The sequence below is a fragment of the Lucilia sericata genome, unplaced genomic scaffold (assembly GCF_015586225.1).
Source record: "Lucilia sericata isolate MDLA Ls3-8-SP2 unplaced genomic scaffold, ASM1558622v1 Contig001639F_arrow, whole genome shotgun sequence".
Taxonomy (NCBI): Eukaryota; Metazoa; Arthropoda; class Insecta; order Diptera; family Calliphoridae; genus Lucilia; species Lucilia sericata.
Window position 1 is genome coordinate 40,812 of NW_023995553.1, and position 65,379 is coordinate 106,190.

Genomic DNA, 65,379 nt, shown 5'->3' on the forward strand with positions numbered 1-65,379 from the left:
GCAATTATTAAAGGGAGGAGAAGTAGATATAAACTTTGTAAAACTTTCTTTGATGGTTTACTTTAAATGACTTTTTGACATTTTTGGTTAAAAAATATGCGTTTTTAGTAAAAATTATTCGCTCTTTTAAATAAACATTATTATGGACAAATAAAATAATAATACTAATAAACTTTATTTCTTTTATACTTTACTTATAACTATTTCCCTTACTGTTGCTGATTTCTTATTTAATATTAAGAAAAAATCACAATTTTATTTAAAAATCAATCAAGCAGACAAAGGTTTGCTAAAAATCTTTTATTACCAAAAAAAAAAAAAAAAATACAACCTACAATAATAAAAATGTTGAATAAATCTAAAAAGGATATTAGGATTATGTATAGTTGTTGTTGTATGTAATCATCTGGGGAATTAATAACAATTCTATAGAAAAGATTAATCAAGCACATATAATCGAAATAATGTCCAATGTAATACAATAAAATCACCAACATCATCTACTTATGGTTAAATTAACAAACATTTGTTGCTAAAAGTTTATGTAAGCGGTATGAAATTACAAATACATATGTATTTAAATTAAAAATTTGAAATGGGACATTGATCGATAAGGGAATAATACCCATGTGAACTAAAGCTATAATTGAGGCAATAATGAAAAAATGCTGTTCTGATTTCAGCAAGAGAATTTTGTATTCTAAAAATGTTCAGGATTTTAGATTCCATTAACAAATGCTTTAAGCATTTCAGTACTAGAACTGAACTAGAACTAGAACTGACTAGAACTGAATTAGAACTGATTAGAACTGAACTAGAACTGAACTAGAACTAGAAACTGAACTAGAACTGAACTAGAACTGAACTAGAACTGAACTAGAACTGAACTAGAACTGAACTAGAACTGAACTAGAACTGAACTAGAACTGAACTAGAACTAAACTAAACTAGAACTGAACTAGAACTGAACTAGAACTGAACTAGAACTGAACTAGAACTGAACTAGAACTGAACTAGAACTGAACTAGAACTGAACTAGAACTGAACTAGAACTGAACTAGAACTGAACTAGAACTGAACTAGAACTGAACTAGAACTGAACTAGAACTGAACTAGAACTGAACTAGAACTGAACTAGAACTGAACTAGAACTGAACTAGAACTGAACTAGAACTGAACTAGAACTGAACTAGAACTGAACTAGAACTGAACTAGAACTGAACTAGAACTGAACAGAACTGAACTAGAACTGAACTAGAACTGAACTAAACTGAACTAGAACTGAACTAGAACTGAACTAGAACTGAACTAGAACTGGAACTGAACTAGAACTGAACTAGAACTGGAACTGAACTAGAACTGAACTAGAACTGAACTAGAACTGAACTAGAACTGAACTAGAACTGAACTAGAACTGAACTAGAACTGAACTAGAACTGAACTAGAACTGAACTAGAACTGAACTAGAACTGAACTAGAACTGAACTAGAACTGAACTAGAACTGAACTAGAACTGAACTAGAACTGAACTAGAACTGAACTAGAACTGAACTAGAACTGAACTAGAAACTGAACTAGAACTGAACTAGAATGAACTAGAACTGAACTAGAACTGAACTAGAACTGAACTAGAAACTGAACTAGAACTGAACTAGAACTGAACTAGAACTGAACTAGAACTGAACTAGAACTGAACTAGAACTGAACTAGAACTAAACTAGAACTGAACTAGAACTGAATTAAAGCTGAACTAGAACTGAACTAGAACTGAACTAGAACTGAACTAGAACTAAACTAGAACTGAACAAGAACTGAACTAGAACTGAACTAGAACTGAACTAGAACTGAACTAGAACTGAACTAGAACTGAACTAGAAGAACTGAACTAGAACTGAACTAGAACTGAACTAGAACTGAACTAGAACTGAACTAGAACTGAACTAGAACTGAACTAGAACTGAACTAGAACTGAACTAGAACTGAACTAGAACTGAACTAGAACTGAACTAGAACTGAACTAGAACTGAACTAGAACTGAACTAGAACTGAACTAGAACTGAACTAGAAACTAGAACTGAACTAGAACTGAACTAGAACTGAACTAGAACTAGAACTGAACTAGAACTGAACTAGAACTGAACTAAACTAGAACTGAACAGAACTGAACTAGAACTCTGAACTAGAACTGAACTAGAACTGAACTGAACTAGAACTGAACTAGAACTGAACTAGAACTGAACTAGAACTGAACTAGAACTGAACTAGAACTGAACTAGAACTGAACTAGAACTGAACTAGAACTGAACTAGAACTGAACTAGAACTGAACTAGAACTGAACTAGAACTGAACTAGAACTGAACTAGAACTGAACTAAAGCTGAACTAGAACTTATCTGGACTTATATTATTAAAGGTTTTGTAGGTTTTCCTTAAAAACTTAAACATCAAAAAATTTGCACTTACCTCTATAACACTATCTCTTCCCAAACCGGCCAACACCTTACGATTCAACTGTTGTTCCTGGCCGCTGCCGTAGCACTTGTCAATCGTACACCACCACCGGCACCGGTAAGACCAGCTGCAGCTGCCGCTGCTGTGGCTATAACAATTTCGTCTTCTTCCTCGTCTTCGTCCTCGTCGTCTTCCTGATCGTCTAAAATATTATCGTCGTCCTCGTCTAAACCGGAACCAGCACTTAAATTATAATCATCAGCCACAGCAGTGTCCACCACCGAATCTAATTGTTCTTGAAAACTTAAATCTAAATCTTGGGGTAGTTTTGCATATTTCTTGTGATTTTTCATGGTTTTAGACCGCGGAAGAGTTGCGGGCAAAAAACACTAACGTCTTTTAATTAATTAATTATTAAACATGCACACAAATATTAAATAAATAAAAACTATTGAAAAAAACACTTGAAATTAATGACAACACACGCGTTTTAAAAAAAAATTAACGGGGGTGAGAGCAAGAAAAAACACGACAAATTAATATATAACGGTTGTTATTTATTTTGTTTTTTTTTCCTTGACAATTCAATTGCAACTGTTTAGTAGTTGTTGTTGTTGTTCGGTTTTATTTAATGAGTCATTGATAGACAAAAAGGGGGAGAGCAAAAGGGTTTTTTGTTGCGTATTTTCTTTTTAGCAATACAATTTAAATTATTTGAATTTTCTTTTTTGTTATTTTAGGATTTTCACTTTTTCCTTTTATTGTTATTATTACTTTTTATTGTTGTTGATTTTTACTTTTCACCAACAAAAAAAAATGGGCACACAATCGATTTTTTTCTTTTTTCATTCACAAAAGCATGATTGTTCTTTTTCATGTAATGCAGTGTTTTTTTGTTGAAGTAAACTTATTTTTGTTGTTGCTTAGAGTATTTTTCCTGCAGAATTTATTAACAACAGGTTTTTTATAGTTTTATTTTATTTACAAAGGTTTTTTTTGTTGAATCATACGTTAGCAAATACTCCATTTAATTTACAGCTTGACATCATGGCAAGTGGAGTCTAGAAAACAAAGCTAGCAGCACGTTGCTTGCCTCATTGAATAGTCAAGTTATTGGAAACACACTGATACACCCAAGTTCTTAATGGCTGCAACCACACATTATAAAGAAAATTTCTTTTGTGTCAAACTTGAAAAAAAAGGAAGAAAGAATTTTTCACTTTCTTCCCTTTTTAGAAAACAAATCAATCACTTTAATTATCTTTTACAACACTATTGTTTTATTTCCAAGTTTTTTATTAGTTTAATAAATAAATCCAATTGGATTTTTTTTTCTTTTCACCACTTTAGAAATGTTTCAATTTATTATTTTTTTTTCTTTTATTTTATCCGCGTTTATGTTCCTTATGGCTCCACTATTAAAATGCGTTTGTCCGCATCGTAAGCTCTCACTACTTGTCAAATAATTATACAAAATTTTTCTTTCAATTTTCTTTTTTATTTATTTTCTATTTTCACCCTGCCAAAGAGCGCAAAATCCCCAAAAAAAAGCCGTTTTTATTTGTTTTGCTCAAAAACTTTGTATGCAAAAGAATTGCATTTCAGCTTGTTTATGTTATGTGTTGTTATTGTTGTCATTTGGCTGTCAAAGAATTGTAATAGATTAATGCGAATATGGGGGTTTAGTGTTGGTAAGTGGTTGTTTATTGTTAACAATGCTATAGTGTTGTTAAGTACTTGGTTTTTAACGGTAAAATAAGATAAAAAATGTGAAGAGATGGGAAATGTTGTTATTATGAAAAAAACAAAACAAATTTTATAAATACACTTTGAATTGAAATGAAATATAACTTAATATCAATAATTTTAGAACTGAACAAGAAAAACTAGAACATAACTGGAATTAAACTAGAACAGAACCAGAATGGAAATGAACTAGAGCTATATTAAAACTGAATCACATCTGAACTAGAACTGAACCAGAACTGAACTAGAACTGAACTAAACTAAAACTGAACAAGAACTGAACTAGATGGGACAAGAACTAAAATTAAACTAGAAGAGAATTGTACTCAAACTGAACTATAACTGAATTTTTCGTGAACTAGAATTGATTAGGAATTTTGATTTGATTATCTAATTAAAGTTTTTTCTCTTTTTTTATAAATAAAACACATCTAATTTTTTTTAGATTTTAAACTTTTCGAAAGCAATTTTTATGGATTTTTTTTTATTTTTATTATTTTAATAATTATTTTGTTTGTTTTTTCTTTTATTTTACTTTTATTTTGTGTATTTTCTTTTCTTGTTTTTTTATATGTAATATATAAACTTGATTAATATAATTTTGAGTTTGTTTTCTCTGTTTTTGTTTTTGTTATTAATAAATTTCTTTTCATATTTTAAGAAGATAAATTAAATTTTATAAATAAAATTTTAATATTGAAGAAAAAAATAGCTTTTAAAATAAAGATAAAAATTAAAACAAAAAAATAAAATAAAATAAAAATATATAGCTACCACACAGTATTGTATATATTTAAATTTAAATAAAACAATAATTTTGTAGATATTTACTGTTGTTTTATAATTAAATATTTAACTTAAGTTGTAAACTATTTATATATTTTTATAAATATTTATAAAAAAATGTTTCATTATTTTGTGTTTTTAAATTTTTGTGAAAATTTTTGTATTTTATATAATTTTCAATCATATCTCAAGGAAATAAAAGAAATTTTACAAAATAATTTCTTTTAAAACATTAAAATTTTGTTTTTAGCCTTTTGGGGGGTTTTTGTGTTTTGTAAAATAAAATATTCATTAATATTTTTTTTATATATTTTTTATATATTTAAGTTTATATAATTGTTTTTGTTTGTTTTATGTATAAATAGAAAATAATGTTTATATTTTAATATGTCTTATATTTTATCGGTTTTAAGTGTATAATTTATATATAAATTTTTGCGTTTTAAATACTTTGTGTATTTAAATTTGTTTTATACAAGTTTATAAAAGAAGATTGTTTTTGTTTAAATTTATCTAAAAAAAACTTGTATTTTAGATTTATATTTTGTTTATTTTGAGAGTGTATTTTATTTATAGTTTAAATACAGTATTTTTCAGTTTAAATTATTAATTTATTATTTGTATATGTATAATAAATACTGACAACTTACAAAATATAAATGTGGGTTTTTTTTTGTAATATTTATTTATAATTTATATAATTTATATATGTATATTGTTGGTTTTTGTCGTAAGTAAAATGTACAAGTTTGTATAGAATTTGTTAGAAAGTTTCTTGCAATTCGAGAGATTCGGAAAACTATTATTTTTAGAAAAGAAATTATAAAGAGTTTTTCTTTAAGTGGACGCCAATATAGACTAGGTATTAATACGCACAAGATCTGTTCCAGAACTGTATTAGAACAGAATTAAAACGGAACTAGAACTGAACTAACACGGAACTAGAACTGAACTAGAACTGAACTAGAATTGAACTAGAACTGAACTAGAACTGAACTAGAACTGAACTAGAACTGAACTAGAACTGAACTAGAACTGAACTAGAACTGAACTAGAACTGAACTAGAACTGAACTAAAACTGAACTAGAACTGAACTAGAACTGAACTAGAACTGAACTAGAACTGAACTAGAACTGAACTAGAACTGAACTAGAACTGAACTGGAACTGAACTAGAACTGAACTAGAACTGAACTAGAACTGAACTAGAACTGAACTAGAACTGAACTAGAACTGAACTAGAACTGAACTAGAACTGAACTAGAACTGAACTAGAACTGAACTAGAACTGAACTAGAACTGAACTAGAACTGAACTAGAACTGAACTAGAACTGAACTAGAACTGAACTAGAACTGAACTAGAACTGAACTAGAACTGAACTAGAACTGAACTAGAACTGAACTAGAACTGAACTAGAACTAAACTAGAACTGAACTAGAACTGAACTAGAACTGAACTAGAACTGAACTAGAACTGAACTAGAACTGAACTAGAACTGAACTAGAACTGAACTAGAACTGAACTAGAACTGAACTAGAACTGAACTAGAACTGAACTAGAACTAGAACTGAACTAGAACTGAACTAGAACAGAACTAGAATAGAACTAGAATAGAACTAGAACAGAACTAGAGCTGAACTAGAACTGAACTAAAACTGAACTAGAACTGAACTAGAACTGAACTAGAACTGAAAGAACTGAACTAGAACTGAACTAGAACTGAACTAGAACTGAACTAGAACTGAACTAGAACTGAACTAGAACTGAACTAGAACTGAACTAGAACTGAACTAGAACTGAACTAGAACTGAACTAGAACTGAACTAGAACTGAACTAGAACTGAACTAGAACTGAACTAGAACTGAACTAGAACTGAACTAGAACTGAACTAGAACTGAACTAGAACTGAACTAGAACTGAACTAGAACTGAACTAGAACTGAACTAGAACTGAACTAGAACTGAACTAGAACTGAACTAGAACTGAACTAGAACTGAACTAGAACTGAACTAGAACTGAACTAGAACTGAACTAGAACTGAACTAGAACTGAACTAGAACTGAACTAGAACTGAACTAGAACTGAACTAGAACTGAACTAGAACTGAACTAGAACTGAACTAGAACTGAACTAGAACTGAACTAGAACTGAACTAGAACTGAACTAGAACTGAACTAGAACTGAACTAGAACTGAACTAGAACTGAACTAGAACTGAACTAGAACTGAACTAGAACTGAACTAGAACTGAACTAGAACTGAACTAGAACTGAACTAGAACTGAACTAGAACTGAACTAGAACTGAACTAGAACTGAACTAGAACTGAACTAGAACTGAACTAGAACTGAACTAGAACTGAACTTGAACTGAACTAGAACTGAACTAGAACTGAACTAGAACTGAAATAGAACTGAACTAGAACTGAAATAGAACTGAACTAGAACTGAACTAGAACTGAACTAGAACTGAACTAGAACTGAACTAGAACTGAACTAGAACTGAACTAGAACTGAACTAGAACTGAACTAGAACTGAACTAGAACTGAACTAGAACTGAACTAGAACTGAACTAGAACTGAACTAGAACTGAACTAGAACTGAACTAGAACTGAACTAGAACTGAACTAGAACTGAACTAGAACTGAACTAGAACTGAACTAGAACTGAACTAGATTTGAACTAGAACTGAACTAGAACTGAACTAGAACTGAACTAGAACTGAACTAGAACTGAACTAGAACTGAATTAGAACTGAACTAGAACCGAATTAATACAGAAATACAAATAAAAAACGTATTATCTGATCAAATACCTTTCAATTGTTACTATCCTATAGTAGAATTGTTTTCTTTCACAAAAATATTAATATTCCGCTAATGTTCTCCCAAAGAAATGACTTATAAAGTGACAAAGTGTTAAAAAGTGAAGACTAGATATAAAGTGGAGAGAACATATTTAACTAGTTAATGATGATTAGCATATAAATGACAGATAACAAAAGGTTTTCAATCAGAATGAATACACTAACAGATTGAAAAGTAAATTAATAGTTTGATTTCGATTTACATTAATACAAGAAAAACCTCTTAATAATTTCTTTAACTAATAACAGTAGCCTATTTGTTTTAAAACAATATCTTTAAGTAATAAATTTATATATCAAAAAGTATTTGAGTCATTATCAAGTCCTTAAAAAACAAAAATAAACAATTTTACTCTAATTATTACACAAAAATATTTGTTAATTGTATACAAAAAAAAAACTAAATTGCTTCAAGCATTTAAGCAGTTTGTTTGCAAAGTTTTCATATCAAAATTTCTTTTGTCAAAAAGAACAAAAAAATACTTATAAATGTTAATTATTAGTTAAATATAAAAAAATAATACAAAACAATAATTTTGTAAATGCTTTTAAGTACAAAAAAACTAAAAAAAAAATAATATTAGTTTGCTGGCAACATTTTTTTTTTCTTAATTAAAAACTATTTAAGAAAAGGATTTTTAAATATAAAACCTTTTCTTATATAAATTTTGTTGGCAAATTTGTGTTAATTAAATTTTTGTGTTTGTGTATTTTTCTTTCTTAATAATTAAGCATAAAAGACTATATTTAAAATATCTTACAATAACTTTTAAAGTTATTGTTTGTTGGCTTAGAAAAAAAATTGTTCTTAATATTTAAAAAATAGTTTTTTTTTGTTTTGTTATCTTCTCTTCTTGCAGGTTTTTTATAATATCTTAAAAAACATCTTTTTTGTTTTGTGTTCAATTAATTTTAAAAAAAATCATGGCAAGCTTGTTTGAGTGTAGTTTAATTTTTTGTTGTTTTCTTTTTTCTAAACAAATAAAGTTTTCAAAACTTTTCGTGTATAAGGTAAAATACATCGAGTGTTCTTTTTACCTTGTTTTATTAATGTTGTTGCAATTGTTGTTCTTGTAATTGTTGTAATAGCTGTTGTTTAGTTTCGGCCTTAACCGTTTTATAGCGATCTTTTTCTTCAGTGTTTTCCGGAGGTTCACATTCAAACGAAGCCATCGATAGAGTGTTTTCATTTAAAACGGGACTATTTTGCAAATACGAAATGACATTCGGTAGCTTCTCGAAGGGACATGTTACTTTTTTCCATTCGTTAAATTCCATAACTTGTTTGGCCAGTTGAGAGCATTTTTCGAAATTGATATGATTGTTGGGTAATCTAGAATAGACAATTTTGGTTAGTTAAATTTTTAAATAAAACTGTATTAGAACTGAACTATAACCGAACTAGAACTGAATTAAAACTGAACTAGAACTGAACTAGAACTTAACTAGAATTGAACTATAACTTAACTAGAATTGAACTGAACTAGAACTGAACTAGAACTGAACTAGAACTGAACTAGAACTGAACTGGAACTGAACTAGAACTGAACTAGAACTGAACTAGAACTGAACTAGAACTGAACTAGAACTGAACTAGAACTGAACTAGAACTGAACTAGAACTGAACTAGAACTGAACTAGAACTGAACTAGAACTGAACTAGAACTGAACTAGAACTGAACTAGAACTGAACTAGAACTGAACTAGAACTGAACTAGAACTGAACTAGAACTGAACTAGAACTGAACTAGAACTGAACTAGAACTGAACTAGAACTGAACTAGAACTGAACTAGAACTGAACTAGAACTGAACTAGAACTGAACTAGAACTGAACTAGAACTGAACTAGAACTGAACTAGAACTGAACTAGAACTGAACTAGAACTGAACTAGAACTGAACTAGAACTGAACTAGAACTGAACTAGAACTGAACTAGAACTGAACTAGAACTGAACTAGAACTGAACGTAGAACTGAACTAGAACTGAACTAGAACTGAACTAGAACTGAACTAGAACTGAACTAGAACTGAACTAGAACTGAACTAGAACTGAACTAGAACTGAACTAGAACTGAACTAGAACTGAACTAGAACTGAACTAGAACTGAAATAGAACTGAACTAGAACTGAACTAGAACTGAACTAGAACTGGAACTAGAACTGGAACTAGAACTGAACTAGAACTGAACTAGAACTGAACTAGAACTGAACTAGAACTGAACTAGAACTGAACTAGAACTGAACTAGAACTGAACTAGAACTGAACTAGAACTGAAATAGAACTGAACTAGAACTGAAGAACTGAATAGAACTGACTAGAACTGAACTAGAACTGAACTAGAACTGAACTAGAACTGAACTAGAACTGAACTAGAACTGAACTAGAACTGAACTAGAACTGAACTAGAACTGAACTAGAACTGAACTAGAACTGAACTAGAACTGAACTAGAACTGAACTAGAACTGAACTAGAACTGAACTAGAACTGAACTAGAACTGAACTAGAACTGAACTAGAACTGAACTAGAACTGAACTAGAACTGAACTAGAACTGAACTAGAACTGAACTAGAACTGAACTAGAACTGAACTAGAACTAAACTAGAACTGAACTAGAACTGAACTAGAACTGAAATAGAACTGAAATAGAACTGAACTAGAACTGAACTAGAACTGGACTAGAACTGGAATAGAACTGGACTAGAACTGAACTAGAACTGAACTAGAACTGAACTAGAACTGAACTAGAACTGAACTAGAACTGAACTAGAACTGAACTAGAACTGAACTAGAACTGAACTAGAACTGAACTAGAACTGAACTAGAACTGAACTTGAACTGAACTAGAACTGAACTAGAACTGAACTAGAACTGAACTAGAACTGAACTAGAACTGAACTAGAACTGAACTAGAACTGAACTAGAACTGAACTAGAACTGAACTAGAACTGAACTAGAACTGAACTAGAACTGAACTAGAACTGAACTAGAACTGAACTAGAACTGAACTAGAACTGAACTAGAACTGAACTAGAACTGAACTAGAACTGAACTAGAACTGAACTAGAACTGAACTAGAACTGAACTAGAACTGAACTAGAACTGAACTAGAACTGAACTAGAACTGAACTAGAACTGAACTAGAACTGAACTAGAACTGAACTAGAACTGAACTAGAACTGAACTAGAACTGAACTAGAACTGAACTAGAACTGAACTAGAACTGAACTAGAACTGAACTAGAACTGAACTAGAACTGAACTAGAACTGAACTAGAACTGAACTAGAACTGAACTAGAACTGAACTAGAACTGAACTAGAACTGAACTAGAACTGAACTAGAACTGAACTAGAACTAAACTAGAACTAAACTGAAAAATTCGTATTCAATTCATATTCAGTTCTAGCAAAGCAAATATACTTTGTATTCAGCTACCAAAATTGGTAATACATCTAACATTTTCGCAATTCAGCAGAATATTTTGAGGTAAATATTAAAAATTTATAATTTTTTTCTGTAAAAACTTAATTCAGCTAAACAGAAATCGTATTCAGCTGTGTTAATTTCTAGCAAATAGAAAATACATTTTATCCAGCTAACAAATTTTGTTATTCAGCACACATTTGTACAAAAGGCAAAATATTTTAAAGTTAATAATCAAAATTTATAAAATTTTTCTATAAATATACGCGAATATATGTCATTGTATTCAGCTATCAAAATTTTGCAATTCAGCTCACATTCTTACAATTCAATAAAATATTTTAAAATTAACATCAATAGTTTTTAATTTTTTTCTATAAAAACTCAATTCAGCTGAATAAAATTCATATTCAGCTGTCTTAATGTTGAGTATATCCAAAATGTTTTGTATTAAGCTACCAAAATTTGCTATTCAGCTGTGTTTTTCCTAATTCAGCTAAATATTTCTAAGCTAGTATTAAAAAATTGACAATAATTTCTATAAAAACACAATTCAGCTGAATAAAACTCGTAATCAGCCATGTAAATTTCTAGCTAATCAATGATAATTTTTATTCAGCTACGAAAATTTGTAATTCAGCTAACAAAATATCAAAAATTAATAATTTTGTGTATAAAAACTCAATTCAGCTGAACAAAATTTATATTCAGCTGTATAAATCAAAATTTATTTATATTCAGCTACCAAAATCTGCCAATCAGCTCACATTTTTAAAATTCAGCAATATATTTTGAGCTTAATATCAAAAATGTTTTAAGATTTTCTATAAAAACTTAATTCAGCTGAACAAAATTCGCTTTTAGGTGTCTAAATTTCTATCAAATTGAATTCAGCGAAGTAAATTTACTAAATAATGGAAAAAATTGTTTATTTATTTCCTATAAATAGAATTCAGCAGAATAATATTTGTATTCAGCTGCCTAAATTTTAAGTTAAACGAAAAAAATTCATATTCAGCTGTACAAAATTCAAAAAGCTCTTTTTAGTAAAAACATTTAAAAATAAAATATGGAAACATTTTTGGGAAAGAAAGCTTTTTTATTAAAAAAAAGCTTTTTTTTAATAAAAAAAATTTTAGTGCAAAAAGCTTTTTTAGTGAAAAGTTTTTTGTAAAACAAAACTAAAAAACTTACCTATTTGAACATCCCTCATTGAGAAAATACAAATCCTTAACAAATAAACTAAAAAATGGAATGATTATACGTTCACGCTCTTCGGTGGCGCCCTCCGAACGCCACATGGCCGCCTTCAAAGTCGAACGATAGCTATTGAAATTCGAAGTGGGATCCATTTGATGTTCTAGAACAGAAAATTTGGCGGATTGGATTTTGGACCACTGGGGAAAAAAATAAACAAATTAATAAAATTGCAAAGTTCCAAATCAAAAAAAAAAAAACGTACCGTCTTTTTTAGTCTTGAAATGGGGGCTAAATTTAGACCAGCTATTATTGCCATAAGACTATTAAAATTGCCAATATTAAAACATTCTCGGGCGGTCTCAATCCAGTATTCAATAATGCGAACACGCTGTTTCTTTTTGGGGTACTAAGGAGCAAAAGGGAAAGTTAAGAAAGTTTTTGTTAGAAGGTTGTTTCAACCTACCTTCACAATTTCCGAGGCGGTAAGATAACTCAAACGATTAAACCACTCGACATAGGATTCCAAATTCCTAGTCTTTTTCATATCATTGAGGGAAGTTTGCATTATTTGTTGCTGTGCTGAAGAACCACCACTTGTTGCCGCAGACGACGAGGAAGAGGAAACATTTTTACTCATAGAATTTTGATATTCTTTAGCAAAAGCTTGTACAAACTCCTCAGGACCTATGTGTGACAAACGTTCCAATTCTATGGCTGTTAACTGATGAGCCAATTGAGCACAACTGGGACATAGATCCATTATGCTAAAGATATCATGACTATTAGGAGAATCTGAAGAAGAATGTCCTCCCGTATTCGAGGAGGTCGTATAAGAAGCAGGTGTTGAAGTTGAGATATGAGAAAATTGAGCATTGAGCAGATAATGATTCTTTTGCGTGGAGGATCCATGATCATGATGACTATTTAATGCTTGAACAGAAGATTTTGTTAGCGAGTTATGAGCTGCATTCGAGGAAGAAGTCGATGACGAAGAGGAGGAATAAGAAGCCGATGCAGAGGTGCTATAGTGGGGTTGTATGATTGTATTGAGATCATTTTGTAAAAGAGATTGTAAGAATTCTTCATATTTCTCTAGAGCAGTCAAACGTTGTACTAAAAGCTGCAAAATGCGCGACACCTGTTTGCCCAAAGCATTGTCTATGTAGACACATTTACGCGTTAAAATACGCACCTGCTGCATAAGACGTTCATCTCGAAAATCATACGGAAACGTTTCTATCCATTCCGCCAAAAGGCGTATACAATTTTGAGCAGATTTTTGCGTTTGCGTAGCAAGTTGTCCCGGCTTGCGTTGTAGTAGAGGAGAATTGTTTATGCCCGCTTGTGTTGCACAGAGATTTGTAAAATGACCAGCATCATCTACTTGATCTTGAGCAGTACCAGACTGCTGCTGCAGCAGCTGCTGCTGTTGTTGTTCCCATGTTTGTGATATTTTGGCCAGCAATTCATGGGGTCGTATAAATAGCCTCACGCTCAAGAGAAACGAAAATGTGTAGGTTCTCTCGGGATAATACTCGGAAGTGGGTACCATATGTTCGATCAATGCATCTAAACTGCCCGCTATCAATTGATCATCATAGTAAACTAAACAATGATCATGATTAGGATCTATCTCTACCTTATCGACTTCATCCTGATTAGTCTGGTTATTATCATTACGATATAGCGTCTGCGGTTGTATGTATCTATATTTTGAGGCATCTTTTAGGCTTTGTGGCAAGTGTATACCACTAGTGTGTGAATTATGGTGTCCACTAACTGTTGAACTATCACGTCTATGAGTTTGAATTTTTGTTGTATTTATATTTACATTGGCTATGGGTTGTCTTAATGACGCTGATGATGATGTTGCAGTTCCTGTTGCTGTTCCGGTATTTACATGATGATGTTGATGATGTTCGTTGTTATTTGTTTTCGGCTGATGTGGTTGTTGTAGTTGCTGTTGTTTATCTGGCAGTGCTGTAGTTTTAAAACTAATTGACGTCTTAGCATTATTAAGTGTTGTGTTAATCGTTGCATTATTAGTTGTTGTGATGTTGCCGGTTTGAGAATTTTTTGCTGCTGCCGCTGCTGTGGAGGAGCTGGTGTTAGTGTTGCTTGTTGCCGTAGCATGGGTATTATTGGCACTAGTGCGCCCATTTGTAGCGCTATTTATGCCGTTATTCGACATTGGCAAAAAAATACTTGAGTACAACTTATCGTTGGTCCACGTAATATGAGAATAGAAAAAACATTAGGCTGGTTTAAGGGGCAATTCGGAATTCGAGAGATAAAATGCTGCAAGAAAGGAAAGAGAATGAAAAAATAGAAATTAGACAAAAAAGCTTTCGAAAGTCCATAAACTAGAGTATAGATTAAGCTATAGACTAAACTATATACTAGACTATAGATTAGACTATAGACTGTAGACTATAGGCTAGATTAGACTATACACTAAAGGAGACTATAGACTAGACTACAGACTAGACACGGATTTGACTATAGACCACATTATAGACTATAGACTAGGCTTTAGACTAGACTTGAGAATAGACTTTAGACTAGACTATAGACCAGACTGTAGATTAGACTATAGACGAAATTAGACTACAGACGACAATATAGATTAGACTATAGAATACATTATAGACCAAACAATAGGCTAGGCTATAGACTAGACTATAGACTAGACTATAGACTAGGCTATAGACTAGGCTATAGACTAGACTATAGACTAGACTATAGACTAGACTATAGACTAGACTATAGACTAGAATATAGACTAGACTATAGACTAGACTATAGAGTAGACTATAGACTAGACTATAGACTAGACTATAGACTAGACTATAGACTAGACTATAGAGTAGACTATAGGCTAGACTATAGACTAGACTATAGACTAGACTATAGACTATACTATAGACTAGACTATAGACTAGACTATAGACTAGACTATAGACTAGATTATAGATTATACTATAGACTAGACTGTAGACTAGACTATAGACTAGACTATAGACTAGACTATAGACTAGACTATAGACTAGACTACAGACTAGACTATAGACTAGACTATAGACTATACTATAGAATAGGCTTTAGACTAGACTTGAGAATAGACTGTAGACTAGACTACAGACTAGACTATAGACTAGACTATAGACTAGACTATAGACTAGACTATAGACTAGACTATAGACTAGACTATAGAGTAGACTATAGACTAGACTATAGACTAGACTATAGACTAGACTATAGACTAGACTATAGAGTAGACTATAGGCTAGACTATAGACTAGACTATAGACTAGACTATAGACTAGACTATAGACTAGACTATAGACTAGACTATAGACTAGACTATAGACTAGACTATAGACTAGACTATAGACTAGACTATAGACTAGACTATAGACTAGACTATAGACTAGATTATAGATTATACTATAGACTAGACTGTAGACTAGACTATAGACTAGACTATAGACTAGACTATAGACTAGACTATAGACTAGACTACAGACTAGACTATAGACTAGACTATAGACTAGACTATAGACTAGACTATAGACTAGACTATAGACTAGACTATAGACTAGACTATAGACTAGACTATAGACTAGACTATAGACTAGACTATAGACTAGACTATAGACTAGACTATAGACTAGACTATAGACTAGACTATAGACTAGACTATAGACTAGACTATAGACTAGACTATAGACTAGACTATAGACTAGACTATAGACTAGACTATAGACTAGACTATAGACTAGACTATAGACTAGACTATAGACTAGACTATAGACTAGACTATAGACTAGACTATAGACTAGACTATAGACTAGACTATAGACTAGACTATAGACTAGACTATAGACTAGACTATAGACTAGACTATAGACTAGACTATAGACTAGACTATAGACTAGACTATAGACTAGACTAGACTAGACTAGACTATACTAGACTAGACTATAGACTAGACTATAGACTAGACTATAGACCTAGACTAGACTAGACACTAGACTATAGACTAGACTATAGACTAGACTAGACTATAGACTAGACTATAGACTAGACTATAGACTAGACTATAGACTAGACTATAGACTAGACTATAGACTAGACTATAGACTAGACTATAGACTAGACTATAGACTAGACTAGACTATACACTAGACTATAGACTAGACTGTAGACTAGACCATAGACTAGACTAGACTATAGACTAGACTATAGACTAGACTATAGACTAGACTATAGACTAGACTATAGACTAGACTATAGACTAGACTATAGACTAGACTATAGACTAGACTATAGACTAGACTATAGACTAGACTATAGACTAGACTATAGACTAGACTATAGACTAGACTATAGACTAGACTATAGACTAGACTATAGACTAGACTATAGACTAGACTATAGACTAGACTATAGACTAGACTATAGACTAGACTAAAGTCTAGTTTGTCAGTTGATTTATAAAACGTTTAACAGAAAATTCTTTTAATTAACAAATATGTTTCTAGTAACCATAGGTGTCCCAATACTGATGTCTCTAAACAATCATAACCCCAAAAAAAAATAAGAATGGTTTGTTTACTTCTTTTTCAAAACAGCAAAAAAATATACATTTTTGAAAGTAAAACCAGCTTAATTAACAGCAAACAATTTTTACAAAAACAAAACTTTGAAACGTTGATGTTTTTGTTTGTATGCCAGTTAAAAATATGTGTAAAAATGTGTGTATGTTTTCAAAAATACTCATATATTTAATGAAGACACAGCATGTAATTAAACAGAAAACCAAAAAAAATTGTATATAAAATAATAAATATTAAATACAAATATTCTCGTTTAAATGTCGGTATATATTCAAATATAGAAATGTTAAAAGTAAAGTAAAAATATGTGTGTGCAGTGAAAGGAATGCACTCAAAATGATGAACATACGTACAAAACACATTCTTTACGTAGCAGTACATGAACGTTTATACAATCATTCTTACATACAGAGTCTCTATGATTGTACTGAAACAAAACAAAAAAAATATATGTATATCAGACGTAAATACGTACGTGCTACAACAATTATAGACAAGTAAATAACTAAAAGCCATTATTAACAGAAAACACCATGGGGTGGCAATGCCAAGAAGGCAGCGTGTCAGTCAGTCAAACATTTAGACTGACTGGCGGCCATTTATTCTTGTTGTGTTTTTATACTGCTGCCGCTGTTGCTGCTGTTGACCTAACAAACAAACAAACAAATAATTGTGGAATTAAAATAAAAGCTAGGAAGGCTTTAAATAGAATACAAAATGTAACGAAACATTATTACGATACATTCATACTGGAGGCTTTTAAATCAAAGTAATATTTTTACTGCCAATTATAGAAATGGAATTGAAAAAGTAGCAACTAACAGATGGTGGCCAATATAGAAGTTATTATAGTCTATTCTACTGTCTAGACTATAGTCTATTATATAGTCCAGACTATCGTCTATTCTATAGTCAGACTATAGTCTATTATATAGTCCAGACTATATTCTATAGTCCAGACTATAGTCTATTATATAGTCGAGACTATAGTCTATTATATAGTCCAGACAATAGTCTATTCTATAGTCCAGACTATATTCTATAGCCTATAGACTATATTCTATTCTATAGTCCAGACTATAGTCTATTCTATATTCCAGACTATAGTCTATTCTATAGTCCAGACTATAGTATATTCTATAGTCCAGACTATAGTATATTCTATAGTCCAGACTATAGTCTATTCTATAGTCCAGACTATAGTCTATTCTATAGTCCAGACTATAGTCTATTCTATAGTCCAGACTATAGTATATTCTATAGTTCAGACTATAGTCCATTCTATAGTCCAGACTATAGCCTATTCTATAGTCCAGATTATAGTCTATAGTGCAGACTATAGACTATTCTATATTCCAGGCTATAGTCTATTCTATAGTCCAGATTATAGTCTATTCTATAGTCCAGACTATATCTATTCTATAGTCCAGACTATATTCTATTCTATAGTCCAGACTATAGTCTATTCTATAGTCCAGACTATATCTATTCTATAGTCCAGACTATATTCTATTCTATAGTCCAGACTATAGTATATTCTATAGTCCAGACTATATTCTATAGTCCAAACTATAGTCTATTCTATAGTCCAGACTATAGTCTATTCTATAGTCCAGACTATAGTCTTTTCTATAGTCCAGACTATAGTCTATTCTATAGTCCAGACTATAGTCTATTCTATAGTATATTCTATAGTCCAGACTATAGTCTATTCTATAGTCCAGATTATAGTCTATTCTATAGTCCAGACTATAGCCTATTCTATAGTCCAGATTATAGTCTATTCTATAGTCCAGACTATAGTCTATTCTATAGTCCAGACTATAGTCTATTCTATAGTGCAGACTATAGACTATTCTATAGTCCAGGCTATAGCCTATTCTATAGTCCAGATTATAGTCTATTCTATAGTCCAGGCTATAGTCTATTCTATAGTCCAGATTATAGTCTATTCTATAGTCCAGACTATATCTATTCTATAGTCCAGACTATATTCTATTCTATAGTCCAGACTATATTCTATTCTATAGTCCAGACTATAGTATATTCTATAGTCCAGACTATATTCTATAGTCCAGACTATATTCTATAGTCCAGACTATAGTCTATTCTATAGTCCAGACTATAGTCTATTCTATAGTCCAGACTATAGTCTATTCTATAGTCCAGACTATAGTATATTCTATAGTCCAGACTATAGTCTATTCTATAGTCCAGACTATAGTCTATTCTATAGTCCAGACTATAGTCTATTCTATAGTCCAGACTATAGTCTATTCTATAGTCCAGACTATAGTCTATTCTATAGTCCAGACTATAGTCTATTCTATAGTCCAGACTATAGTCTATTCTATAGTCCAGACTATAGTCTATTCTATAGTCCAGACTATAGTCTATTCTATAGTCCAGACTATAGTCTATTCTATAGTCAAGACTATAGTCTATTCTATAGTCCAGACTATAGTCTATTCTATAGTCCAGACTATAGTATATTCTATAGTCCAGACTATAGACTATTCTATAGTCCAGGCTATAGTCTATTCTATAGTCCAGATTATAGTCTATTCTATAGTCCAGACTATTTCTATTCTATAGTCCAGACTATATTCTATTCTATAGTCCAGACTATAGTATATTCTATAGTCCAGACTATAGTCTATTCTATAGTCCAGACTATAGTCTATTCTATAGTCCAGACTATAGTCTATTCTATAGTCCAGACTACAGTCTATTCTATTGTCCAGACTATATTCTATTCTATAGTCCAGACTATTGTGTATTCTATAGTCAAAACTATATTCTATTCTATAGTCCAGACTATATTCTATTCTATAGTCCAGACTATATTCTATTCTATAGTCCAGACTATATTCTATTCTATAGTCCAGACTATAGTTTATTCTATAGTCTGGACTATAGTCTATTCTATAGTCTGGACTATAGTCTATTCTATAGTCTGGACTATAGTCTATTCTATAGTCTGGACTATAGTCTATTCTATAGTCTGGACTATAGTCTATTCTATAGTCCAGACTAGAGTCCATTCTATTCAACACCCACTTACAAAATCAAACATATTGTCATGATCCCCCTCCTTACTGATCTATGGTTTAACCCTCATTACCCATAAAAATCGATTTTATTCCCACAACTATTAAATTTAGCTGCCCACTGCCTGTATATGTACCACCTCACTACTCATCACATTCTATATTAAGTATCTATTGACATGTTAATATTCTTCATCGACAAGCTGTTCGCTCGTTGAACTTACTCGGCATATGTGTTCCAAGTAAATATTATTTTGTTGGATTTTCTGTTTGATAATAATGATGATAATAATGATTGTTGGAGCTTTTTTTTGTTTTTGATGTGGTCGGTCAATTCAGAGGATTTAAGTATTCAAAAGGTAAACAACTAAAAATGTATACAAAGTGTAGTTGAAGTTGAAAAGGCATAAATAAAATGAAAAATAAAACAGAAATTTTATAGAAAAAAATAATAAGTAATTTGTTGTAGGTAAATGTAAACACAATTACCAAAGAGAGCTTGAGCATATGGAGGAAAAAAGTTAATATCCATATAAACAATTGTACAATTATTGTAGAAAAGTAAATGAAAGAAATACTTGTTCCTCACACAGATCATTGGTAGAGAAACTAAAAATATACAAAATGAGGAAAAAATAAAATAAATCGAATAAGATATGAAATTGAAGTGTGTAAGTAGTTGTGTTTGTTTTGTTTTCTTTAATTAACAATTAATGGATGACACGCGCCACTGACATAGTTTTTGTTTTTGTTTATTGTGGAAAAAGGGGGAAAATTAATAGATTTTCAAGGAATATTTTAATGGAGATGCAAAATAGAAAACATTTATAAAGAAAAATTCTTAAGAAGAAACTATTCTAAAGAAACTCTCTTCAAAGAAGCTTATCTAATGAAAATTTCTTAAAGAACAGAATAGTCAAGTCTACAAGTCTCTAGAATATAGTTTAGATAAGTTTGAATTATATGAAAAATATATGTTATAGTCATAGTCTAAGTCTATAGTAGTCTATAGTCTAGAGTCTAATTCTATAGTCTAGTCTTAGTATCTAGATAGTCTAATAGTCTGTTATAGCTATAGTCTAGTCTATAGTATATAGTCTAGTCATATAGTCCTATTTAGTCTATAGTCTATTAGTCTAGTCTATAGTCTGTCTATAGTCTGTCGTCAGTCTATAGTCTAGTCATAGTTAGTTATAGTCTAGTCTATAGTCTAGTCTGTCTAGTCTATAGTCTAGTCTATAGTCTAGTCTATAGTCTAGTCTATAGTCTAGTTTATCAGAGTTTTCTAGTCTTCTATAGTCTAGTATAGTCTAGTCTATAGTCTAGTCTATAGTCTAGTCATGTCTAGTCTTGTCTAGTCTATGTCTAGTCTATAGTCTAGTCTATAGTCTAGTCTTATAGTCTAGTCTATAGTCTAGTCTATAGTCTAGTCTATAGTCTAGTCTATAGTCTAGTCTATAGTCTAGTCTATAGTCTAGTCTATAGTCTAGTCTATAGTCTAGTCTATAGTCTAGTCTATAGTCTAGTCTATAGTCTAGTCTAGTCTAGTCTATAGTCTAGTCTATAGTCTAGTCTATAGTCTAGTCTATAGTCTAGTCTATAGTCTAGTCTATAGTCTAGTCTATAGTCTAGTCTATAGTCTAGTCTATAGTCTAGTCTATAGTCTAGTCTATAGTCTAGTCTATAGTCTAGTCTATAGTCTAGTCTATAGTCTAGTCTATAGTCTAGTCTATAGTCTAGTCTATAGTCTAGTCTATAGTCTAGTCTATAGTCTAGTCTATAGTCTAGTCTATAGTCTAGTCTATAGTCTAGTCTATAGTCTAGTCTATAGTCTAGTCTATAGTCTAGTCTATAGTCTAGTCTATAGTCTAGTCTATAGTCTAGTCTATAGTCTAGTCTATAGTCTAGTCTATAGTCTAGTCTATAGTCTAGTCTATAGTCTAGTCTATAGTCTAGTCTATAGTCTAGTCTATAGTCTAGTCTATAGTCTAGTCTATAGTCTAGTCTATAGTCTAGTCTATAGTCTAGTCTATAGTCTAGTCTATAGTCTAGTCTATAGTCTAGTCTATAGTCTAGTCTATAGTCTAGTCTATAGTCTAGTCTATAGTCTAGTCTATAGTCTAGTCTATAGTCTAGTCTATAGTCTAGTCTATAGTCTAGTCTATAGTCTAGTCTATAGTCTAGTCTATAGTCTAGTCTATAGTCTAGTCTATAGTCTAGTCTATAGTCTAGTCTATAGTCTAGTCTATAGTCTAGTCTATAGTCTAGTCTATAGTCTAGTCTATAGTCTAGTCTATAGTCTAGTCTATAGTCTAGTCTATAGTCTAGTCTATAGTCTAGTCTATAGTCTAGTCTATAGTCTAGTCTATAGTCTAGTCTATAGTCTAGTCTATAGTCTAGTCTATAGTCTAGTCTATAGTCTAGTCTAGTCTATAGTCTAGTCTATAGTCTAGTCTATAGTCTAGTCTATAGTCTAGTCTATAGTCTAGTCTATAGTCTAGTCTATAGTCTAGTCTATAGTCTAGTCTATAGTCTAGTCTATAGTCTAGTCTATAGTCTAGTCTATAGTCTAGTCTATAGTCTAGTCTATAGTCTAGTCTATAGTCTAGTCTATAGTCTAGTCTATAGTCTAGTCTATAGTCTAGTCTATAGTCTAGTCTATAGTCTAGTCTATAGTCTAGTCTATAGTCTAGTCTATAGTCTAGTCTATAGTCTAGTCTATAGTCTAGTCTATAGTCTAGTCTATAGTCTAGTCTATAGTCTAGTCTATAGTCTAGTCTATAGTCTAGTCTATAGTCTAGTCTATAGTCTAGTCTATAGTCTAGTCTAGTCTATAGTCTATAGTCTAGTCTAGTCTATAGTCTAGTCTAAAGTCTAGTCTAGTCTATAGTCTAGTCTCTAGTCTATAGTCTAGTCAATAGTCTAGTCTATGGTCTAGTCTATAGTCTAATCTATAATCTAGTCCATAATCTAGTCTATAGTCTAGTCTGCAGTCAAGTCTATAGTATAATCGATAGCCTAGTCTATAGTCCAGACTTAAAAGGAAAAATTAGAAAAATGAGTAGAAAAATTTTTTAATAAACCATTTTAAAAACAATAAATAAGCAACAAAATTTATTTGAAGTGTTAAGTCAAGAGTCATGGTCATAGTTTAAAAACCTTCCAATCCCAAACAAATATTTCTTCATTAATTTTTACCTTTCATAAATTATTTACCATTTCTTATCGTCTTTATTTACCAAACTCTTTTTTATTTACTCATTAATTTTCTATGTTCTTTTTTAAATTATCTTTCAGAAAAAAGGATTTTTGTTTAACAAGTATTATATTGACTTTATAATTAGAAAATAAGTGAGATATCTATTTTGGTATGTTGTTTATTATTAAAAAAATCATAAATGTTTTTGAAGGGGTTCTTATTTGTTGACATAGGGTAAAAAATAATAACATAAAAGTGTTGTTGATTGAGTAAATATAAAAATAGTTAGAATCGGTTCAAAATAAATATTAACGTAAAGTAGTGTAATTGAAATAGTTGTAGTTGATTGTAAAATATAGGTGAGAGGGGAGATATCGATAAGGTATACATTAGCACTTAAACTGTTTTAATCTAAAGAGGAATGAGAAATGTGTTGAAACTAGACACTGCTATAAAAATGACACTCTTCTTGTGAAATGCGTTTAAAAAGGACACTTTCTAAAGAAGAAAAATAATTTTTTATTGAAATGAGGTAAAAGCCATTTTTCTAAAGAAAACTTCATTAACAAGAGCTTTTCTAAAAGAAAAAAACTTCTTTAACAAGAAGCTTTTGTAACAAAAAAGGCTATAGTCTAGACTATAGACTAGTGTATAGACTAGACTATAAACTAGTCTATAGTCTAGTCTATAGTCTAGTTTATAGTCTAGTTTATAGTCTAGTCTATAGTTTAGTCTGTAGTCTAGTCTGTAGTCTAGTCTATAGTCTAGTCTATAGTCTAGTCTATAGTCTATACTATAGTCTAGTCTATAGTCTAGTCTATAGTCTGGTCTATAGTCTAGTCTATAGTCTAGTCTATAGTCTAGTCTATAGTCTAGTCTATAGTCTAGTCTACAGTCTAGTCTATAGTCTAGTCTATAGTCTAGTCTATATTCTAGTCTATAGTCTAGTCTATTGTCTAGTCTATAGTCTAGTCTATAGTCCAGTCTATAGTCTGGTCTATAGTCTAGTCTATAGTCTAGTCTATAGTCTAGTCTATAGTCTGGTCTATAGTCTAGTCTATAGTCTAGTCTATAGTCTAGTCTATAGTCTAGTCTATAGTCTAGTCTATAGTCTAGTCTATAGTCTAGTCTACAGTCTAGTCTATAGTCTAGTCTATAGTCCAGTCTAGAGTCTAGTCTATAGTCTAGTCTATAGTCTAGTCTATATGTAGTCTAGTCTATAGTCTAGTCTATAGTGTAGTCTATAGTCTAGTCTATAGTCTAGTCTATAGTCTAGTCTATAGTCTAGTCTATAGTCTAGTCTATAGTCTAGTCTATAGTCTAGTCTATAGTCTAGTCTATAGTCTAGTCTATAGTCTAGTCTATAGTCTAGTCTATAGTCTAGTCCATAGTCTAGTCTATAGTCTAGTCTATAGTCTAGTCTATAGTCTAGTCTATAGTCTAGTCTATAGTCTAGTCTATACTCTAGTCTATAGTCTAGTCTATAGTCTAGTCTATAGTCTAGCCTATAGTCTAGTCAATAGTCTAGTCTATAGTCTAGTCTATAGTCTAGTCTAGTCTAGTCTTTAGTCTACTCTATAGTCTAGTTAATAGTCTAGTTTATAGTCTAGTCTATAGTTTAGTCTATAGTCTAGTCTATACTCTAGTCTATAGTCTAGTCTATAGTCTAGTCTATAGTCTAGTCTATAGTCTAGTCTATAGTCTAGTGTATAGTCTAGTCTATAGTCTAGTCTATAGTCTAGTCTATAGTCTAGTCTATAGTCTAGTCTAGTCTATAGTCTATAGTCTAGTCTATAGTCTAGTCTATAGTCTAGTCTATAGTCTAGTCTATAGTCTAGTCTATAGTCTAGTCCATATACCGGCGGATAGAGAGGCAGATAAAAAAATCACCACTACACACACACCATTGGCATTTTTTCAATCAAATTGCACTGAAAAAAATATTTGGTTATTTTTAATTTTGAATATTAAATTGCATTACTGTAAAATGCGAATATTTATAAACAAAATGTAATCAATGTACTTAAGAATGATAATTTCTTCACATAGAAACAACATTTCTAATTAAAATGTACAAAAAAAGTATGAAACAAGATGAACTTATTTACTTTCATTGTTATGCATTCTAGAAAATTATTTAGGGTGTACGTTGTTTTTGTAAATTATGCTCTTGCTTTTGCAAGTTGTTTTTGTTTTTTCAAGTTGTGTTTGCAATTTCTTTAACAAAGCGACATCAACCTACTTTGTTGAATGCTGTCAAGCAACTAAATAAAATATTTGTATTTTTGATGCTCTTGTTTAGCGGTTCGTATGCGATCGTGTTGTGTACATGTAATTTGCCGAAAATCTTCGTTGTCAGAACAATACTAGCGCCGACGTCTGGTCTAGTCTATAGTCTAGTCTATAGTCTAGTCTATAGTCTAGTCTAGTCTATAGTCTATAGTCTAGTCTAGTCTAGTCTATAGTCTAGTCTATAGTCTAGTCTAGTCTATAGTCTAGTCTATAGTCTAGTCTATTGTCTAGTCTATAGTCTAGTCTATAGTCCAGTCTATAGTCTAGTCTATAGTCTAGTCTATAGTCTAGTCTGTAGTTTATTCTATAGTCTAGTCTATATACTAGTCTATAGTCTAGTCTATAGTCTAGTCTATAGTCTAGGTTATAGTCTAGTCTATAGTCTAGTCTATACTCTAGTCTATTGTCTAGTCTATAGTCTAGTCCAGGGGTCGGCAAACCATGGCTCGCGAGCCAAATGCGGCTCTTTGGATGTGGAGCTGTGGCTCTTTAGTTTCATACACAAATTTTATTTATTTTATAAAAAAATATTTGTATGCATATTTTAAAATCTTTCCGAATCGATTAACGAGCAATGTATTAAAGCTAACAAAACACTTCGCAAACGTTTCTACAATATACAAAACTTTTTAACTTTGCTTAATCGTTCTGTACATGAACAAAACAAAAACAAATACTTTTTGAGTGAGAAAGAAAGAACATAATTAGCTTTTCACTCATTTCCTTGCTTTTATTTGCCCCTAAAATTGTACATTTGAGATTAAATCCTCATTGAGCCATTTGAAATTGGTATTGGATCTCTAGAAATGCAGTTGATCAATTTAAAAAGTAAAACTTTGTGTTGTGGAAAATTGTCAATGTTTAAAAGCAAGTTGGAAGATTTAGGTAAAAAGCCAACTAACAAATGAATGATCCAAGCTTTCTAAAGCCATACAAACCTATCACTCCCATTGAATTTGTTCCATGTACAAGTTAATATTGTAAGAAAATGTTTAATTCTTTAAAGTGTTAATTGAAAAGTTCCCTATAAACGAATGGGGTATCATATCAGTGATCCTACGAGGTGCCATTAGATAAGATGTAAATCATGATCATACATTCCGAAATTTTCGTGTTTTTCGAATTAAAACATATATTTTGGAAATTTAAAATATAGTAATTAATTAATAATGTGGAGAATTTTGATACAGTTAAATACTAAAAACTTAGTCTATCTCAAAACTTTAAACTTTAATCTTTTTTTTTATAAAAAGGTGCAAAAAATTATAAATTTTTATATATTGCACGTTTTAATGACAGTGATCTATGAAAGATTGATATATTTTTGACATAAAATTTTTGCCTATAAATAAGGGACCAGAAAGCGTATTAAGGACCCATCCTTACAAAATTTGGTAATGAAGTTTTGTATCCTATTAAACTTGTTTGTGTTGATTTTCATCACTATACTTGTATTTTAGCCTGTTGTATGTCGGAACTTTCGAAAGTGGACTCCATATGGGGGGAAGGGTCAATTTTGAATCCATCCTTATTTAATTTGGTACAGATATTTTTTGATCTTATAAAACCTGTTTGTGTCGAATTTCGTCGCTTACTGCTATTATTAAGTCACTTAAGAGTGATAGGGTCATTTTCTAATGTGGATCTAATATGGGGGGTAGGATCAATTATGAGCCGATCGTCACCAAATTTGGTAAAGTGATTATTGTTCCTGTTTGTGTTGAATTTCGTCATAAAATTGCCATTATTAAGCCAGTTATGAGTGTTAAAATCAAATTTGGAAGATAGATTTTTGTTCTTATACAACTTGTTTACGTCGAATTTCGTCTCTATACTGCTACTGTTAAGTCAATTATGATCGTTAGAGTAATTTTCTGAATGGAACATTATATTTGGGTTGGTCAATTATGGTTCAATGTCCGCAATACATCACAGTATAATTTCTGTTTGTATAAAAAACTTGTGCAAAATTTTATCTCGATTGCTGCCTAATTAATATACATAACTGTGACTCTTTATATTGAATTATGACAAATGCATTTTAAATTATATCACTGTCGCTCCACTTTAATAAACTGTTATATATTTATATAACAAGTGTTAAAAAACGCATTCGAATGACCCATAAAAATTCTAAAAGTGTTTGTAGTCAAAAATCTATAAGAAAGATTCCTTGCAGAATCGTCTTGTAGATAATTAAACAAAAAATATGTTTTTGAAGTGAATTCATAAAGTATTTGTAATATTTTAATAAACAAACATTTTGTGGCTCTTTTAAAACCCATGTTTTGTAAACTGTAAATTTTGGCTCTTCAGACTCAAAAGTTTGCCGACCCCTGGTCTAGTCTATAGTCCAGTCTATAGTCTAGTCTATAGTCTAGTCTATAGTCTAGTCTATAGTCTAGTCTATAGTCTAGTCTGTATTCTAGTCTATAGTCTAGTCTATAGTCTAGTCTATAGTCAACTCTATAGTCTAGTCTATAGTCTAGTCTATAGTCTAATCTATAGTCTAGTCTATAGTCTAGTCTATAGTGTAGTCTATAGTCTAGTCTATAGTCTAGTCTATAGTCTAGTCTATAGTCCAGTCTATAGTCTAGTCTATAGTCTAGTCTATACTCTAGTCTATTGTCTAGTCTATAGTCTAGTCTATAGTCCAGTCTATAGTCTAGTCTATAGTCTAGTCTATAGTCTAGTCTATAGTCTAGTCTATAGTCTAGTCTGTATTCTAGTCTATAGTCTAGTCTATAGTCTAGTCTATAGTCAACTCTATAGTCTAGTCTATAGTCTAGTCTATAGTCTAATCTATAGTCTAGTCTATAGTCTAGTCTATAGTCTAGTCTATAGTCTGGTCTATAGTCTAGTCTATAGTTTAGTTTATAGTCTAGTCTATAGTTTAGTCTATAATCTAGTCTTTAGTATAGTCTATTCTATTGTTTAGTCTAAATCTAGCTTATAGTTAATATATAATCTAGTCAATAGACTAGTTTGTAGTCTAATCTACAGTTTAGTCTAGTGTCTAGTCTAATATATAGTCTATAGCGTGTCTATTCAATAGTCTAGTCTGTAGTCAGTTCTACTGTTTAGCCTAGTCTAGTGTTAGTCTAATCTATAGTCTATAGCGTAGGGGTAACGCTTAATTTCCTTTATCAAACGAAAACAAAATTAAGAATTTCTAGAAAAAAAATCTTTAGAAAAACAGTTTTCTTTAGAAATGTGTTAACATAAGAAACACTTTCCTTCAGAAAACTAAAAATAAACTGTTGCTTTAAGATCCTTTTTCAAAAATTATTCTCAAACATGTCTGTAATACAAAACGTGCTGCTGCTAATGCCTCGTAAGCCCGACAATACATATTCTTTTAGTAGTTTTAAACTATGTATAAAATTAGTTTCATTGTTTTAAAAATTTATTATGCTCACGTGCCATTTATTGAGCAACCCCGTAGTAAGTAGTATTAAGGTTTTAATTAAAATCCCAACAGATGTTAAAATAAGTGTGTGTGTGTTGTTGCAAGAGCTATTCTTAGTTTTAGAGGCGGGGGTGGTGGCGGCTGTTTTAAAATTAATATATTGTTAAGATTACAAAACAAAACTTACCTTTTTATGTCTAGGCTGTTAGTTGTTGGTTTTTAATTATTATTAATTAAAATTTACATATTTTTTATAATTTTTTGTAAACGAAACGCTAGATTTAAGGTCATTGTTAAGAAAAAATTGTTTTTTTATTTTGAAGAAAACTAGAGTTAAATAAACAAGAAATACTTCCTTGCTATAGATTTTCAATTTATTAAAGATTTGGCACTTTTTATTGAAATTTTAAGTTTTATTTACGTTTTAGCTTAAGAGCATTTACCGAAAGAAATCCGCAAAAAAAATTGCGCATAAATTTAAAAACGAAGAAAAAAACTATAGTTTTAGTTTAGCTGCGACTTGTAGTTTAGCGCAGCTTACCTGGCCATCAGTCTGTAGGCAACAAGAGACACTCTACTGGCCTCACCCGTTTTCATAATAGTCGTAGTACACTTTTCTGTGTTTTTGTTTTATTTCTTTATTGTGTATTTTTTTTTTCTTTTTCAGCTATAATATACAAAAAAAAAATTGTAAAAATTTTCTTTTATTTAACATATGGTCAGCGTTTTTGTTGTAATTATTGCTAATTTGTATAATTTATTATTATTGCCGCTCATACAAAATGTAACACTTTCTTTTGTTTAATTTTTTTTTTAGCTTTTTGTTTAAATTATCACAAACAAAAAACTTATTTATTTAAAAAAAATCTTTAATTTTTTCACCGACCGGTTTGTGTTTGATTTTTTACATCTTTTTTCTTTCTACGCAGAATTTTCCTTCCACTTTCTTCTGGGTTGTCAATAAAAATATATTTTTGTTGCTTTTTTATTATTATTATTTATCCTTCTCCTGGTTTTCTCTTTAAATTGTATATTTTTTTCCAACACTTTTTTCATATTTTCTTGTAGTACATCCCTCCCCCTTGTGTATATGTTATATGGTATAGTAACACTTGTCAATTGATTTCATGGTTAAACTTGTTTTTTTCGTTTTGTTGTTTGTTTATATTTTTGCATATTTTAATTTATTATTATTTTATCAACGTTTTTGTTTATATTTATTTTATTAGCTTTCTTTCTAGGTGAAATTTGTGTGTCTATGCAATTGTTGTTTGTTTTATTAACACCGAAAATTTTTTCTTTCCACTGATTTTCATTGCGTCTTTGCTTTTGATTACTGCTTGTTTGTTTCTTCTTTTTCTTCATCGCAACGACGAAGAGACCTGCGCTGACAAATATTTACAACGTCGGCGGCTGACACTACAATTTTCGACGTCGTCAAAGTGTTACTGTTGTCGGCAATATTATAGAAAATTCAATATTATAGAAAATTCAATATTATAGAAAATTCAATATTATAGAAAATTCAATATTATAGAAAATTCAATATTATAGAAAATTCAATATTATAGAAAATTCAATATTATAGAAAATTCGAAAAGTATTAGTAAAAGAAAAAGAAAGTACCAGAAAGTATCCTTTATAAATGATCGTTAAATTAGGATATTCAATATTTTAGAAAACTCAAAAGGCTTAGGTCGGTTATAGTGACATTTTTCAAATCAAATCGAAAATTTCACCACTCATAGAGAGTTCGATTGTGAGTGAAATGACGTAAAAATTTGTTGTCGGCCACGCCTACTTTATAGGTAAGTATATAAATTAAATTGTTTAAAAGCCAAGCTATTGAGCTTTTTATTAAGGTATAATATGTCTTTGTAAGTATTATAGTTCCAGAGATACTAATAATTAAATTATGATTTTGCTATTAAAAAGACGTATGTATACTAATCTTTATTAAGCGAAGCCGGTGTTGGACATATCATAGAGTAGAAAATCCTTGCTATTTAGGAAATCTTTATTAAGCGAAGCCGGTGTTGGACATACCATATCATGTTATATATCATTGGATATATAAATGATATACAAATTTTTATTGTACACAAAACAGTTTTCGAGATATAGTCAAAAATGTATTAAACTTGGAGCCCCGCCCACTCGAAAGTACGCTCTATATTGTTTTTTTTTTTTTTTTTGAGAAATGTCACTAAAATCGACTTGTTCCACTCAAAAAGTACCAGTTGAAGTACGAAAAGGTACCAAAAGAGCTATTTTATTTAATTTCATGTTCCTAAGTTCCCCTAGGAACCTAATTGGGGTTCTCAAACCGAAAAATATTCAGCGTCGGTGTCTTTTAAATTCCTTCGGCGGCTAGGCTTTGTAGACTTTAAGCCGAATCGTCTCACTTCTCTGATGATGTGTTGTACATAAGGTATTGCCAGATGATATAAACAACAAACAAAACTTGGCAGCACTTTTCATGAATAAAAGAAAACAGCACTTGGCACCTATTTTGATTTAAAAATAACGTTAGAATTTAAATTTTCAAAATTATAATTTTTTTAATTAGGGAATAATTTAGCTTGTAAAACATAAGAAAAGATTTAAAAAAGTAGCTATTTAATTATAATATGATTGACTATATAAATTTAATGCATAATTATTATAGAAAGAAAATTTTCTGTAGAAAACAGTTGAACTTTTCTTCAGCGAACTATTAAAACAACTAACTTTTTGTATAAATCTTACTGTTCGTTTATAGATTTTGGTGCATATTATTTGTATATATTTTTAAATATTTTATAAGTTTAAAAATTTATTTGTAATAATAGATTTCTTTCTTTTCAATTACCTTTTACACTTTCTCATCAGATTCTTGGGATTTTTTCTCTACACCAACACCAGCGCTTTCACCTCTATCCAAACTTCCCTCAAAATCCCAATCGTACCATCATGTCTGCGTGTAAGTTGACTGAAAACCATCAATTAAATCTGATGCCTGGCCGCCAAAATCAAAACTTTCCAATAAAGGATCACATGTCTGTGTATGCTGGGTATGATAAAGACTGCCAAAGGATACTGGAGGAGTACTAGTGCCAGCATCGTTGCAAGAATTTAGCAGACATTGGGTAAAACTAGTTTGTGTTTCGGTGGAGACAAGCAATTCATCATGTATACAGGGATTGGTGGAGGTAGCTGTCGAGGTAAATTGTACATTGGATGTTTCATTGTGTGCGTCTGGAGAAGGCCAATTTGTTTGGGTTTGTATGTCAGCCAGGCCTAATTCTGTTAGAAAATCATCACAAGTTTGCGTATACATATGAGAGGATTGAGCTAACATTTGATCCAAATAATTGTGGTTTTCAGTCGATGATGATGAGGAAGACAATAAGGGTTCTGTTTGGGTTTCTATGTCTCTCAGTAAAGAATGTATTTCATCTAGAGCATTGGAAATATCTTGCTGGCTATTTGTTTCCGTTATAAGTGGATAATCGGTTTGTACACTAGTGGCACATAACAGTTTGGGACAGAAATCAACTGGAAGGAAAGAATTACAGTTTAATAAAGTTATACTTTTTACATGACCATCTCTTACCTTGTATTTCTTTAGCCACTTGCTGTTTGGTTAATAATGTCGGCAGATCCTCTTTGTTCGCCTTCTTCAATGGTTTTAAAGCCATTTTACCTTGATTTTTCTTTTGTGCCATTATTTCCTTAACATTATGGCCTTTACGCTTGCCATGGGTTAGCAAAGCTTCCATGGAGTCATAAGACCAATGACAATCATTACATATAAACTTTTTACCACATTGATCCTTTTGATGTTTCTTCAGTTGTGTTTCTGTGGCAAAAGACTTCTTGCATTCCTCGCAAATGTAATCCTTACTCAAATGTACTTTTTGATAATGTTGCCGTAAATATTTAAAATTCTTAAAATGTTTACTTTGTGTGGTGACATAATTATAAATACATTTCTCTTCTGGACAATAAAATAGTCGGGTGTAATCCGATTTCTCAGCTGGAGCTAAACGATGATGTTTTTCCAAATGCATTTCATAATTGGCTTGATTGGTAAAGATGCTGGAGCAGTTGGGTTGCGAACACTTTATTTGATGAAAGGGTTTTAGTTGCTCCTTCGTTGGGGTATAATGTTCTATATTATTTTGCACAAAATTCATAATTTTTATGTATTTGCGAAGAAATTGATGAAATCAATGTCCGACACAATTGTTTTTTTTTCCTGCAAACGGAATGTTTGACACATCAGCTGACTTTGTTTATATTAACGTGCTGCCAAGTCTGAAAATATTTTATATTATAGTTAAATAGTTGCCAGATGTTAAAAACTATAGTGTTATCATACATTTTTTTATAATTTGAAAATGTTTGTTTTCTTTAACATATTATTGTTATTTATCAATGAATTTATTATTTATATTTTAATTTTATTACGTTTTTTAAAACTTTATAGAAAATATTTGTTTATAATATAGTGTTAAAAATATGGCATCTTTATTGTTGTATAAACCAGGAAAACAACTCTCAGAGAAAATGTCAACAACAACAAAAAGTGTCAAAACATTTTCATTGTCACAGAAGAAAAACTTGAAAATATAAAGAAATTCTGCAGTTTTTATGATAAAAATAAGTTAATTTTTAATAAAATAATTATCAAATAATACAAAAACCTTTGGAATATTTAGCTACTCTCACTGTTTAGAGAAAATAAACAAAATTATTATAAAGTATTCCGAAAAACCTAGAAAAAGAGGAAGAACTTTAAGACCTCGTAACTGGGATAGAAAAAAGAAACAGACACAACAAGAAAAAGAAAATAAGTTTTTAGCAAACAAAAGCAAAATTTTGGCTTATAAAACCATAATACGTCTTTGCAATAAATTGTTAACAACAAATATGGCCCATGAAAATGATCAACAACAACAACAGAATACAAAAAACCAGGAGGAGGAGGCGGAAAAGCCACTGGACGATAGTTTCAAAACAAACAACAAAAATGAAAGTTGTGACGTCTCCAGGGCCGGTAAAGAAACATTAGATGATAGCTTGGTAATGCCGACAGCTAGTAAAGGAAAATTAAATGATTTAGTGGCGGATTTGTGTATAAATGGCCACAGGGCGTCACAGCCTACAGCCAGCCAAACAGCTTTTGGCGATTACACCAATATACGAGCTACTTTGGGTCCAGTGGCAGTAAATGATAACAATTTTACTACAGCAGCGTTAGACGCCAATAATTTAGGGGTTTGCAGTAATGCGGCTCCCACACATAACGTCCAGCCACAGCCACCTACACAAAATTCCTCGTTTTCGTTTAAACACTTTCTCAGCAGCAATAGTGTGCCTACAGCACCTTCTACTACCGTCACCTCTTTGGACCCACCTGCCAATAGTACGTCCACTACATCTTCTGCGTCAAATGCTACCACTTCAACGCGTTCTCTGCAAACTTCGACAGGAGCTAGGCCAAAAGTTCCACAATCGAATTCGGTAACCTCCACCTCCATATCATCGCTAACTGTGGGCGGTTTAAACGATTCTCAAACGTCGGCTACAAAAATGAAAAGATCTCCACGCTTTTCCTCGTTTGACTCGCAGGCGAGTTTGGCAGAGTATGCTGGCTCCTCAACAACAGCAGATTTGCCAGCGGCTGAAGCATCTGCCGGCAGCTCGACAGATTTTCAACTTTATCCCGATGAAAGAGAACGAGACCGTTTTCAAGGTGGTGATTATTGAAATTTATATTTTTTACTTATCTAACTTAACAATTTAATTCTAGAATGGCAACTTCCCTCAAATGCTCCCACAATGACTACAAATTCCACAGACTACGATCGCGGCAGCTCGTATGTGCCCCGTTCGTATTCCAACTACGATATGCCACGACCTCAAACCTCGCCTCGTCGACGTGTGGGTATAGGTGGTGCCACCACCAAAGACACCAGACCCACACGTTTAGCTTTACATACAAATCAAAATCCTACAACGGCTGCCAAATTGAAATTAGACTTGCCTTTAACTTCCAATTCCACAGGCGCAAATGGTGCAGGAGCGGCTGCGGGCTCTAGTAGGAAACCGACTCACTGTTCTAGGCCAACAGATTTCCACACTAGCAATCCTATGCCTGCGGGTTCGGCAGCTGCTGCTGCTCTGCCAGATTTTGTACAAGATCATTGGATGGATTCTTGGTATGCCAATGATATGCATGTTAATTCGCCTCCCTCTTCGCCCACTAATAATTTTATGGAAGATTTGTCGGGGGCTGCGGGTGGTAGTGCAGCCATTCATAACCACAACTCCCATAACCGTGCATTACATCTCGATAGTGCGCCCATACCAGGACCTGCCGATAGAGGTGACTTCAATATGGGACTACCCGAACCCTCCAACTCATCGGTGGGTTCTAAAATGTTGCCCGATTTTCTATCCGATGGCCCCATCATACATTCGTCACAGCGTTTAGCCGATGTGGCGGCTGGTCTACCCTCCAATTCCATAGGTTCTCCGGAAGAATCTTCCATTAATAATCAGCTATCGCGTTTGCGTTCAGACAATGAACGTTTGCAACGCGAACTAAATGAATCCATATTAGCCCTCAATGAACAGACCTTAAGAGCCAACAATTTGGAACGCCAATTAATGGAGCAGCAAAGACAACATCAAACCGAAACAGAGGAGACACTGGACAGCAATAAAAAGCGTTCCACAGCGGCTCAAACTCACATGGCTAAACTTAAACAACAAGTGCAACAGCTAACGGCCGAGGTGGAAATGCTAAGGCGGGAAAAGGAATTGATGCGTGAAGAAGGCGCCGTAGGTGGTTGTAGTATACAGAGCTGTGATCGTTCTTATGCAGCGGCTGCTGTCTCGAGTACAACACGTAACTCGTCAACAGCAGCTGTGGCAGGAACAGCAATTGGTAGTGGAAGTAGTGGTGGTGGTGTTGGCAATGTAACAGGCAGTTCAGTGGCTGCTGGCGCTGCTTTAGGCATTAGACCGTCCAGACAACATCAGTTATCAAGAGATTTGCGTAGGGCAGCATCGAATGCAGAACAGAATCTAAAGTGAGTAAATGAAATGTTTTAAATAAAAAAACCTACTTTGACAAATAGTAGTAGAAAAGTACTTTTTAAAATCCCTTGAATTTTAAATTTCAAGCCTTATTTTGATAATAGAGCTAAAAATTATTTTTGTAGAAAAGTACTTTTTTCAAATTTTATTAAAAAAGTACTTTTTTAATAGTAGTAAAATTTTAGAAAATTAATGTTTAATTTTCTAAAATTAAAAAAAATTTATTTTATGCTATATTTTTTTAATTGAATCAAAAATTTATATTTTTAACAAAAAATAACATTTTTAAAAATAGTAGTAGAAAAGTACTTCTTTAAAATTTTATGAAAATGTGTGAAATATTAAATTTTAGGCCGTATGTTAACATTTGAGTTAAACAATTTAATATTTTAAGGAAAAATTTAAACTTTTGAAATAGTAGTAGAAAAGTACTTTTTTAGTTCCATAAAATATATCATAAAATTTAACATTTTGAGCTCTATTTCGATAATGGAGCTAAAAAGTACATTTTTTTACGAAAAATAAAAATTTTTAAAAATAGTAGTAGAAAAGTATTTTTTTCAAATTTTATGAAAATGTGTGAAATATTAAATTTTAGGCCATATGTTAACATTTGAGTTAAAAAATTAAATATTTTAAGGAAAAAATTAAAGTTTTAAATTAGTAGTAGAAAAGTACTTTTATAATTCTATAAAATATCCCATAAAATTTAACATTTTAATACAATTTTTTACGAAAAATAATTTTTTTTTAAATAGTAGTAGAAAAGTACTTTTTTCAAATTTTATAAAAAATTTTAGTTAAAAAATTTAATATTTTAAGGAAAAATTTAAACTTTTGAAATAGTAGTAGAAAAGTACTTTTTTTATACCATAAAATATATCATAAAATTTAACATTTTAAGCTCTATTTCGATAATGGAGCTGAGCTAAAAAATACAATTTTTTACGAAAAATAAAAATTTTTAAAAATAGTAGTAGAAAAGTATTTTTTTCAAATTTTATGAAAATGTATGAAATATTAAATTTTAGGCCGTATGTTAACATTTGAGTTAAAAAATTTACTTTTATAATTCTTATAAAATATCCCATAAAATTTAACATTTTAAGCTCTATTTCGATAATGGAGGTAAAAAATACAATTTTTTACAAAAATTAAAAGTTTTTAAAAATAATAATAGAAAAGTACTTTTTTAAAATTTTATGAAAATGTGTGAAATATTAAATTTTAGGCCGTATGTTAACATTTGAGTTAAAAATTTAATATTTTAAGGAAAAATTTAAAGTTTTAAAATAGTAGTAGAAAAGTACTTTTTTAATTCCCTAAAATATATCATAAAATTTATCATTTTAAGCTCTAATTCGATAATGGAGCTAAAAAATAATTTTTTTTACGAAAAATAAAAATTTTTAAAAATAGTAGTAGAAAAGTACTTTTTTCAAATTTTATGAAAGTGTGTGAAATATTAAATTTTAGGCCATACATATGTTAACAATGAGTTAAAAAATTAAATATTTTAAGGAAAAATTTAAAGTTTTAAATTAGTAGTAGAAAAGTACTTTTATAATTCTATAAAACATCCCATAAAATTTAACATTATAAGCTCTATTTCGATAATGGAGCTAAAAAATACAATTTTTTACGAAAAATAAAAATTTTTAAAAATAGTAGTAGAAAAGTACTTTTTTCAAATTTTATGAAAATGTGTAGAATATTAAATTTTAGGCCATATGTTAACATTTGAGTTAAAAAATTAAATATTTTAAGGAAAAAATTAAAGTTTTAAATTAGTAGTAGAAAAGTACTTTTATAATTCTATAAAATATCCCATAAAATTTAACATTTTAAGCTCTATTTCGATAATGGAGCTAAAAAATACAATTTTTTAAGAAAAATAAAAATTTTTTAAAATAGTAGTAGAAAAGTACTTTTTTAAAATTTTATGAAAATTGTATGAAATATTAAATTTTAAGCCAGTTTTTGACATTTGAGTAAAAAAATAAAATATTTTAAGGAAACATTTAAAGTTTTAAAATAGTAGTAGAAAAGTATGTATATACTTTTATAATTCTATAAAATATCCCATAAAATTTAACATTTTAAGCTCTATGTCGATAATGGAGCTAAAAAATAACAGTTTTTAAAAAAATTTAAAAATTCAAAGTTATAAAATAGTAGTAGAAAAGTACTTTTTTAATTGTATAAAATATCACATGAAATTTAAAATTTTAAGTCCTATTTCGATAATGGAGCTAAAAAAATAAAATTTTTACTAAAAATAACAATTTTTAAAAATAGTAGTAGAAAAGTACTTTTTTAAATTTTATTAATATTGTATGAAATATTCAATTTTAAGCCAGTTTTTGACATTTGAGTTAAAAAATAAAATATTTCAAGGAAAAATTTAAAGTTTTAAATTAGTAGTAGAAAAGTACTTTTATAATTCTATAAAATATCCCATGAAATTTAACATTATAAGCTCTATTTCGATAATGGAGCTAAAAAATACAATTTTTTTACAAAAAATAACAGTTTTTAAAAATAGTAGTAGAAAAGTACTTTTTTCAAATTTTATAAAAATTGTATGAAATATTAAATTTCAAGCCACTTTTTGACATGTGAGTTACAAATAAAATATTTTAGGGAAAATTTTAAAATAGTAGTAGAAAAGTACTTTTTGAATTGTATAAAATATCACATAAAATTTAAAATTTTAAGCCCTATTTCGATAATAGAGCTAAAAAATAATATTTTTTACAAGAAATAACAGTTTTTAAAAATAGTAGTAGAAAAGTACTTTTTTTAATATTATAAAATTGTATGAAATATTCAATTTTAGGCTATTTGTTGACAATTGAGCAAACTAGAAGAGGTTTTGAAAAAAAATCTATTTTTAAAAATAGTAGTAGAAAAGTACTTTTTTAATTTTAGTAAAATTTCATGAAATTAACATTTGTATGGCTTATTAGGATAATTAAAACAAAAAATATATATTTTTAAGTAAAAAATTAAAAAAATTTTAAAATAGTAGTAGAAAAGTACTTTTTTAAGAAATGTTCATTCTTTTCTTTTAGGCAACTTTTGGCTGGTGTTGAAAATTTACGTCAAATGGCGGCAAATTTGGAAAAATCTGAAACTCATGTAGACTATGATGCCAGTCCGGATTTGTTTTCAGATTTTCTAGATGAATGTGATGATTATGATGAATATCCCGGCGGTGGACCGGCTTTGTAAATTTTGTTTCTTGTTATTTTACTTAAGTTAAATTTAAAAAACAAATAAACAGAGAAGTGAAAACAAATAGAACAGCAAAATACATTATAAAAAATGCTATAAAAAACTATTAAACTTTAAAGTAAAACAAAAAAACATAAACTATTACACTATTTCAAACAAATTAATTAAAAATTAAATTAAATATCTTAAAAAAAAACTATAAACATATATTTAAAAAATATCATGTTCCCTAAAGAGAGAAGCAAAAAAAGAAAAACAAATTATTTGTTAGTAAACATTATTTAAAAGTTCTATTGAGTTTGTCTTTAATTATTTATATAACTTAACAAAAAAAAAAAAAAAAAAAAAAAAAAAGAAAGTCCTTTTTAAAGGCAATCCAATAATTTGTTTATTTAATTATTTATTTTTGTTTTGGTTCCTCTGCTATGTTGTGTTAAATGTATGTAAGTGTATGTGGCATTAGAAAAGAAATTTATAATTTTATGGCAAAAATATATATAAAAAATAATAAAATAAATTAATAAATGAATAAATAAATATATAAAATATAAATAATTAAACTTTAATTTTTTAAGCAATAATATACAAAACAACCAACAACAACTCAGCACTTAAAAATAAACAAAATTAATTAATTAAAACAAAAGAAAGGAAAGCAAACAAAACAACCAGCCAACCAAATTTTATTTAAATATCAGCATTTTTTTATAAAAAAAGGAATTGTAAAGAAAAAAGTTTTAAATTTTTTTGAAGACTTTTTAAGTTGGGCTGTTATATTTTTAATACAAATTAAAAAACATAATAATCAAAGCTTTGCAACTAAGAAATAAACATAATTTGTTACAAAACAATAAAAATATAATTAAAAAAAAAAACAAAAACTCACCACTAAATATTATTACAAATAAACAAAAATTACAACACCAAGTTATTAATTATTAAAACAGCATAATGTTAAACATTAAAAACTTAAATTTTTATTAAATAAATTCTAAGAGGCGAGGCAAAAACAACAAACAAATCAAATACCTGCAGAACAAAATCACTGTCTTTCTAGACAGCAACTTTTTCTATAGAAAGTGATCACGGTTTTATAGACAGCAAAATTCTTCTATAGAAAAAGATTACTCTCAGTTCAGTTTTAGTTCAGTTCCAGTTCAGTTCTAGTTCAGTTCTAATTCAGTTCTAGTTCAGTTCTAGTTCAGTTCTAGTTCAGTTCTAGTTCAGTTCTAGTTCAGTTCTAGTTCGGTTCTAGTTCGGTTCTAGTTCAGTTCTAGTTCAGTTCTAGTTCAGTTCTAGTTCAGTTCTAGTTCAGTTCTAGTTCAGTTCTAGTTCAGTTCTAGTTCAGTTCTAGTTCAGTTCTAGTTCAGTTCTAGTTCAGTTCTAGTTCAGTTCTAGTTCAGTTCTAGTTCAGTTCTAGTTCAGTTCTAGTTCAGTTCTAGTTCAGTTCTAGTTCAGTTCTAGTTCAGTTCTAGTTCAGTTCTAGTTCAGTTCTAGTTCAGTTCTAGTTCAGTTCTAGTTCACTTCTAGTTCAGTTCTAGTTCAGTTCTAGTTCAGTTCTAGTTCAGTTCCAGTTCAGTTCCAGTTCAGTTCAGTTCTAGTTCAGTTCTAACTCAGTTCTAGTTCAGTTCTAGTTCTAGTTCAGTTCTAGTTCAGTTCTAGTTCAGTTCTAGTTCAGTTCTAGTTCAGTTTTAGTTCAGTTCTAGTTCAGTTGTAGTTCAGTTCTAGTTCAGTTCTAGTTCAGTTCTAGTTCAGTTCTAGTTCAGTTCTAGTTCAGTTCTAGTTCAGTTCTAGTTCAGTTATAGTTCGGTTCTAGTTCGGTTCTAGTTCAGTTCTAGTTCAGTTCTAGTTCAGTTCTAGTTCAGTTCTAGTTCAGTTCTAGTTCAGTTCTAGTTCAGTTCTAGTTGAGTTCTAGTTGAGTTCTAGTTCAGTTCTAGTTCAGTTCTAGTTCAGTTCTAGTTCAGTTCTAGTTCAGTTCTAGTTCAGTTCTAGTTCAGTTCTAGTTCAGTTCTAGTTCAGTTCTAGTTCAGTTCTAGTTCAGTTCTAGTTCAGTTCTAGTTCAGTTCTAGTTCAGTTCTAGTTCAGTTCTAGTTCAGTTCTAGTTCAGTTCTAGTTCAGTTCTAGTTCAGTTCTAGTTCAGTTCTAGTTCAGTTCTAGTTCAGTTCTAGTTCAGTTCTAGTTCAGTTCTAGTTCAGTTCTAGTTCAGTTCTAGTTCAGTTCTAGTTCTAGTTCAGTTCTAGTTCTAGTAGTTCAGTTCAGTTCTAGTTCAGTTCTTGTTCAGTTCTTGTCCTAGTTCAGTTCTTGTTCTAGTTCAGTTCTTGTCCTAGTTCAGTTTTTGTTCTAGTTCAGTTCTAGTTCACTTCTAGTTCAGTTCTAGTTCAGTTCTAGTTCAGTTCTAGTTCAGTTCTAGTTCAGTTCTAATTCAGTTCTAGTTCAGTTCTAGTTCAGTTCTAGTTCAGATCTAGTTCAGTTCTAGTTCAGTTCTAGTTCAGTTCTAGTTCAGATCTAGTTCAGTTCTAGTTCAGTTCTAGTTCAGTTCTAGTTCAGTTCTAGTTCAGTTCTAGTTCAGTTCTAGTTCAGTTCTAGTTCAGTTCTAGTTCAGTTCTAGTTCAGTTCTAGTTCAGTTCTAGTTCAGTTCTAGTTCAGTTCTAGTTCAGTTCTAGTTCAGTTCTAGTTCAGTTCTAGTTCAGCTCTAGTTCAGTTCTAGTTCAGTTCTAGTTCAGTTCTAGTTCAGTTCTAGTTCAGTTTAGTTCAGTTCTAGTTCAGTTCTAGTTCAGTTCTAGTTCAGTTCTAGTTCAGTTCTAGTTCAGTTCTAGTTCAGTTCTTGTTCAGTTCTTGTTCTAGTTCAGTTCTAGTTCAGTTTAGTTCGGTTCTAGTTCAGTTCTAGTTCAGTTCTAATTCTGTTCTAGTTTAGTTGTAGTTCAATTCAGGTTCTGATCTAGTTAAGTCCTAGTAAAGTTCTACTGCAGTTCTATTTCAGTTCTAGCTCAGCTCTTTTTCAGTTCTAATTCAATCTTATAGATAGCACAGTTTTCTATAGAAATTCAATAGGAAAACTTGCTGTCTAGACAGTGTTCGCTGCCTATTTGGTGCCAAGTCTAAAGCCTAGTTGTAATTTAAAACTTTCTCCAATTATTCTTAAAAAAAGGTTTACAACATTATATACTTTTTCAACTAAAACTTAAATCTAGATAAAGTTTTCAGTTTTATAACTCTTTTTATAACTAACCAATTATACATAAAATAACTATACACAATTTAATCATTTTTATTATTTTGCTAAAAGAATTTTATTTTATATAAAAAAACAAATGAAACCACAAAAGAATATCAAATAAAATTTAATATAAAATGGGCTTTATTTTGTAGTTTGTCAATAAAAATAATAAAAAAAATATAAATTAAAAAACTAAAATATTAAAAAAATAATGCATTAAAAAATAAAAAGAGTTTTCTTTTATAGGAACAAAGCTAGAATGCTGTAATTCTAGATTAACTGGATTAACTGGATTAACACTTTAACTAATATTTTATAATTTTAAATTTTAAGAATAAGGCGTGTGATGATTCATATAATATCATCCCTAAGAGATCGATACAACTTCATAGTGTTGCAGTTTCTCAACCATGATTATATTTATTTTTAAATAGGGCATTAATCATGATCATTTGCTACTACCTAGTAATCCCACTTAGCTTACTTCTTATTCAAATTGAAGTTTCAGGAATGTAAATAAATTTTACTAACGAGTTTTTTTTATTTACGCATAGTATTCATAGTAGTATTTCTTTGATCTAAAAATAGATATTTACAAGTTTGCTGTAGGCCAACCTACACTTATCTTCATGTTCTTTTAAGGCTAAGATTCTCAAACAACTAAATTACACAATGCATTGTTATGTACATAACCAAATGCAAAATCTTATCAAAAATATACTGAGAAATATGAACTTATATAGTAAGTGCAAAGAATAGGTAAGATCGCCCTAGAGATCACCTTTAAAACCCGTCTAGACTAGACTATAGACTCGACTATAGACTAGACTATAGACTAGACTATAGATTAGACTATAGACTAGACTATAGACTAGACTAGACTATAGGCTAGACTATAGACTAGACTATAGACTAGACTATAGACTAGACTACAGGCTAGACTATAGACTAGACTATAGACTAGACTACAGACTAGACTATAGACTAGACTATAGATTATACTATATACTAGACTATAGACTAGACTATAGACTAGTCTATAGACTAGACTAGACTATAGACTAGACTATAGACTAGACTATAGACTACACTATAGACTACACTATAGACTAGACTATAGACTAGACTATACCTATACTAGCTATTCCTAGACTAGACTATAGATTAGACTATTTACTAGACTGTAGACCATAGATTAGAATATAGACTAGACTATAGACTAGTCTATAGACTAGACTACAGACTAGACTATAGACTAGACTAGACTATAGACTAGACTATAGACTACACTATAGACTAGACTATAGACTATACCTATACTAGCTATTCCTAGACTAGACTATAGCCTATAGATTAGACTATTTACTAGACTGTAGACCATAGATTAGAATATAGACTAGACTATAGACTAGACTATAGGCTAGACTATAGACTAGACTATAGACTAGACTATAGACTAGACTATAGACTAGACTATAGACTAGACTATAGACTAGACTATAGACTAGACTATAGACTAGACTAGACTAGACTATAGACTACTACTAGACTAGACTATATACTAGACTATATACTAGACTATAGACTAGACTATAGACTAGACTATAGACTAGACTAGACTATAGACTAGACTATAGACTAGACTATAGACTAGACTATAGACTAGACTATAGACTAGACTATAGACTAGACTATAGACTAGACTATAGACTAGACTATAGGCTAGACTATAGACTAGACTATAGACTAGATTATAGACTAGATTATAGACTAGACTATAGACTAGACTATAGACTAGACTATAGACTAGACTATAGACTAGACTATAGACTAGACTATAGACTAGACTTGACTAGACTATAGACTAGACTATAGACTAGACTATAGACTAGACTATAGACTAGACTATAGACTAGACTATAGACTAGACTATAGACTAGACTATAGACTAGACTATAGACTACACTATAGACTAGACTATAGACTAGACTATAGACTATACCTATACTAGCTATTCCTAGACTAGACTATAGACTATAGATTAGACTATTTACTAAACTGTAGACCATAGATTAGAATATAGACTAGACTATAGACTAGACTATAGACTAGACTATAGGCTAGACTATAGACTAGACTATAGACTAGACTATAGACTAGACTATAGACTAGACTATAGACTAGACTATAGACTAGACTATAGACTAGACTATAGACTAGACTATAGACTAGACTATAGACTAGACTATAGACTAGACTATAGACTAGACTATAGACTAGACTATAGACTAGACTATAGACTAGACTATAGACTAGACTATAGACTAGACTATAGACTAGACTATAGACTAGACTATAGACAAGACTATAGACTAGACTATAGACTAGACTATAGACTAGACTATAGACTAGACTATATACTAGACTATAGACTAGACTATAGACTTGACTATAGACTAGACTATAGACTAGACTATAGACTAGACTATAGACTAGACTATAGACTAGACTATAGACTATAGACTAGACTATAGACTAGACTATAGACTAGACTATAGACTAGACTATAGACTAGACTATAGACTAGACTATAGACTAGACTATAGACTAGATTATAGACTAGACTATAGACTAGACTATAGACTAGACTATAGACTAGACTATAGACTAGACTATAGACTAGACTATAGACTAGACTATAGACTAGACTATAGACTAGACTATACTAGACTATAGACTAGACTATAGACTAGACTATAGACTAGACTATAGACTAGACTATAGACTAGACTATAGACTAGACTATAGACTAGACTATAGACTAGATAGACTAGACTATAGACTAGACTATAGACTAGACTATAGACTAGACTATAGACTAGACTATAGACTAGACTATAGACTAGACTATAGACTAGACTTGACTAGACTATAGACTAGACTATAGACTAGACTATAGACTAGACTATAGACTAGACTATAGACTAGACCATAGACTAGACTATAGACTAGACTATAGACTAGACTAGGCTAGGATAGACTATAGACTAGACTATAGACTACATTATAGACTAGACTATAGACTACACTATAAACTAAACTATAGACTAGGCTATAGATATTTTACTCAAATTCTTTCCTATTATGTAGAGTATATAAAATTCGCCCATATCTGCCTATAGCCAATAACAAAAACACTTACTCTACTAGTGTCTCTCTATCTCTCTATTCCTAAATATCACAACTACAAATTCAAGTTCACTTTACGTACAATTGAACCAGGAATGTGAGAGTTAGTACAAAAAAGAGTACTTGTTATTATAAAGAGATATTTAAATTATTTCAAACGAAACTAGTAGTAATCGTATCAGTTTTCCTAATTGCAGACTGTGTTTACTTCTAGTGCCAAATGTCTATTGGAATTTCTGTTTAGTTGCGTAGTTGAGTTGGTTTGGAACGGTTTGGTTTTTGTACGAAAGACTAGGAAATAGTCAATATACATATTATAATTTAATATAATTTAAAGAAAGAGAGTGTAGTTTTAAAAGTGTCAAAGTGAAGTTTAGTATATATTTTTTGTAAAAATCCTGTTGCTTAAGAAAATGATGTCCCGAAATATTTTAGGTAAAACATTTTCTTAAATTTATAAGAAATTTTGCAAGGGATCAGTTTAACAAATGACGTTTAAACTTTAAATTTAAATCTAACATAATCTACGTTTATTAATATAAAAATTATTTTTATTCATTTGGTTGTTTTTATTTAAATTCTACGATATTTTTCAATCTAATGTTTACTATTAAACCAACTATTAATTTCAAATTGTGTTTAAGTGTAAAATACTTAATTCAAATGCCGGCAACACAATTTGTTTCTTTTGTTAATTTAATACTTTTATTTAAAATAAAGCGCAAATACCTACATATTTAAATAAAATCATCATAAAGATCATATAAGAGGGGAACAACATTCAAAATGATACGGGCCAAAGTTTGTTGAGTTGTAGTTACTTAGTTTTAGTTCAATTTTAGTTCAGTTCCAGTTCCATTCTAGTGTAGTTTTAGTTTCGTTCTAGTTCTGTTCTAGTTCTGTTCTAGTTCTGTTCTAGTTCTGTTCTAGTTCTGTTCTAGTTCTGTTCTAGTTCTGTTCTAGTTCTGTTCTAGTTCTGTTCTAGTTCTGTTCTAGTTCTGTTCTAGTTCTGTTCTATTTCTGTTCTAGTTCTGTTCTAGTTCTGTTCTAGTTCTGTTCTAGTTCTGTCCTAGTTCTGTTCTAGTTATGTTCTAGTTCTGTTCTGTTCTAGTTCTGTTCAAGTTCTGTTCTAGTTCTGTTCTAGTTCTGTTCTAGTTCTGTTCTAGTTCTGTTCTAGTTCTGTTCTAGTTCTGTTCTAGTTCTGTTCTAGTTCTGTTCTAGTTCTGTTCTAGTTCTGTTCTAGTTCTGTTCTAGTTCTGTTCTAGTTCTGTTCTAGTTCTGTTCTAGTTCTGTTCTAGTTCTGTTCTAGTTCTGTTCTAGTTCTGTTCTAGTTCTGTTCTAGTTCCGTTCTAGTTCTGTTCTAGTTCTGTTCTAGTTCTGTTCTAGTTCTATTCTAGTTCTGTTCTAGTTCTGTTCTAGTTCTGTTCTAGTTCTGTTCTAGTTCTGTTCTAGTTCTGTTCTAGTTCTGTTCTAGTTCTGTTCTAGTTCTGTTCTAGTTCTGTTCTAGTTCTGTTCTAGTCTGTTCTAGTTCTGTTCTAGTTCTGTTCTAGTTCTGTTCTAGTTCTGTTCTAGTTCTGTTCTAGTTCTAGTTCTGTTCTAGTTCAGTTCTAGTTCAGTTCTAGTTCAGTTCTAGTTCAGTTCTAGTTCAGTTCTTGTTCAGTTCTTGTTCAGTTCTAGTTCAGTTCTAGTTCTGTTCTAGTTCTATTCTAGTTCTGTTCTAGTTCTAGTTCTGTTCTAGTTCTGTTCTAGTTCTGTTCGAGTTCTGTTCTAGTTCTGTTCTAGTTCTGTTCTAGTTCTGTTCTAGTTCTGTTCTAGTTCTGTTCTAGTTCTGTTCTAGTTCTGTTCTAGTTCTGTTCTAGTTCTGTTCTAGTTCTGTTCTAGTTCGTTCTAGTTCTGTTCTAGTTCTGTTCTAGTTCTGTTCTAGTTCTGTTCTAGTTCTGTTCTAGTTCTGTTTCTAGTTCTGTTCTAGTTCTGTTTCTAGTTCTGTTCTAGTTCTGTTTCTAGTTTCTGTTCTAGTTCCGTTCTAGTTTCAGTTCTAGTTCAGTTCTAGTTCAGTTCTAGTTCAGTTCTAGTTCTGTTCTAGTTCTGTTCTAGTTCTGTTCTAGTTCTGTTCTAGTTCTGTTCTAGTTCTGTTTCTAGTTTTGTTCTAGTTCTGTTCTAATTCTGTTCTAGTTCTGTTCTAGTTCTGTTCTAGTTCTGTTCTAGTTCTGTTCTAGTTCTGTTCTAGTTCTGTTCTAGTTCTGTTCTAGTTCTGTTCTAGTGCTGTTCTAGTTCTGTTCTAGTTCTGTTCTAGTTCTGTTCTAGTTCTGTTCTAGTTCTGTTCTAGTTCAGTTCTAGTTCAGTTCTAGTTCAGTTCTAGTTCACTGTTCTAGTTCTGTTCTAGTTCTGTTCTAGTTCTGTTCTAGTTCTGTTCTAGTTCTGTTCTAGTTCTGTTCTAGTTCTGTTCTAGTTCTGTTCTAGTTCTGTTCTAGTTCTGTTCTAGTTCTGTTCTAGTTCTGTTCTAGTTCTGTTCTAGTTCTGTTCTAGTTCTGTTCTAGTTCTGTTCTAGTTCAGTTCTAGTTCAGTTCTAGTTCAGTTCTTGTTCAGTTCTAGTTCAGTTCTTGTTCAGTTCTAGTTCTGTTCTAGTTCTGTTCTAGTTCAGCTCTAGTTCTGTTCTAGTTCTGTTCTAGTTCTGTTCTAGTTCTGTTCTAGTTCTGTTCTAGTTCTGTTCTAGTTCTGTTCTAGTTCTGTTCTAGTTCTGTTCTAGTTCTGTTCTAGTTCTGTTCTAGTTCTGTTCTAGTTCTGTTCTAGTCTGTTCTAGTTATGTTCTAGTTCTGTTCTAGTTCTGTTCTAGTTCTATTCTAGTTCTATTCTAGTTCTGTTCTAGTTCTGTTCTAGTCTGTTCTAGTTATGTTCTAGTTCTGTTCTAGTTCTGTTCTAGTTCTATTCTAGTTCTATTCTAGTTCTGTTCTAGTTCTGTTCTAGTTCTGTTCTAGTTCTGTTCTAGTTCTGTTCTAGTTCTGTTCTAGTCCCGTTCTTAGATTGTTTCAGTTAATTTTTTTTTTAATTTTCAGCCATGCCCTGTTCTAGTTCTGTTCTAGTTCTATTCTAGTTCTATTCTAGTTCTGTTCTAGTTCTGTTATAGTTCTGTTCTAGTTCTGTTCTAGTTCTGTTCTAGTTCTGTTCTAGTTCTGTTCTAGTTCTGTTCTAGTTCTGTTCTAGTCTGTTCTAGTTCTGTTCTAGTCTGTTCTAGTTCTGTTCTAGTTCTGTTCTAGTTCTGTTCTAGTCTGTTCTAGTTATGTTCTAGTTCTGTTCTAGTTCTGTTCTAGTTCTATTCTAGTTCTATTCTAGTTCTGTTCTAGTTCTGTTCTAGTTCTGTTCTAGTCTGTTCTAGTTATGTTCTAGTTCTGTTCTAGTTCTGTTCTAGTTCTATTCTAGTTCTATTCTAGTTCTGTTAGAGTTCTGTTCTAGTTCTGTTCTAGTTCTGTTCTAGTTCTGTTCTAGTTCTGTTCTAGTCCCGTTCTTAGATTGTTTCAGTTAATTTTTTTTTTTAATTTTCAGCCATGCCCCCTTGTTGCCCACTTCGGTAAGCTTGTTTAATTGATATTTATCAGTAGTTAACTATGGCGTCGCATTGTTTATTGTTTTGTTTAAAAAAAATGTAAACAAAATAAATTTGCATACATACTCTCTCACTCATTCCCTCTCCAATTTTGTCATTCTCAATAAAAAATTAAAATTACTAGCAAACGTCAACGTTTAAGAAAATTTTCAAATAAACAATAGAATAAATTATTTTTAATTAAAGCCTATAGGAAAATTTTAATTATTGTTTTAATTAGCATAAAATAGGAAAAGTATTAAAATACACATTTAATGCTCCAGACAGTGAAAGTGAATTTACTTAACCTATAAAAACACAGTTGTGCGCAGTATTTGTATTGAAAGTTGGAATATTGAATTAAAAGTGCAGAAAAGTAAAGGAAATCCAAAAGTTGAATGAACTGTAATAAAGTTAATAAAATAATAAAATTATAAAGTAAAGGTAATAGGTACTAACTATTTCTTTCTTCTCAACTGTATTATCAAAAATTTCTCTGCGTAATTTTTTTTCTTGGCCCCCAAAGAAATTTATTTTATCTAAACTTGAAATAGCAAAAACAAGTTCATGGTTAATTGCATAAGAGTGAGAGCAAGTCTACAACGATACCTATACCCAAAGATAAGGTTCAAACACCCGTTATTATCAGTGATGCCCCCCCCCTGTACCTCAGATGTTCAACACTTAAATCGTTTTGTTATTGTTGCAATTGATCTGTTCTAAATGGGTCACTTGTAGATTGAAACTAATTTAATTTAGTAAATAAAAATGATAAGAAATTTTTTTATAAAGACCATAAAGATAATAAATGAATTATTATAATGAAAATAATATTAAATGACGTTTGTTCAAACAAAAAAATATGGCGCGAGCGCAAATTATTTGTTGATTAAATTATTAATAAAATAATTTGTTTACAAAAAGATAAGATTGATTTAGAAAAAATGCGTAAAAAAACTGTAAAAATAAGTAAACAATAAAAAAGAAGGCTTGGTTAGAGGATAATGGGTAAACTATGCCCCTACTTTTCCTAATAACCAATTCATTCCTATATTATCGCTTATTAATTAATTTCTAATCAATTGCTAATAAAATGTCTATAATTAGTAAATGATAACTCAAAATCAAAGCAATAATTGCTTATTTGTCTAGATTTTCGTTTGATGGGGTGCAAACAATCTAGGGGTCTTAATATTGCTTTGAATTCCGATTGTTATTTATTTTATAAATCACGCGATTAATATGCGTTCTTTATTCAAATACTTAAAACAAGGCCAAATTAAGCAAGTCCATATAATAATAGACCAAATCATTAAACTTTTACTTTTAAAGTTCAGAACCCTTATCTTACGGTAACATTAATAAGATTTGTAACTTTTTTTGAAATTTCTGATTGGACTTTAAGTTAAATTGTGACTTTTATAAAACTCCAATCTCCTTTTCTTTTCCAGTCCACTCCACTCGCTTAGCACGATGCACCTCAACTTTACATTCCAAGGCCGCAACGGCTAGCATGCCTTTGATACAAAACGAAATGCCTGATTGTGATTATCAGCCACCCCAGTATATGGGACCCAGTTATGAAAATATTCAAGAACTGCGTAAAAATCATCTGACACCCAATATTCAGACTTACTACAAGAAACCTCTGCTAATACATAGTGGCCACATGCAATGGCTGTTCGATCATGATGGTACCCGTTATTTGGATATGTTTGGTGGTATTGTTACCGTTTCGGTGGGACATTGTCATCCGTAAGTAGAATATGAATGGACATTTCAGTTTGTTTTAAATAGCAAAGAAATTTTAAGCTGGATTGTAATATAAGTCTAGACTATAGTCTAGTCTATACTCTAGTCTATAGTCTAGTCTATAGTCTAGTCTATAGTCTAGTCTAGTCTAGTCTATAGTCTAGTCTATAGTCTAGTCTATAGTCCTATAGTCTAGTCTAGTCTAGTCTATAGTCTAGTCTATAGTCTAGTCTATAGTCTAGTCTATAGTCTAGTCTATAGTCTAGTCTATAGTCTAGTCTATAGTCTAGTCTATAGTCTAGTCTATAGTCTCTAGTCTATAGTCTAGTCTAGTCTATAGTCTAGTCTATAGTCTAGTCTATAGTCTAGTCTATAGTCTAGTCTAGTCTAGTCTATAGTCTAGTCTATAGTCTAGTCTATAGTCTAGTCTAGTCTATAGTCTAGTCTATAGTCTAGTCTATAGTCTAGTCTATAGTCTAGTCTATAGTCTAGTCTATAGTCTAGTCTATAGTCTAGTCTATAGTATAGTCTATAGTCTAGTCTATAGTCTAGTCTATAGTCTAGTCTATAGTCTAGTCTATAGTCTAGTCTATAGTCTAGTCTATAGTCTAGTCTATAGTCTAGTCTATAGTCTAGTCTATAGTCTAGTCTATAGTCTAGTCTATTCTATAGTCTAGTCTATAGTCTAGTCTAATAGTCTAGTCTATAGTCTAGTCTATAGTCTAGTCTATAGTCTAGTCTATAGTCTAGTCTATAGTCTAGTCTATAGTCCTAGTCTATAGTCTAGTCTATAGTCTAGTCTATAGTCTAGTCTATAGTCTAGTCTATAGTCTAGTCTATAGTCTAGTCTATAGTCTAGTCTATCTAGTCTATAGTCTAGTCTATAGTCTAGTCTATAGTCTAGTCTATAGTCTAGTCTATAGTCTAGTCTATAGTCTAGTCTATAGTATCTAGTCCTATAGTCTAGTCTATAGTCTAGTCTATTCTAGTCTATAGTCTAGTCTATAGTCTAGTCTATAGTCTAGTCTATAGTCTAGTCTATAGTCTAGTCTATAGTCTAGTCTATAGTCTAGTCTATAGTCTAGTCTATAGTCTAGTCTATAGTCTAGTCTATAGTCTAGTCTATAGTCTAGTCTAGTCTAGTCTATAGTCTAGTCTATAGTCTAGTCTATAGTCTAGTCTATATAGTCTAGTCTATGGTCTAGCCGATAGTTTATTCTAGTCTACAGACCAGTCTACAGTGTAGTATATAGTTTGGACTAAATTCTAAACTATTGTCTAGTTTGGATGGTATACTAATAGTCATCATTGTCAATATTTCTTTTCCAGTAAAGTGAACAAAGCTTTGGAGGCGCAAATTAAAAATCTCTGGCACACCACCAACATTTATCTGCACCCCAAAATCCATGAATATGCGGCCCGCTTAACAGCCAAATTCCCCGGTGATTTAAAGGCCGTCTGTTTTGTCAACTCTGGATCAGAGGCCAATGATATGGCCATGTTAATGGCTCGTCTTCATACTGGCAATCAGGACATACTTACCTTACGTAATTGCTATCACGGCATGTCTCCTTATACCATGGGTTTGACTGCCCATTCCACTTGGCGTTTCCCTTTGCCGGGTATTTCGAATGGTATACATCATGTTATGAATCCAGATCCCTATCAGGGTATATGGGGCGGTGCGAATTGTCGTGACTCTCCCATACAAACCGATAGAAATTGTGATTGCACTTTGGAGGGTGGTTGCAAGGCTAGCGATTTGTATTATAAAGAATTGGAACAAACATTTAAATATTCTTTGCCTAGAGGTAAAGTGGCGGCTATGTTTGCCGAGTCAATACAGGGTGTAGGGGGTACAGTACAATTCCCCAAGGGTTATATTAAGAAGGCAGCAGAATTGGTGAGAGCTAATGGTGGTTTGTTTATATCCGATGAAGTACAAACCGGATTTGGACGTACCGGCGAACATTTCTGGGGCTTTGAGGGTCATGGCATAATACCAGATATAGTAACAATGGCTAAAGGTATAGAAGAAATATGTTTTAAAATAGCACACAAATTTCTTATTATTATTTATTCCAAAAAGGTATTGGCAATGGTTTTCCTATGGCAGCTGTTGTTACCACCCCCGAAATAGCCAAATCCTTGGGCATGGCTTTACATTTCAATACATATGGTGGCAATCCCATGGCCAGTGCTGTAGGCATTTCTGTTTTGGATGTTATTGAAGAGGAGCAGCTACAAAAGAATTCCTTAGAAGTGGGCACTTATTTCCTTAAGTGCCTAGCTGATCTTAAAGAACGTTATGAAATCATAGGTGATGTCAGAGGCAAGGGTCTTATGATAGGCGTAGAAATGGTAACAGATCGTGAGACTAAGACTCCACTAAGTGTGCCTCATGTTTTAGAGATTTGGGAGTTATGCAAAGATATGGGGGTGTTGTTTGGAAGAGGTGGTCTAAATGGCAATGTAAGTATTTTTTACCATTTTTATTAGAATTGTTTTCCCTTAAATTATGACTTAAATTTGGGTGTCAGTTTTTTTTTCTTTGGCTTATTGTTAAGACCCTGCTGTTTGCAATTTTTCCTTTTTCTATATCCATTTTATGTTTATGTCCCCTTTGTGTCAATCCCTTTATTCCTACTTATTCCCTCATATGTATATATATTTCTTTCCAGACCTTACGCATTAAACCTCCCATGTGTATTACTAAAACGGATGTTAAATTTGCAGTGGATGTTCTATCTAGAGCTATTACGGAATTTATGAAGAAATATGAAAATTAAAAGCGCTTGATAGATTTTTAATAATTGGTTATGATGAAACATTGGCTTAAATAGTTTAGAGTTTAAATGGTGCTTAATTTAAGTAGAAGGTTTCCGTAATTTCTAACTAAAATTTAAGAAATCTGCGAATCTTTCATTTTAAGATTTTGTACTTATTGCATTTATATATTTTATTTTAGCTAAATATTTCTTTTACTATATTTTCTAGTTTTTAAGTTATGAAATTTGTTTAAATAAATAATTTTAACTTTAGTGTATACACATATATCGAAATGAAAACTTACCTGTTCAGACCGCTGTTTTTTGACACTTGAATGTTCTTTTGCGTAACATTTAATTTATTATGCTTCTAATAATCACTTTTATTATTTTCTAAAACAATTTTAATTAATTTGTATTATGGTTTTTATCACTGACCGTTTTGTTTGTCGATGGTTTTTTATTGTTTTGAAATTTTCGTATTTATTTGTTTTCTTGCATAGTTGTAAAATTAGTACTTTTTACACTAACTCAGGGATGTTCATTGTGATTTCAAGTTAATGTCAAAGATATTGAACAAATTGACTTGAAGGTTGCCAACCTTGCTTAAAATATTAATCAAGTTTTATATTATTCGTATAGTTTATAGTAGAAAACATAGTCTAGTTTATTTTTTAATATAAGATCTAATCTATAGTCTAGTTCTAAACCTAAACCAGAACTGAACTAACTAGGATTGAACTAGTAATGAACTAGAACTAAACTAGAACTGAACTAAAACTGAACTAGAACTGAACTAAAACTGAACTAGAACTGAACTAGAACTGAACTAGAACTGAACTAGAACTGAACTAGAACTGAACTAGAACTGAACTAGAACTGAACTAGAACTGAACTAGAACTGAACTAGAACTGAACTAGAACTAAACTAGAACTGAACTAGAACTAAACTAGAACTGAACTAGAACTGAACTAGAACTGAACTAGAACTGAACTAGAACTGAACTAGAACTGAACTAGAACTGAACTAGAACTGAACTAGAACTGAACTAGAACTGAACTAAAACTGAACTTGAACTTAACTAGTACTTAACTAAAACTATTCTAGAATTGAACTAGGGCTATAATCTAGTCTACGTTATAATCTATTATTTAGTCTATACTCTAGCCTAAAGTCTAGTCTATAGTCCAGTGTAGTCTATGGTCTTGTATACATTATAGTCCATAGATTAGTTTATAGACTAGAATGTAGTCAACTCAATAGTCTAGTTTTTAATAGGTTATAGAATCTAGTTGATCGATTAACAGACGTTCAGTTAAGATAAATATCTGCTACAATTCCATTTCTTGTTAATGTTTTTAATGTAAACATATTCTTAATGGAACATTTTCTCCTCTAGGTTATGTGTTTAAAACCTCCCCTGTGTGTCACCAAAACCGATGTGGACTTTACCATCAATATCTTGGATACCTTATTCAGTAAACATTATTTGAAAGCACCACGAAATTGGCGACAATATGATTTGAAATAAAAACAAAGATTTTCATCAAATCATTACATTAAATATATAGTATATACTCTGTTTATTATACAATTTTTTTATATTAAAAAGTTAAGCTTAGATCAGAAAATAAAAAGCTATATAGATTTCTTAGTTTTATATATAATTTTTTAGATTTAAGGATATTCTTGTTTAGTTATTCATTTTTTTTTTTGAGTGTAAGAATGTATGTGTGTGTGTGTGTGTTAAAGAGGCACAGCAGTTTTTTGTTTTAAATTGTTTTTCTTGTATATTTTTTTGTTTTCTAATTGGGATTTTAGACATTATGAGCTTTTTTACACTGTTTTTAGTAACAAAATAAATTGGAATAGAAATTAACAGATTTAGAATTTAAAAAAATTTTCTAACATTATGTTATAAACAAAAATAAATGCCAAAATAACTTAACAAAAAACCAACACAAATATTTTTCTTTTAAAATCTAGAAAAATATTGTTAACAATTATTTTATTTTTTCTTTTTCACAATAAAACTAATCACTCAATTAACATTAAAAATAAATGTTAAAAGTATTAAATAATAATTAAATTTGTTATTTAAATAAATTATATACATTATGTTTATTTGCATAATTCATTAAATAACTTAATTTATTTATAAAGTGTTATCATTTTCTTTTTATTTGGTTTATTTTGAAAGCCTTTTTAAAATAAACAAATTTTATTTTCTTTAAATAAATGCTCTTAAAAAAAACTTTCATATTAAAAAAAAAAGTTATTAATAAAAAATATATGTTTTCGTTTCATATCTTTTTGTTTTTAGTTTAGTATCATTTTATAAATATTTATAATTTAATAATAAAATTAAATTACTACAGTCTTGCTACACTTGTATATCGATTAATTTGCCATCGCTGCTTATGTCAGTAAGCAAAGTTTCCGATAATTCTTTGCGAGCTTTTTGTACCACCCAAAACATCAAGGCAACGCCACAAATGACCTGCAATTACAAGGGAGAAAATGAAAACAAAATAAAAAATAATTGAATAAATTATTATTTTATTTGACATTTGTTGATACAGAGGATAAATCCAAGTTACAATGCAAAGAATAATAAGAAGTTGGACTATGACATTGTTTTACAACAATAACATTTCCTTCTCTTCACAGACGAGTTCTGTGTAAATTCAACACACTTGTGAGAACTTAATTCTCTCACAATACTTCAAAACTTTTTCGCGAAAATACCGGGATAATAGGACTTGAACGACGTCTTTTCACAAACACGTAACTATTTTTTAATTTTTTACACAATTTTATCGCATTTAACAATCCGAAATATTTTTATTTTTCACAAACTAAAAAAATATTTTTTTAATTTTTTTGACAATTAATTTTTGTGTTGAAATTAAAATTGACAAAACAAAGTTGTATATTTTGGTATTAAAAATGAAAAAATTATTTAAAATAAACTTATTTTTTTGCAAAAAAAGAGATTTTAAGTCCGAAAAATATATTTATTAAATGTTTACTGATTAGATGTGGGCAAAAGAAATAAAAAAATCTGCGAATGTAGAAATTTAAATATTATTTATTTTTCCTAAAATTTTTATGTACGATTTTATGCAAGTATGTATGTTTGGAAAGTGTGGTGAAAGTGGTTGGAGCTCCAATACTAATACAAAAATTCTACCAATACATACTTAGAGTTAGGTACCGAATGACAACTCCTTTACGTACCAACTGACAAGCCCCAATTTCTTATTATTCTTTGTTACAATGGAAAAATTACAAATTAAAATTAAATATTAAAGCATATATTAGGGAGGAATGGAAAATAACGCAGAAACGAAAAAACGAGCAAAGGCGACTTGAAAACTACTCTACAGTGACGTTTATGCTGAAGTATAGTCTAGATTTTTAATCTGAACATAGACTATAGACTAGAATGTAGAATAGGCAATAGACTAGACTATAGACTAGACTATAGACTAGACTATAGACTAGACTATAGACTAACTATAGACTAGACTATAGACTAGACTATAGACTAGACTATAGACTAGACTATAGACTAGACTTAGACTAGACTATAGACTAGACTATAGACTAGACTATAGACTAGACTATAGGCTAGACTATAGACTAGACTATAGACTAGACTATAGACTAGACTATAGACTAGACTATAGACTAGGACTATAGACTAGACTAGGCTAGACTATAGACTAGACTATAGACTAGACTATAGACTAGACTATAGACTAGACTATAGACTAGACTATAGACTAGACTATAGACTAGACTATAGACTAGATATAGACTAGACTATAGACTAGACTATAGACTAGACTACACTATAGACTAGACTATAGGCTAGACTATAGACTAGACTATAGACTAGACTATAGACTAGACTATAGACTAGACTATAGACTAGACTATAGACTAGACTATAGACTAGACTATAGACTAGACTATAGACTAGACTATAGACTAGACTATAGGCTAGACTATAGACTAGACTATAGACTAGACTATAGACTAGACTATAGACTAGACTATAGACTAGACTAGACTATAGACTAGACTATAGGCTAGACTATAGACTAGACTATAGACTAGACTATAGACTAGACTATAGACTAGACTATAGACTAGACTATAGGCTAGACTATAGACTAGACTATAGACTAGACTATAGACTAGACTATAGACTAGACTATAGACTAGACTAGACTATAGACTAGACTATAGGCTAGACTATAGACTAGACTATAGACTAGACTATAGACTAGACTATAGACTAGACTATAGACTAGACTATGACTAGACTATAGACTAGACTATAGACTAGACTATAGACTAGACTATAGACTAGACTATAGACTAGACTTAGAACTAGACTATAGACTAGGACTATAGGCCTAGACTATAGACTAGACTATAGACTAGAACTATAGACTAGACTATAGACTAGACTATACTGACTATAGACTAGACTATAGACTAGACTATAGACTAGACTATAGACTAGACTATAGACTAACTAGACTATAGACCTAGACTATAGACTAGACTAAGACTAGACTATAGACTAGACTATAGACTAGACTATAGACTAGACTATAGACTAGACTATAGACTAGACTATAGACTAGACTATAGACTAGACTATAGACTAGACTATAGACTAGACTATAGACTAGACTATAGACTACAGACTATAGACTAGACTATAGACTAGACTATAGACTAGACTATAGACTAGACTATGAAGACTATAGACTAGACTATAGACTAGACTATAGACTAGACTATAGACTAGACTATAGACTAGACTATAGACTAGACTATAGACTAGACTATAGACTAGACTATAGACTAGACTATAGACTAGACTATAGACTAGACTATAGACTAGACTATAGACTAGACTAAAGACTAGACTATAGACTAGACTATAGACTAGACTATAGACTAGACTATAGACTAGACTATAGACTAGACTATAGACTAGACTATAGACTAGACTATAGACTAGACTAGACTATAGACTAGACTATAGACTAGACTATAGACTAGACTATAGACTAGACTATAGACTAGACTATAGACTAGACTATAGACTAGACTATAGACTAGACTATAGACTAGACTATAGACTAGACTATAGACTAGACTATAGACTAGACTATAGACTAGACTATAGACTAGACTATAGACTAGACTATAGACTAGACTATAGACTAGACTATAGACTAGACTATAGACTAGACTATAGACTACTAGACTATAGACTAGACTATAGACTAGACTATAACTGAACTAGAACTGAACTAGAACTGAACTAGAACTGAACTAGAACTGAACTAGAACTGAACTAGAACTGAACTAGAACTGAACTAGAACTGAACTAGAACTGAACTAGAACTGAACTAGAACAGAACTAGAACTGAACTAGATCAGAACTAGAACTAGAACTGAACTAGAACTGAACTAGAACTGAACTAGAACTGAACTAGAACTGAACTAGAACTGAACTAGAACTGAACTAGAACTGAACTAGAACTGAACTAGAACTGAACTAGAACTGAACTAGAACTGAACTAGAACTGAACTAGAACTGAACTATAACTGAACTAGAACAGATCTAGAACTAAAATTAGTTGTTCTTCATAAAATATCAACCGGCATCACTGATCTGCAACTACAAATTGTAAACATACTTTTAGGCTGGGTAAAAAATTATATGAAAAAAGTACTTATTTGGAATTTAAGTACCCAAAAAAATCCCTCATTATAGAAAAAAATAAATTTGTTAATAAAAAATCAAACAAATATCATTTACTTATCACAACATTATGTGTTTAATGTACGTATGAGTGTATAATTGAAACATTTGTGTTTATTCATAGATAGACTAACAATGTTTTTTATTGTTTGCTAAATAAAAAGAAGAAAAAATATTACTATGTTTTTTCCCCATTGTTAAATATATGACACATGTGCGCGCTAAATTGAGTACTTAATTTTTGTACTTGTTATTTTTCCATTTCAATACATTTGAAATAATTAATGTACAAAAAAAAAAACTAACTACAGACAACTTAATTAATTATTTAACAATATTATTATGTTGTGTAATTAGTAATATTAGTCACTAAAAAAAAAAAATACAACACTTACCTCAACACCAAAGCTAATATAACCCGTCACCGCAGTCCCATGATTATTAAGGACTTCATGCATTGACCTTAAAGTCGAGCCCAAATAAACATTAATCATTTGCGCTGGCAAAAGACCCAAAAATGTAGCAGTATGATAGACTTTTGAATTAATTGTACTGACCTGTAATTGAAGAAAAGAAAACAATAGAAAAGGAGACATGAATTCGATAACGAAATAAATGTTTAATGAAAGGGTTGATTGGGTAAAATTAACAATTGATTAAATATATTTAATTAATATTATTTTGAATTTTTAGGAAAAAAACAACAACTTAAACAATTAGACGTTTAAGGAAAGTTTGTGTGTGCTGCGGAGGAGTATTCCAAATAAACAAAAACAATTACAAAAATAGCAAACGACAGGAAAACACCTTTTGTTATTCCCATTGTCTGCATAAGGTAAATAAACGTTTCCTTGACTTATTAGTATTCGTAACGCAATATTATAATAAAAAAAATATTCGACAAAATAATTATAGTTGGTGTAAAGACCAATACGAATTGCAGATACACTACTTAACTAGAAAACGAATAAGAACAGAACTAAAACTGAAGTAGAACAGTACTAGAACAGAGGTAGAACAGAACAGAACTAGAACAGAACAGAACAAGAAGAGAACTGGAACAGAACTGGAACAGAGGTAGAACAGAACGGAACTAGAACAGAACTAGAACAGTAGTAGAAAAGAGGTTGAACAGAACAGAACTAGAACAGTACTAGTACAGAGGTAGAACAGAACAGAACTAGAACAGAACCAGAACAGTACTAAAACAGAGGTAGAACAGAACAGAACTAGAACAGAACAAGAACAGAACTAGAACAGAGGTAGAACAGAACAGAACTAGAACAGAACAAGACAGAACTAAAACAGAAATAGAACAGAACTAGAACAGAACTAGAACAGAACTAAAACAGACTAAACAGAACTAAAACAGAACTAGAACAGAACTATAAAAGAACTAGAACAGAACTAGAACAGAACCAGAATAGAACCAGAACAGAACTAGAACTAGAACAGAACTAGGAACAGAACTAGAACAGAACTAGAACAGAACTAGACAGAACTAGAACAGAAACTAGTACAGAACTAGAACAGAACTAGTACAGAACTAGAACAGAACTAGAACAGAACTAGAACAGAACTATAACAGAACTAGAACAGAACTAGAACAGAACTATAACAGAACTATAACAGAACTAGAACAGAACTAGAACAGAACTAGAACAGAAATAGAACAGAACAAGAACAGAAATAGAACTAGAACAGAAATAGAACTAGAACAGAAGAAGAACAGAACTAGAACAGTACCAGAACAGTACTAGAACAGAGGTAGAACAGAACTAGAACAGAACTAGAACAGAAATAGAACAGAACAAGAACAGAATAGAACTAGAACAGAACAGAACAAGAACAGAACTAGAACAGTACCAGAACAGTACTAGAACAGAACTAGAACAGAACTAGAACAGAACAGAACAAGAACAGAACTAGAACAGTACCAGAACAGTACTAGAACAGAGGTAGAAACAGAACTAGAACAGAACTAGAACAGTACCAGAACAGTACTAGAACAGAGGTAGAACAGAACTAGAACAGAACTGGAACAGAACTAAAACAGAAATAGAACAGAACTAGAACAGAACTAAAACAGAACTAAAACAGAACTAAAACAGAACTAAAACAGAACTAGAACAGAACTATAAAGAACTAGAACAGAACTAGAACAGAACCAGAATAGAACTAGAACAGAACTAGAACAGAACTAGAACAGAACTAGAACAGAACTAGTACAGAACTAGAACAGAACTAGTTACAGAACTAGAACAGAACTAGAACAGAACTAGAACAGAACTAGAACAGAACTAGAACAGAACTAGAACAGAACTAGAACAGAACTAGAACAGAACTAGAACAGAACTAGAACAGAACTAGAACAGAACTAGAACAGAACTAGAAACAGAACTAGAACAGAACTAGAACAGAACTAGAACAGAACTAGAACAGAACTAGAACAGAAATAGAACTAGAACAGAACTAGAACAGAACAGAACAGAACAAAACAAGAACAGAACAAAACAAGAACAGAACTAGAACTGTACTAGAACAGAGGTAGAACAGAACTAGAACAGTACCAGAACAGTACTAGAACAGAGGTAGAACAGAACAGAACTAGAACAGAACAAGAACAGAACTGGAACAGAACTAAAACAGAAATAAAACAGAACTAGAACAGAACTAGAACAGAACTAAAACAGAACTAAACAGAACTAGAACAGAACTATAAAAGAACTAGAACAGAACTAGAACAGAACCAGAATAGAACTAGAACTAGAACAGAACTAGAACAGAACTAGAACAGAACTAGAACAGAACTAGAACAGAACTAGAACAGAACTAGAACAGAACTAGAACAGAACTAGTACAGAACTAGAACAGAACTAGTACAGAACTAGAACAGAACTAGAACAGATAGACAGAACTAGAACAGAACTAGAACAGAAACTAGAACAGAACTAGAACAGAACTTAGAACAGAATTAGAACAGAACTAGAACAGAACTAGAACAGAACTAAACAGAACTACAACAGAACTAGCAACAGAGACAGAACTAGAACAGAACTAGAACAGAACTAGAACAAACTAGAACAGAACTAGACAGAACTAGAACAGAACAGAACAGAACTAGAACAGAACAGAACTAGAACAGAACTGAACAGAACTAGGACAGAAATAGAACGGAACTAGAACAAGAACTAAACTAAATCGAAACTAGAACCGAACTACAACTAAACAAGATATCATCCAAAATTTCAACACATTTCTGTGTAGGGTGCAACAACTATAAAATTTTGAGAAATCATGTATTCATGTTGCGTTTAAATAGATTTTGATTGGAAACATATGAGAAAATATAATGTAGTTATCATAAATCGGTAAAAATTAGATGTATGAAAACTTAAATTAGAAAAAAATTCAATATGTTGAGTCATATCTTTGCAAAAAAGGAGGCATTACTTCGTGTGTTTATAAATTTTATCTTTTCTTTTAAATATTGAACTCAAATATAAAATAAAGATAAAAAAATGTTTGTTAAATTTTAACAAAACAAAATCGTTTAACACTAAAATTACACTTTAATAAATGTAAATTTTTAATTTGAATTCAAAAAGCTTTAATTTTTATTATTTTTGGGGTTAAAAAACTCACCAAATTGGGCATTGTTTTGTGTTAACATAAAATGTAAACAAATAACAGCTGTGTTGCCAATTAAATAGTAAACAAACATTTTTAAAATAAACATGAGACCACTTGACAAGTCAAAGTTTTTTAATTGCAATTTTTTATTAAATATAATTTATACTGTAATAAAACTTTATAAATATATTTAATTTTTGTTAAATTAACATAAATTTAATTAAATATTTTCAATAATTTTCTATTAATGTGTGACACAATTGTTTTATATTGACTTTCGACTTCAGATATTTATGCTTTCAATTTATTTTTTTTTTTTTATTTTCATGACCACAATAACCTCATATTTATGTGTTATTTTATAACATTTAAAAGCATCTAAATACGCGTATGACATATACAATTATTTATAAATTAAATTTGCTAAAAAAATATACATTTATAATGAAAACATTTGGGCTGATCACAGGTAAACTTCAACAAAACTAGATTCTCTTTCTTATTAAAAATGTTGCAAAGATTTTCTTAAGTTTATATTAAATAATTTGTTTTCTTTATATATTTAGTTTTTGACAAGTAAATATCGTCTATATCATCTGTCATCTCTGTACGACTGTGACATTCCTTACTTGAAGTTTTCTTTTTAACCTTAACCTTCACTTTTTTGTGGAAAAGCATAAATTTTATTGAAATAGAGATTGAGAAAAACGAACAAAACCCCCAAACAAAAACTATTTGCAAATAAATAGTCAAAGTGAAAAATCTAAATCAATATGTTTGACAGTTAGAGCAGCAAATAAAATTGAAAAATAATGGAAAAATTGCAAGGTAATTTTTGTAAAATAAACAAAAATGCATTGCAAACGAGTGAAATTTGTATTATTCAATATAAATAAATTAAAATAATATATACTTTTATAAACATACCGCACGTTTAAGGTAATAATTAACAAGTTTGAAATAAAATGGATACCAAGTGGAACAAGTTTTAGAGTTTGTTTCGTTATATGTATATGATTTCATAATAACAACTAATTACTTTTTAAAAGCGTTAAATTATACAACTAAAGTATTAAATGAATTGAACATTTTTTGTGTGTATAGCAGGAAAGCAAAGTAACACGACATTTAAAGGGGAATTTTGGCAAAATGTTGTTAATTTTTTTTGGAGAATTAGAGTAATTAACATTAAAGTAAAATAATAGGGTAGATTTTTTGAATTTTATGAATACAATGCTGAACTAAAAACTAGAACTGAACTAGAGCTGAACTAGAACTGAACTAGAACTGAACTAGAACTGAACTAGAACTGAACTAGAATTGAACTAGAACTGAACTAGAACTGAACTAGAACTGAACTAGAACTGAACTAGAACTGAACTAGAACTGAACTAGAACTGAACTAGAACTGAACTAGAACTGAACTAGAACTGAACTAGAACTGAACTAGAACTGAACTAGAACTGAACTAGAACTGAACTAGAACTGAACTAGAACTGAACTAGAACTGAACTAGAACTGAACTAGAACTTAACCAGAACTTAACTAGAACTGAACTAGAGCTGAACTAGAACTGAACTAGAACTAGAACTGAACTTGAACTGAACTAGAACTGAACTAGAGCTGAACTAGAACTGAACTAGAACTGAACTAGAACTGAACTAGAACTGAACTAGAACTGAACTAGAACTGAACTAGAACTGAACTAGAACTGAACTAGAACTGAACTAGAACTGAACTAGAACTGAACTAGAACTGAACTAGAACTGAACTAGAACTGAACTAGAACTGAACTAGAACTGAACTAGAACTGAACTAGAACTGAACTAGAACTTAACCAGAACTTAACTAGAGCTGAACTAGAACTGAACTAGAACTAGAACTGAACTTGAACTGAACTAGAACTGAACTAGAGCTGAACTAGAACTGAACTAGAAGTGAAATAGAACTTAAATAGAACTGAACTAGAACTGAACTAGAACTGAACTAGAACTGAACTAGAACTGAACTAGAACTGAACTAGAACTGAACTAGAACTGAACTAGAACTGAACTAGAACTGAACTAGAAGTGAA

The 65,379-nt window shown here is 30.8% G+C and overlaps 6 protein-coding genes across 10 annotated transcripts; 2 read left to right on the forward strand and 4 right to left on the reverse strand.

Annotated features, from left to right (window-relative positions):
• Positions 1 to 2,412: 2,412 nt before the first annotated feature.
• On the reverse strand, positions 2,413 to 4,063 carry LOC119612256 (probable DNA-directed RNA polymerase subunit delta). Of its 2 annotated transcripts, none has more exons than XM_037968019.1 (2): positions 3,794 to 4,063; positions 2,413 to 2,899 (listed from the first exon to the last, which is right to left on the reverse strand). In XM_037968019.1, the coding sequence occupies exon 2, from the start codon at positions 2,802 to 2,804 to the stop codon at positions 2,508 to 2,510; it is 297 nt and encodes a 98-aa protein (XP_037823947.1). In that variant the 5' UTR covers positions 2,805 to 2,899; positions 3,794 to 4,063; the 3' UTR covers positions 2,413 to 2,507. The 2 variants fall into 2 exon arrangements, with proteins under 2 accessions (XP_037823947.1, XP_037823945.1); XM_037968017.1 differs by having other exon boundaries at positions 2,415 to 3,599; positions 3,794 to 4,062.
• Positions 4,064 to 8,888: 4,825 nt separating this feature from the next.
• On the reverse strand, positions 8,889 to 30,418 carry LOC119612251 (ras-GEF domain-containing family member 1B). 2 transcript variants are annotated; one of them, XM_037968012.1, is made up of 6 exons: positions 29,932 to 30,418; positions 29,233 to 29,712; positions 12,940 to 14,774; positions 12,739 to 12,882; positions 12,471 to 12,673; positions 8,889 to 9,183 (listed from the first exon to the last, which is right to left on the reverse strand). In XM_037968012.1, the coding sequence occupies exons 3-6, from the start codon at positions 14,665 to 14,667 to the stop codon at positions 8,898 to 8,900; spliced, it is 2,361 nt and encodes a 786-aa protein (XP_037823940.1). In that variant the 5' UTR covers positions 14,668 to 14,774; positions 29,233 to 29,712; positions 29,932 to 30,418; the 3' UTR covers positions 8,889 to 8,897. The 2 variants fall into 2 exon arrangements, with proteins under 2 accessions (XP_037823940.1, XP_037823939.1); XM_037968011.1 differs by having other exon boundaries at positions 29,233 to 30,418.
• A 956-nt stretch (positions 30,419 to 31,374) lies between these two features.
• On the reverse strand, positions 31,375 to 33,323 carry LOC119612257 (gastrula zinc finger protein xFG20-1-like). Of its 2 annotated transcripts, XR_005232118.1 has the most exons (3): positions 32,641 to 33,323; positions 31,897 to 32,582; positions 31,375 to 31,552 (listed from the first exon to the last, which is right to left on the reverse strand). XR_005232118.1 is itself a non-coding variant. In XM_037968020.1 (2 exons), the coding sequence occupies exons 1-2, from the start codon at positions 33,221 to 33,223 to the stop codon at positions 31,996 to 31,998; spliced, it is 1,170 nt and encodes a 389-aa protein (XP_037823948.1). In that variant the 5' UTR covers positions 33,224 to 33,323; the 3' UTR covers positions 31,677 to 31,995. The 2 variants fall into 2 exon arrangements, 1 of the variants encoding a protein (XP_037823948.1); XM_037968020.1 differs by lacking the exon at positions 31,375 to 31,552 and having other exon boundaries at positions 31,677 to 32,582.
• A 277-nt stretch (positions 33,324 to 33,600) lies between these two features.
• LOC119612254 (putative GPI-anchored protein pfl2) lies at positions 33,601 to 39,694 on the forward strand. Its single transcript, XM_037968015.1, has 3 exons — positions 33,601 to 34,785; positions 34,843 to 36,127; positions 39,209 to 39,694. The coding sequence occupies exons 1-3, from the start codon at positions 33,960 to 33,962 to the stop codon at positions 39,366 to 39,368; spliced, it is 2,271 nt and encodes a 756-aa protein (XP_037823943.1). The 5' UTR covers positions 33,601 to 33,959; the 3' UTR covers positions 39,369 to 39,694.
• A 6,289-nt stretch (positions 39,695 to 45,983) lies between these two features.
• On the forward strand, positions 45,984 to 55,525 carry LOC119612252 (alanine--glyoxylate aminotransferase 2, mitochondrial). Of its 2 annotated transcripts, none has more exons than XM_037968014.1 (5): positions 45,984 to 46,212; positions 50,809 to 51,112; positions 52,439 to 53,136; positions 53,199 to 53,581; positions 53,791 to 54,175. In XM_037968014.1, the coding sequence occupies exons 1-5, from the start codon at positions 46,191 to 46,193 to the stop codon at positions 53,896 to 53,898; spliced, it is 1,515 nt and encodes a 504-aa protein (XP_037823942.1). In that variant the 5' UTR covers positions 45,984 to 46,190; the 3' UTR covers positions 53,899 to 54,175. The 2 variants fall into 2 exon arrangements, with proteins under 2 accessions (XP_037823942.1, XP_037823941.1); XM_037968013.1 differs by lacking the exon at positions 53,791 to 54,175 and adding an exon at positions 55,278 to 55,525 and having other exon boundaries at positions 46,191 to 46,212.
• Positions 55,526 to 56,102: 577 nt separating this feature from the next.
• On the reverse strand, positions 56,103 to 60,230 carry LOC119612255 (protein maelstrom-like). Its single transcript, XM_037968016.1, has 2 exons — positions 60,068 to 60,230; positions 56,103 to 56,378 (listed from the first exon to the last, which is right to left on the reverse strand). The coding sequence occupies exons 1-2, from the start codon at positions 60,164 to 60,166 to the stop codon at positions 56,262 to 56,264; spliced, it is 216 nt and encodes a 71-aa protein (XP_037823944.1). The 5' UTR covers positions 60,167 to 60,230; the 3' UTR covers positions 56,103 to 56,261.
• Positions 60,231 to 65,379: the final 5,149 nt, after the last annotated feature.

Bases quoted from the DNA above. Each gene is read 5' to 3' on its own strand.
- LOC119612254 (XM_037968015.1), top strand. From the start codon at position 33,960: ATGGCCCATGAAAATGATCAACAACAACAACAGAATACAAAAAACCAG. The intron at 34,786-34,842 runs GTGGTGATTATT...ATTTAATTCTAG, and splicing joins AGAACGAGACCGTTTTCAAG to AATGGCAACTTCCCTCAAAT. The intron at 36,128-39,208 runs GTGAGTAAATGA...CTTTTCTTTTAG, and splicing joins AATGCAGAACAGAATCTAAA to GCAACTTTTGGCTGGTGTTG.
- LOC119612257 (XM_037968020.1), bottom strand. From the start codon at position 33,223: ATGAATTTTGTGCAAAATAATATAGAACATTATACCCCAACGAAGGAG. The intron at 32,583-32,640 runs GTAAGAGATGGT...CTTTCCTTCCAG, and splicing joins AGTGGCTAAAGAAATACAAG to TTGATTTCTGTCCCAAACTG.
- LOC119612256 (XM_037968019.1), bottom strand. From the start codon at position 2,804: ATGAAAAATCACAAGAAATATGCAAAACTACCCCAAGATTTAGATTTA.
- LOC119612251 (XM_037968012.1), bottom strand. From the start codon at position 14,667: ATGTCGAATAACGGCATAAATAGCGCTACAAATGGGCGCACTAGTGCC. The intron at 12,883-12,939 runs GTAGGTTGAAAC...TTTGCTCCTTAG, and splicing joins CCGCCTCGGAAATTGTGAAG to TACCCCAAAAAGAAACAGCG. The intron at 12,674-12,738 runs GTACGTTTTTTT...TTTTTTCCCCAG, and splicing joins TTTCAAGACTAAAAAAGACG to TGGTCCAAAATCCAATCCGC.
- LOC119612252 (XM_037968013.1), top strand. From the start codon at position 46,191: ATGATGTCCCGAAATATTTTAG. The intron at 46,213-50,808 runs GTAAAACATTTT...TTTCTTTTCCAG, and splicing joins GATGTCCCGAAATATTTTAG to TCCACTCCACTCGCTTAGCA. The intron at 53,137-53,198 runs GTATAGAAGAAA...TATTCCAAAAAG, and splicing joins TATAGTAACAATGGCTAAAG to GTATTGGCAATGGTTTTCCT.
- LOC119612255 (XM_037968016.1), bottom strand. From the start codon at position 60,166: ATGATTAATGTTTATTTGGGCTCGACTTTAAGGTCAATGCATGAAGTC. The intron at 56,379-60,067 runs GTAAGTGTTGTA...TTGTAATTGCAG, and splicing joins ATATTAGCTTTGGTGTTGAG to GTCATTTGTGGCGTTGCCTT.